This window comes from Daphnia magna, linkage group LG7, assembly GCF_020631705.1.
Source record: "Daphnia magna isolate NIES linkage group LG7, ASM2063170v1.1, whole genome shotgun sequence".
Classification (NCBI taxonomy): Eukaryota; Metazoa; Arthropoda; class Branchiopoda; order Diplostraca; family Daphniidae; genus Daphnia; species Daphnia magna.
In genome coordinates this window covers 9,333,883-9,389,708 of record NC_059188.1, presented here as the reverse complement: position 1 = coordinate 9,389,708, position 55,826 = coordinate 9,333,883, and the positions used below count along the sequence as shown (strand labels likewise).

General features: G+C 37.8%; 6 protein-coding genes and 3 pseudogenes across 6 annotated transcripts; 3 read left to right on the top strand and 6 right to left on the bottom strand.

Annotated features, from left to right (window-relative positions):
• Nucleotides 1–4,254: 4,254 nt before the first annotated feature.
• On the bottom strand, nt 4,255–7,525 carry LOC123474561. Its single transcript, XM_045176774.1, is given in 3 exon segments — nt 4,255–4,662; nt 4,756–5,611; nt 5,873–7,525. Coding segments are annotated over 3 exon segments (2,832 nt in total). The 3' UTR covers nt 4,255–4,339.
• A 9,404-nt stretch (nt 7,526–16,929) lies between these two features.
• LOC123474560 lies at nt 16,930–18,713 on the top strand (annotated as a pseudogene).
• A 4,745-nt stretch (nt 18,714–23,458) lies between these two features.
• LOC116924214 (leucine-rich repeat and immunoglobulin-like domain containing-NOGO receptor-interacting protein 4) lies at nt 23,459–24,441 on the bottom strand. The gene is given in 2 exon segments (XM_045176773.1): nt 23,459–23,812; nt 23,815–24,441. Coding segments are annotated over 2 exon segments (981 nt in total).
• A 381-nt stretch (nt 24,442–24,822) lies between these two features.
• Nucleotides 24,823–25,628, bottom strand: LOC116923848 (annotated as a pseudogene).
• A 6,264-nt stretch (nt 25,629–31,892) lies between these two features.
• LOC123474558 lies at nt 31,893–33,866 on the bottom strand. Its single transcript, XM_045176772.1, has 3 exons — nt 33,402–33,866; nt 33,114–33,329; nt 31,893–32,969 (listed from the first exon to the last, which is right to left on the bottom strand). Exons 2-3 carry the CDS (start codon nt 33,243–33,245, stop codon nt 31,893–31,895), a joined length of 1,209 nt encoding a protein of 402 aa, XP_045032707.1. The 5' UTR covers nt 33,246–33,329; nt 33,402–33,866.
• A 1,950-nt stretch (nt 33,867–35,816) lies between these two features.
• Nucleotides 35,817–37,486, bottom strand: LOC123474557. Its single transcript, XM_045176771.1, has 5 exons — nt 37,026–37,486; nt 36,848–36,939; nt 36,560–36,788; nt 36,312–36,494; nt 35,817–36,253 (listed from the first exon to the last, which is right to left on the bottom strand). Exons 1-5 carry the CDS (start codon nt 37,189–37,191, stop codon nt 35,817–35,819), a joined length of 1,107 nt encoding a protein of 368 aa, XP_045032706.1. The 5' UTR covers nt 37,192–37,486.
• Nucleotides 37,487–37,819: 333 nt separating this feature from the next.
• LOC123474556 lies at nt 37,820–38,958 on the bottom strand. The gene is made up of 4 exons (XM_045176770.1): nt 38,577–38,958; nt 38,404–38,514; nt 38,097–38,335; nt 37,820–38,032 (listed from the first exon to the last, which is right to left on the bottom strand). The coding sequence occupies exons 1-4, from the start codon at nt 38,890–38,892 to the stop codon at nt 37,820–37,822; spliced, it is 879 nt and encodes a 292-aa protein (XP_045032705.1). The 5' UTR covers nt 38,893–38,958.
• Nucleotides 38,959–42,644: 3,686 nt separating this feature from the next.
• LOC123474262 lies at nt 42,645–45,344 on the top strand (annotated as a pseudogene).
• Nucleotides 45,345–45,966: 622 nt separating this feature from the next.
• On the top strand, nt 45,967–47,625 carry LOC116927717. Its single transcript, XM_045176769.1, has 3 exons — nt 45,967–46,053; nt 46,113–46,250; nt 46,313–47,625. Exons 1-3 carry the CDS (start codon nt 46,038–46,040, stop codon nt 47,623–47,625), a joined length of 1,467 nt encoding a protein of 488 aa, XP_045032704.1. The 5' UTR covers nt 45,967–46,037.
• The last annotated feature ends 8,201 nt before the right edge of the window (nt 47,626–55,826 follow it).

Sequence of the window (55,826 nt, the reverse complement as noted above, 5' to 3'; positions counted from 1 at the left end):
AGTTCGAGTCTCGTTGGGACATGAATGTTAATTACTGTGTGAATCTCTAGAAAGAAATAGATATTGTCTCTAAAAGTTTGTATCAATTGATATACGATATCTAGTCTAATGACAATAACTGTGTTACAAAATTATGATATTATCACATGTTTATGATACTTTGAGATTGTAAAGACTGTTGGTTTTCATGATCTGTTTTCATCACATTCAAAGATTTTTAATTGTCAACAGCTTAATTACATCAATGGTTGCATGGCTTAGATGGCAAAGCGCCTCCCTAGTAAGCAGGAGATCACGAGTTCGAGTCTCGTTGGGACCTATTAGATAATTCTGGTGAATATTAATTTCTGTGTGAATCTTTAGGGAAGGGACATATATCGTCTCTAAAAGTTTGTATAAATTGATATACGGCATCTAGTCTAATGACTATAACTGTGTTACAAAATTATGATATTATTACATGTTTATTATACTTTGAGATTGTAAAGACTGTTGGTTTTCATGATCTGTTTTCATCACATTCAAAGATTTTTAATTGTCAACAGCTTAATTAAATCAATGGTCGCATGGCTTAGATGGCAAAGCGCCTGCCTAGTAAGCAGGATATTACGAGTTTGAGTCTCGTTGGGACCTATTAGAAAATTCTTGTGAATATTAATTTCTGTGTGAACCTTTAGGAAAGAAATAGATATCGTCTCTAAAAATTTTTATCAATTGATATACGGCATCTAGTCTAATGACAATAACTGTGTTACAAAATTATGATATTATCACATGTTTATGATACTTTGATATTGTAAAGACTGTTGGTTTTCATGATCTGTTTTCATCACATTCAAAGATTTTTAATTGTTAACAGCTTAATTTCATCAATGGTCGTATGGCTTAGATGGCAAAGCGCCTACCTAGTAAGCAGGAGATCACGAGTTCGAGTGTCGTTGGGACATGAATGTTAATTTCTGTGTGAATCTCTAGGAAAGAAATAGATATCGTCTCTAAAAGTTTGTATCAATTGATATACGATATCTAGTCTAATGACAATAACTGTGTTACAAAATTATGATATTATCACACGTTTATGATACTTTGAGATTGTAAAGACTGTTGGTTTTCATGATCTGTTTTCATCACATTCAAAGATTTTTAATTGTTAACAGCTTAATTACTGTCGAGTCTCGTTGGGACCTATTTGTAAATTCTTGTGTAATTAAATTTCTGTGTTAAGCTTTAGGGTTAAAAATAGATATCATCTCTAAAAATTTGTATAAATTGATATACGACATCTAGTCTAATAACAATAACTGTGTTACAAAATTATGATATTATCACATGTTTATGATACTATAAGATTTGCCAGGCGTGTATTTATTAGACTTCTACAATAGCAATACAATCAAACCAAGAAGCATGGCACTACTCTGAATATTGTTGCGAATAACACTGCTTTTATACAGAATTGCTAGTGGCACATTGGGTGTGGCTTAGATGGCGGTGGCGTGTGGTCACTTGGTCATGTGGGCGTTGCCTTGGTGTACACCTTGCGTACACTCAATGTCCGTGCAGATTTGCCATCTTCTGTAAAGCGTAAATAATGCAGTTGTCTCGTTACATTCCTTCCCCCCTGTGCGGCAGGATAAATTGGTCCTCCAATTTTACCTTTGTGTGCAGACTACAGGTCTTAGGAAGGCAACGTGAATTGCGCCAAAATATATAGTTATAAGAAGCGTCTAAAATATTGTAGCATTGGTGATGATTAAAATAATGGGGTGTTATTTTCTTTTAGATGATGTCTGGCTGTTGGTACACTTGTTTTTTCTTTTTATCACTCGGAATTTTTCGGAATAGATTCCGAATGCTAGTTTCGTCATCTATATAGTCCTGTGCATATTTTCCGTCCATATTGAGGTTATCATCTCGAGCTCCTCGACGTAACAATATTTCTATAATATCTGTATGCCTGTGCCTTACAGCTATTTGTAATGCAGTTTCCTTTGATGTGCGTGATCTTCTATTGATGAATTCCGCTGGACATACTTCCGCGACGAATTTGTTGTTATATTTAGCAGCATAATGTAGCACTGTTTCTTCATCCAGCGTTTGGTGCACAATAATGCGATCCATCCACAAATATTTAATACATTCCATATTATTGAGAGCTATAGCCACTAGTAATGGTGGCTCTCCCATGCTGTTTTGGATGTTGAATGTATTACCGTGATGGGATAAAATACGTAGTAAATGGACATTATTATCCGCTGCTGCTCGGTGTGCTATTGTTATCCCCTCCTCGTAAATATTGCTATCAGCTCCGTATTGAAGGAACATATCCGTCACATCGAATCTTTCTTTTATCACACTCCCGTGTAATAATGTCGTTCCATTGGGGAAAACAGTGTCCAGAATTTGTTTTATGTTTTTCCCATTTTCTCTTGCTTCTAGTAGATGGTTTCTGATCATTTCTCTTGATACTTCCAGCAAATTGTAGTTGAATTCTCCTTTCATCAACATCGTTATGGCTACGATTCTTCTTCGTGTCATCTCCGTGTCCATAGCTGGGAATGTTTTCATCATACAGTTTTTACAGTAGGCCGTTTGTGTTATTAAGGGAACTGGCAAGGACCAAGTTTCCTGTTCTTCTTCGTTGTTGATTAGACTTACTGCCTTACAGTTGACAACCGTTTCACTGTCTGACGACGATGGGTCTAAGTCACTTTCTATTTTACTGTAGTAGTAACCCACTTTACTCGATGATGTTTCTTCTTCTTCCATACTTATATTCCGTGATATCTGCATACTTTCACTTGCGTTCGCACTAATTTGTATATCACTTTTAACTTCATTACCCATTAGATTAGCTAAGAGTTCGTCTTCCCAGTCGTTTCCTGTTGGTAGCGTTTCACTTATTTCCAATTGAGGGTTATCTTCTTCAATCCAAGTCATCAAGATTTCGTCACTCCAGTCAACATTTGTTAGTTCTACGTTTTTCTTGGTTGGGTCCATTTTTTTTTTTTTTTAATGTATCTTTCCGTGGAAGGTTGGTAATACAACTAAAAAGTTTTTTCTTGCTTGTTTGTCTGTTATATAGTTGGAGTACCTACCCCTAACATGCTCAAGGTTGCTTACGATTATCTACTAAAGAAATCTACTTTGAATGTCAATGTTTTTTTTGTTTTTTTTAGATGTCCTTTGTCTTCTAGTCTGAGAAGCATTTCTACAATATATGTGAATCTTTTGTTTAATTGATCCCCAAAAACTTCTTACCTTATATGTAAATGCTAGATTTTTACGACTTCACCTTATATAGAGTTTCGTCTCGTACACAATTTCTCTCTTCTGCAAAAATTTATGGAAGGTTATTTCTTCTTCCCCCTCCCTTTTTTTGTTTTTTTATTTTTTTTTATTATTTTATTATTATTATTATTATTTTTTTTTTAAGATTGCGTCAAGGCGATCGAAGTAGTCTGGTGTAGCGTGGTCTTTGTTCTCCAGTTGTCGCTTGACTGTCTTTGCTGTTGTTTTTTGAATCCCCATTTTCCGTCATTATGTACACGTTAGATTTCGTTTCTCAGCATCTTGGTGAAATTAGAATGGCTTTTTCGCTTTTCCACCCGTTGATCTTTCAAAATCCGTGTTGTGAATTTCGTCGCTTCACGACTGCCGATGTGCAGTTGTTCGAAGAGTTGTTCAACAAGGTTCGGAGTGGTGTATCCTTTCCCGTGGCTCCCGTATTCGTGGTACAGCCTGTCTGGTGTAACGACTTTTATTACAAGTAAGCCCGTCTTTTTGTTCATTTGTGTTATCTTTTTCTTGTTTTTCGGAATTCTTTTCTTGTTTTGTTATTTTTGTTCTATTTTCTTTTTAGTTATTTTTATTATTATTTTTTTTTAGTGAATATCCTGGCTATGCCCGACTTCGCGATATTCTTCCACTGCTGCACGCACGGTTCTTGTGGTGGGCAGAATCCGGGGATGATATTTATCATCCTTCGGTTTCAGTTTCCAATATATATCCGGAGCTGACGTATTCCGATATCCAGATACGACTTGAGCACCGTCAAGTCCGATTGGCTGTTTTGAATCATTTGGCTGATTCTGCTGAGGAAGATTGATTTGTTTTCCGTCGGTGTACTCTATTTTTCACTATGGTTTTGTTTTTGTATTTTGTTTTTGTTTTTGTTTTTGTTTTTGGTTTTGTTTTTGTTTTAACTACTGATTGGAAATAAAATCCTTTTCTACATTTACGATTTTTTGTTTGTTTTTTTTTTAAGTACTGATTGGAAATAAAATCCTTTACTACATCTATGATTTTTTGTTTTGGTTTTTTTTTTTTTTTTAAATCGTTATTTGTTAATTGTGCATTTTAAATGGTCTTCTGGAGTACATCTGCATAGATCCTCCCACACCATTCCGTAGCCAACGACATAGCTGCAGGTCGTATGACTTCCCGTACACTCCTTGTTTTGCTCGTTTTCCCATTTTAATTCTTCGATAGGATACAATTTTCCTTTCTTTGGTGCACTCGGTGTGTTTATCGACGTAAGGGTTTCTTTTGGTGTTTCTGTTGCTAACGTCATTAAAGGTGCAAATTCCCTAATGAATGGTTTTTCATTTGCTCCTCCAGCGCTGTAGATGGGTTCTGGTATCATTGAATCCATTTCTTGACCATCACTTTCGCTTACGTTACGTGATTGCTTGCGTCGTCTGAAGCTTTCCTTAATCCGTGGAATAGGATTACAGGCAATAAAAATTCTTAGACAGATGAGAAATAGGATGAATCCTATCGCTGAAAGAGCCATGATTTTTAAGGTGTCAAACCAGGAAAACATGTTTCCGATTTGATTGTCCTGTTCTTCTGTTACTAGGATATCAGGTAACTCTTTGCCTTCGCCTTCATTAATTCGTCCCACCAGGTCATTTAGGATGTTTAGCTGTTCCATTTCCATTGTTCCATGAGCTGGATGGTTCCTTAATCCATAGTCGAAACTGTTTAAGTGCAGTTCTTCGAATTCTGCAATTAAATCCAGATTTGAGGTGTGTATGGTCGCCTCTTGTTTAATCCAGTCTCCTGCTGTTGCGTTATGTTACCACGTATGAGGGTATCCGTTGATGTTTATCAATTGTGATTTCCAAAAACACTCCGAATACGGGTGAACAGACCATCCGCCGAGTCCGATCGTACAGTTGTTTTTTCCATAAACGAAAAATGGCTGGAACCCACACTTGGTCTCTTTTGCTGATAGTGATATCCTTTTTGGGTCGCATTGTTGCAATGTCATGGCTTGACCAAAACCATATATCCTTGTACACATTGGAAGTCCGAGTGCGGCGGCTGCAAGCAATCCATTTGTTTGGGCAAAGATTATGGCTTGCGTTCGTTTTATCTTTGATAACTGACAGTATACATCCCGAATTTCTTTTGCCAATTTATTGTCGTGTTCAGTTTCAATACTGATTTTGTATTGCTCGTGCATCTTTCCAAGCTCGTATTTTATCAAGTCACTTAGCTCCTCAGTGGATTTTGGTAGACCGTTACTTGTATTAGCGTCGATTAGCGGTCGAAAGTCATCTACTACAATTTCGTGTGCTGTATTTTCTTTTTGTTGTCTTGAAGCCTTAAATTGATCATTTGAATTTTTGTCTTGAAATTCTGACTTATCTCGGGTTGTATTGTGTTGTCTCTCAATTTTGTCTATATCTTTTTCTTCGTTATCCTTTGATTTTGTTATTTCAGTGGTTGTTGTTTCGTTTGGCTGTTCTCTTATTTGACTAGGTGTAAAATATTTTAGGCTTATAGTTGACACGGTGGACGAAATAATTTCAGCTTGGTTAGATTTTGGTTTTATTGTGTCTGTCGTTGTGGTTTCTGTGTTAACTTTTTCTGTAGTTGTAGATGACTGTGTCGTGATAGTCGTTTTGAGTGATGTACTAGTTAATGTTGTTGATGCGGTTGTTGATGTTATTGTTGGTAATTTCTCTGCTTCTGTTGATTTTGTAGTAGATTTTGATGTTGCAGTTGATTTGGGTGTAGAGGCTGGTATTTGTGTGATAGAGGTTGTTTTTAGTGTGGTACTATTTGGCTTTTGAATGATGGTGGTCGGTTTTTGTGTGGTTGTGGTCGGTTTTTGTGTGGTTGTGGTCGGATTTTTTGTGGTTGTTGTCGGCTTTTTTGTGGTAGTAGTTGATTTTGTTGTTGTTGTTCTGAAGGTTGTTGTCGGTTTTGTTGTGGTTGTAGTCGGCCTAATCGTTGTTGTTGTTGTTTCTGTCTTCGCACTTGTTGTTACCTTGGCTGCAATGGAAGGTATGACTGATTTATCTGTTGTAGCAGTCATGGATGTTGCTGACTTTGTCGTTATGGTCGAATTTTTAGTTATTCCTTCCGTTGCGTTTGTTTTATAGTTAATCTCCTTTGGATCACGATGGTTCAATGGTGGCAAGATTGGTAGATTTTTTCCAAATAAAGCGTGTTGAGTATGTAGAGATATTATTGCTGCTGCCGACAATGTTCTAGGTTGATGTGGATTCCGGTACTCGAAGCTAAAATGTTGTTTCTGGCTTGTTCCATGACAGTGTCCCAACGATAATTTGTCGATCCGTCTTGTTAGGCATTTCCGGTCCGAAGCGCCTGAATGAAGTCCTGTTCTATCACTGGCCATTAATTGTCCTGTGTGATCGAATGTTCCCCAGATGGAACTTTTATCTGAGCATTCGTGCAGGATGAGCATCGTTGTGTTTGCTTTAATGCAGTTGTTTGTGTTAAATGGTCTTATCGTGAAGTCGGAGGAATATTCGAAGGCTTGGCCCTTGCTGGAGGCTTCGCTACAGTTGGCCATGGTTGTTTGTGATTGCACCAAGGGGTCATTACTTGTTAATAATTTTTGTAGGCTTGTTTGACATTTGATCCAATTAGGATCGCATGCTTCGAGGGTTATTGGTTTGTCAACGCCATTGTGTGTTAAACATTTTTCATCGGGTGACTTACCATGTTTCATTAGTCCCCATCCTATCATGTCCCATATGATATTTCCTCTCCCATGGTTCCGTTTTAATAATCCACCGAAAATTGGCGAACTGACGGTTGTTGTCACTGATGTCCTCTGTTCCAACTGGATTTCTTCGAATTCGTCAATGGATGCATCTGGGAAATTATCCAACACATCCGGGTTTGTTGTTAGGATTTCGATAACCCATTGTTGACTTTCACTAATTGTCCCCTGTCTACTGCATGTTTTTAGTGTTGCTAATCTAACTCGTCCCTCTTCTTCATCATGTAAGGTGATGCATAGGCCTGTTTCCAGAGAAATCCATTGGTAGTTAGTTAAATCCAGGATCCACCTTGATGTGTTTTCGGTGCAATTTTCTGCCATAATTTGATTGTTTGCATTTGCCACGATGCAGATGTTAGTGTTTATAAGCCTTATGGTATGATCTACGATGTATTCGAATTTTGTTCCTGTTGGCAAAGGGTCTTGGATATCATATTGGTTGTGGACTGATACTTGCGTGCTTATTGATGAGCCATTAACCATGAGATACGCAATTGTATCTTTTTTAATCATTATTCCATTTTCTTCTACGTTTGTTATTATAGGATGTCCCAATCGTATCGAACCCCATGCATACGATATGCTGTAAAGTCTTTTACCCCTAGCTTCTTTTTCAGCACGGTTGTCAAAAAATTCAATTTCGTTATTAGTCGACCGTTTTACTTTGCTCGCTATTGGATCTGCGTATTCATTGCAAGACCATGTATCTACATTTACTTGGTTCTCACAGGATGGCGATGAAATTTTAAAATTTTTGTATAACTTTGTGGTCGTCTCTCCTGGAAAAATAAGAAATGTCAAAGGTATCCCTACTACTTTAAATCCAGGTTGGGTAAATTCTTTATTATTTATATCTGGTTTGTTAGAGAAAGTTATTTCTATCTGTTTGTTATTATCTAGAAGACGGCTAGTGTTTACATTAACCATTGAGTTTGTTAATTCTATATACCCTTCACCTTTAAAAATAATTTGTGAATTTGATGAATTTGTTGATCTATCTCCCCATACTATGGTGTTATGATTTTGTGTATACTCCCCTTCTTGCTGAGTGGTGTTTAAAAATCCAAATGGACTTTCCACTAAGCTTTCTGGTGTCTCTTGTTTTAATGTTATCTCTTCCGCTAAGCAATTTAATGCATGGTATTCTTTGATAGCATACCACTTCCCTTCCCCTGTAGGAGTTGATGTAAAACTCAACGTTGTTGTTCCTGCCTGCATAAGATTACCCCCACATTTTTATTATTTACCATTTCCCAGCATTCAATTGCTGAGAGTAATTTTGTTTCCTGTGAATAAACTGTGTCAAAAGACCCTATCCAGAAAGATCCGGTTATTTTCTTTGTCTTAATCCATTGTTTGCAAGTCCATCCTTTCCAAGTTTTTACTGGGTTTTGTTTAGTCATTAGCGTATAATTTGTTAGGTATCGTGGTTGATGGTTAGTGCTGGGGTTTTTGCAATAGTATGGTGAGTTAATATCTAGAATTCCTCCTGTTTTAACATAGTTGCAATCGCATACAGACGAGAAGATTGTGTGGGTTGTTTGCAATGTAGTTAGAATGCAAAAGAGTAGTAACTTTGTCTCAATCTGTTTAAAAAAAAAAATTAATTGCATTTTAGAAATTGGATGCCTGATTTCTCGATCTTAAATTATATCGTGAGGTTGTCCTAAAGTCAGAATTAGTCTGGTCTATTGGATTGGGGAATAGCATTCTTGGATCTAAGAATGATATTATGGGTTCTTTCAGTCCCAGTTGCTTTTTAGGCCTCCCTGGTCTTCGTCTAATGGCTGTCGTTTCTGCTTTTCTCGCTTCGATCTCTTGTTCTTGTTTGGCCGGAGCATCTCGTGCCATATAAGGTTTAAGTCGGTTGCAGTGAACAATCGATTTTTGTTTTTCATTTGTAATGTTTTGGATTTCGTACGTAATTTCTGAGAAACCACGTATGATTTTAAATGGACCATTCCATCTATTTATAAATTTTCCGGCTTGGGGTGGTGCTTTTAATAGTACCAGATCACCTGGATTGTACTTGACACTTTTTGTCCCATCATCATAATACTTTTTCTGCTTCGTTTGTGCTTTGAACAAATGTTGGTTCGCTAATTCTTGTGCCTTTTTCCACTGGCGTGAATATTCTTCATGTTGATTTCCTTCTATTTCGTAATGACGGTTGATCTTAATGTCGTTTGGTAAAATGGGTTCTCTTCCGTAGAAAAGGTAAAATGGGCTATCTTTAAGAGTTGCTTGTTTAGACGTGTTGTATGCGAATGTGACGAATGGCAGATATCTGTCCCATTCCTCGGGTTCGTCTACCACATAACAAGCAAGCATATCACATAGCGTTCTGTTAAACCTTTCTACTAATCCATCGGTTTGTGGATGATATGCAGTTGTACGCATCTGTTTTATCTTAAATAGTTTACATATTTCTTGAACAATATTTGACAAAAAATTTGTTCCTTGATCTGTCAACACGATTTCTGGGGCTCCATATTTTGTTATTAACTTATTTACTAGAATATTGGCTATTGTTTGTGCGGTTTGGTTTTTCATTGGAAATGTAAAGACAAATCTACTGGCATAGTCTGACAATACTAAAATAAATTTATATCCCTTAACACTTTCTTGAATTGGTCCAACTACATCCATTGCAATTCTTTCCCATACCCTATCTACTGGTGGCAAAGGTTGCAATGGTGCTTTACTCGTGCCAAATGCTTTTCGTCTTGCACACTTTAAACAACTGTTAACGTATGCCGTGACATCAGATCGCATATTAGGCCAAGAGTATTGCCTTTGTAGTCTTGCTAGAGTTTTTGTTATACCTAAATGTCCTGCTAATATGTGATCATGATTTTCCTCCATGATTTCTCTTATTTTCACAATGGGAACTACTATCCTTCCATATTTATCAATTAGTTCTTGTTTCTCATTTAACTTATATCCATTTATATTTCCTTTTTATTGCCGTTCTGTATCTTTTTAAGATTCTTTATTATTCTTCGGCAATAGTTATCTTCATGCTGTAATTCAGTCCATTCCTTCTCCAAATTATTAACCTGGGGTTCTGTTTTCGATTCTACTTTAGCAATGGGTAATATTGGAATACGACTAAGAGTGTCGGCGTTTTGGTGTGACTTACCAGGTCGATATCCGATTACGATGTCAAATTCTTGTAATTTCAATGCCCATCTTGCTAGTCGTCCTGCCGGTTCGGATTTTCTCATCAACCATTCTAAAGGTCGATGATCAGTGAATACCGTAAACTTCCGGCCGTATAAGTACGTTCTGAATACATCTACAGCATGAATGATTGCATATGCTTCTTTCTCTGTTGTTGACCATTTGGCTTCACGGTCGTTCAGATGTTTAGAAGTATACGCGATGACGACTTTTAGGTCGTCTGATTCACTGTGATCCTGTTCGTCGGTCGCAGCTGAATCCTCTGATTGAGGTGGAGATTGTATTTGTGCCAAGACTGCTCCTATTCCGTATCCTGATGCATCCGTATAGATGATAAATTCGCGCGTGAAATTGGGATAGCTCAGAATAGGTCTAGATATGAGGCAGTTCTTTATACAATTAAAGGCGTCCCTTTGTTCCTCCCCCATTTCCATTCGACTGACTTCCTTGTCAGTGCTGTCAATGGATGAGCTTTATCAGCGAAAGCTCTGATAAATTTTCGATAGTAGCTTGCTAGTCCCAAAAATGAACTCAATTCTTTTGTGTTTTTAGGTGCAGGGTAATTAATAATTGATTCCAATTTTTTAAGATTTGGTGTTATGCCTTGTTCTGATACTATGTAACCTAAATAGTCCAACTTCTCTTGAAAGAATTCGCATTTTTTTCGTTTTAGTTTTAAACCCGCTTTTGTCAACAATTTAAAAACTTCTTCTAAATGTTTTATATGTTCGTCAATCGAACTCTTGAAAACAATAATGTCATCTAGATAAACCAATGCAAACTTAAAAAGTACATCTTTCAGGATGTTATTCATTGCTCTTTGAAAAGTGCTTGGTGCATTTGTTAATCCAAATGGCATACGATTGAATTCATATTGTCCAAATTCACATATAAAGGCTGTTTTATATTTATCGCTTTCTTCTATTTCTATTTGCCAGTATCCGCTTAATAAATCCAATGTTGAAAAATACTTTGAACCGCACAATGCATCTACGGTATCATCTATTCTAGGTAAGGGATATCTATCTTTTATCGTTATTTTGTTTAATTGTCTATAGTCAATACACATTCTCATTTCACCATCTTTTTTGTTAACCATTACGATTGCTGCTGAGAATGGACTATGACTTTCTCTTATTATTTTATTTTGTAGCATACTATCAATCTTCGATTTTACCGTATTTTTTAGTGCTTCAGGCGTTCTACGCAGACGCTGATTAATTGGTGCGCTAGCTCCCGTATTAATGAAATGTTTGACATTAATAGCCATCCCAAGGTCTGATTCTTTATCTGCAAATAATCTTTCGTTTTTTACAAGCAACCATTCAATTTTTGTTTTTACTTCATTAGGAAAATTGGGTATTTTAAAGTCCTTCTTTTCTAATTTTCTATTTTCCTGGCTTGATAAATCTAATTGACTAAAAGCTTCTAAATTAATGTAGTCTTTTGTAGTTAATGGAAGTTCCTCTTCTTCTACATTGGATAAAGGTCTTAGTGGGATATTTATTCCCACTTCGGAAAAAGTTATGCTATACAATGGCAATATACTCTCGCAAAAACTATGTTCTACTCCATAGCGATCATAACAGATCTGCTTATTTTTAGTGTTAATTTTTACGTTATTGCTAGCCAAAAAATCTAATCCTAAGATACAATTTTCATTAAGATTTTCCATTACATAAAAGTTGTGGTTAATGAAATGATTCTTATTTATTGTTATTTTAAATTCATATTGGCCTAATGATTTTAGCTCTTGTCCTGATACTGTCCTAAATATCGGATCATCGCTGTTTCTTATTTGTTTTAAATTTTTATCACTTATGTTAAAATAAAAGCTAGATGAAATTAAACTTGCTGCTGCACCAGTGTCTACTAAAGCTTTTGTTTCTTTTTCACAAATTCTAATTGGGATACGTATAAGTTTAGGTATTTCCGCCGTAAAGTTAGGTTTTACATGACAGTGATTAATGCTATTAGAATTATAGAGTGAGTGGTTTCCTACATTTGACGTCGTGGTTGACGGTTGATACGTGCCATATCTGTCCAACATTCTCTTGCAATGTGTCCTTTTTTATTGCACTTGTAGCACGTAATGTCACTGTTTTTCGCTGGTTGTGTGTTGTGAAAAGGTTGACCTCGTGGTTGATACTGATCACCAGTCGATTCACGCCATGGCTGATTTTGAGGGTTTCCAAAATTTGAGGGTTGGTAAATATTCCTTCGCGGTTGATACAAATTATTCTGAGGCCGTTGAAATTGTCTTTGGTTTAGTTGCCGTTGGCCATTTTGATGTGGCCCGTATGAATAAGGTGTTTGGCGTTGCGTTGCTGATTCTTGAAAACTTTCCCTTCCCCTCTGGGCGTTATAGTTTTCTCTATATGGGCTGGCTTCTCTGCTTCTGGAAAAGCTTGGTTCTCGGCTGCGTGAGTAGCTTGATTCGCGGCTGTTTTGCTGATTATTGTTAAATCGTACTCTCGGATACTGTGGTCTTGAATTGTGTTCCCGTGATTGTGATCTGCGGGGCTCGTATTGGTCAGTTGCTGCTATGACTGCAGTTTTTTCCTGTGATATTTCATTTTTATTAGCACATTCCATCTCTAAAATTTTCTGTCTTAATTTCTCTATTTCGAAATCCTGTTGTTTTCCATGGTGTGCAATGCCGGCAATGACTGCTGTTAGTTCTTTGTCGTCATTGTTTTCTTCTGTTCTTGAATAAACAGTTGTTTGCATAGTGCATCGAAGTCGTTGGCATCTTCTGGCATTCGTAGGTAAAGTTCCGTTTTTATTTTTGGTAAGATCCCTTGGATTAAAATTTTAATTTTTGTGGTATCCCGCATCTTTTTTACTTTACTCAAGAGCTGATCTTCCACAACTGTCTTGTTGTGGTCAAGTTTTTCTTCTTTTCTCTCTATTCCGTCGTATAGGTTGTTTAGTCTTGACACGAATGCTCTGCAGTTTTCTTCCGGTTTCTGTTTTAGCTGCAATAATTTTTTCTTTAAGGCTGCTAGATCATAAGCGTCTTGGAATCTTGCTATGATTGCTGATCGCCAGTCATCGTATTCAAGTTCATCTCCTTGCTCCGATACGTATTCTTCGTGCCAATCCAGAGCTTCACCTTTAAGTCTGTCTGAAAAGAAACGTAATTTCTGGGTGTCGTCCCAATTGTTGTTTCTTGCTACGTGCTCAGCTGTTTTAAGCCACTCCGTTATCATTTTGTCTGTGCTTTTTTCTTTGTATGAAGGGATGGATTTTTTATCCTCTCGAGAGAACAGTTCCCCCAATACTTTTACTATTGGCTGAGTAAAGGTTTTGATCGTGTCTATTTCTTCTGCGGTAGGGGTTTTTTCTGTTGATTTTCCTATTGGGTTGTGTCTCGAAGTCTCAGCTTCCTCAGGAGTTTCGTGGTCAAATCCCATGATTTTAAAATTTGGTTTCTCTTTAAAAAGTTCGTTCTTTTTCTGCAATAGTTCTATTGTTTTATTCTGGGACTCTATTTGTTTTTTTAGAGTTTCAATAGTTTGCTGCTGTTTTAAAACGTGTTCGGTATCTAATTCGAAATGTAATGATTTGTCGTTTATCTCACTTAGTGATGTTAGATCGTTGATTTGTTCTATTAGTTTTGAAACTTCTCCTGTATGTTCTTCTGTTCTAGAATTGTCTGCGCTCTCTGCTTCGATGTAAAAAGCTTCTTTTTGCTTATACTCCACTAGACGTTCCTCAAGGCGTTGTATCTTGCTCTCCTGTGTTGAAATGAGTATTTCTTTATCTCTTATTTGTCTTTCGAGGTTTCTATTCCTTGCGGCTAATTCTAGTTGCCCTTTGTGTAGACAGCTTCTTTCTCCCTTTGTTGTTTCGAGAGAGTTTTTCAATTCTCTTACCTCCTTTTCTTATTCGTCGCTTCTTTCTTTCTGTGTCTTTTCGTGTTTCTTAACGGTATTATAACTTTCTAGGAGTAACTTGTTTTCGTTTTGGAGCTTGTTTATATTTTCTTGACCTTCGGTTTCCACGTGTGCTGTGGTTTCTTCCTTCTTTTTCAATAGTTTTTTAAGATATTCTTCGTTTTCTGTGTTTTTTCGAATTATTTATTCTAATTCACTGATTCGCTGATAAGATTTTTCTAGTGAATTCTTTACTTTCTATTATCTAGTGAATTCGTTACTTTCTATTATTTTTTCGGTCGATTGATTTGGGTTCCTTTCTTTTTTTGCAATTTGTTTTTGTAAGTTAAAGTTTTCTAAACGGATTTCTTCTGTTCGTTTCTTTTCTGCGACTTGTTGCGCAAGTGCTTCTTCTTGGAGAACGGTGTTTACTTTGATCAAGAATTCTTTCTCTTTACCGTTAACAGTTTTTAACTGTTGTAAAAGAGTGTCTACGTTACTAAATTCTCCTCCGAGTGACTGAATCTGATCTCTTATAGTTTTTGTTGTTTTACTTATCGTCTCGTGAGTGATTTCGTCTGGCGTATTTAAAGTTTCTTTTAATATTGAGTACGCAAATTGGTATAAGGCGTTATGCCCCGCTGTATTTGCCTCTTTTTTTCTATCTTCCAATTCTTTTATCGTGGTTGTTGTTGAAGTTGTTTGATAAATTTTTGATTTTTCCTTAGTATACTTGTATTCTAATTCAACTAATTCTTTCCAGCTGAGAATAAATGCGGCTCTTGGTGTTTTGATTTCAGATTCAGGATTTGTTATATCATGGGTTTTCAAATTTGGGTTTAGTGGTGGTGAAGTTTCGTTAGTTAAGTCAGGGTAAACGGAGTCGGTCCTGAGAGTAGTCTGTGGTAAAAAAGATTTCTGCATTCGCTTACCGTGATGGATTTTGTTGACCGACGCAAGTAGAAAGAGAGAGAAAAAAAAATTATTAGTACTTTATCCTCCTGATTCAATTTTATTGTCTACTGTTTCGAAGTCTCTTATACCGGTGACAAAATCTTTTATTTCAATTTCAAGTCTCGTTGGGACCTCCAATTGTAAGATTTGCCAGGCGTGTATTTATTAGACTTCTACAATAGCAATACAATCAAACCAAGAAGCATGGCACTACTCTGAATATTGTTGCGAATAACACTGCTTTTATACAGAATTGCAAGTGGCACATTGGGTGTGGCTTAGATGGCGGTGGCGTGTGGTCACTTGGTCATGTGGGCGTTGCCTTGGTGTACACCTTGCGTACACTCAATGTCCGTGCAGATTTGACATCTTCTGTAAAGCGTAAATAATGCAGTTGGCTCGTTACAATACTTTGAGATTGTAAAGACTGTTGGTTTTCATGATCTGTTTTCATCACATTCAAAGATTTTTAATTGTTAACAGCTTAATTACATCAATGGTCGCATGGCTTAGATGGCAAAGCGCCTACCTAGTAAGCAGGAGATCACGAGTTCGAGTCTCGTTGGGACTTAGTAGTAAATTCTTGTGTAATTTAATTTCTGTGTTAATCTTTATGGTTTAAATAGATATCTTCTCTAAAAGTTTGTATAAAATGATATACGATATCTAGTGTAACGACAATAATTTTGTTACAAAATTATGATATTATCACATGTTTATGATACTTTGAGATTGTAAAGAATGTTGGTTTTCATGATCTGTTTTCATCACATTCAAAGATTTTTAATTGTCAACAGCTTAATTACATCAACGGTCGCATGGCTTAGATGGCAAAGCGCCTACCTAGTAAGCACGAGATCACGAGTTCGAGTCTCGTTGGGACCAATTAGAAAATTCTTGTGAATAGTAATTTCTGTGTGAATCTTTAGGGAAGAAAAAGATATCGTCTCTAAAAATTTGTATAATAAATGATATCTAGTCTAATGACAATAACTGTGTTTCAAAATTATGATATTATCACATATTTATGATACTTTGAGATTGTAAAGACTGTTGGTTTTCATGATCTGTTTTCATCACATTCAAAGATTTTAAATTGTCAACAGCTTAATTCCATCAATGGTCGCATGGCTTAGATGGCAAAGCGCCTGCCTAGTAAGCCGGAGATCACGAGTTCGAGTCTTGTTGGGACCTATTAGTAAATTCTTGTGTAATTAAACCTCTTTGCTAATCTTTAGGGTTTAAAAAGATATCGTCTCTTAAAGTTTTTTAAAATTGATATACGATATCTAGTCTAATGACAATAATTTTGTTACAAAATTATGATATTATCACATGTTTATGATACTTTGAGATTGTAAAGACTGTTGGTTTTCATGATCTGTTTTCATCACATTCAAAGATTTTTAATTGTCAACAGCTTAATTACATTTACGGTCGCATGGCTTAGATGGCAAAGCGCCTGCCTAGTAAGCAGGAGATCACGCGTTCGAGTCTCTTTGGGACCAATTAAAGAATTCTTGTAAATATTAATTTCCGTGTGAATCTTTAGGGAAGAAATAGATATCGTCTCTAAAAGTTTGTATAAATTTATATACGATATCTATTCTAATGACAATAACTGTGTTTCAAAATTATGATTTTATCACATGTTTATGATACTTTGAGATTGTAAACATCAATTTGTGAGTTTATTGTTTATTTTCATTACTTTTTGTTGTTATTTTCATGTTTTAGAGTGTTTATTTTTGTATAGTTTTCCTGTTTTTCTCGTGTTTTCCCCAAATTTTTTCTTTTTCGTGTTTTGTTTACTTGTGTGGGGACCCCCCTCCCCCTTGGCAGTTTGTTTACATTGTCTAGGGGACAATCACTGCCAAGTGGCTCAATAGTGTAGATGTCGATTTTGGGGTTCAATTCCCGAGATTGAGTATGCGTGCGGTACATGGGTTCGTGCGTAGTTTGAAGGTTGAGCCACAGGATCTCTTAGGCCTAGTTGCTGTACTAGATACGAGAAATCAGGTCGCTAGAATTACGTTTACGACAGAGGCATACACCTCAAGTTTTTTGTCCCAACACAGTGGTATCGTCAGGACCGAATTGGAGGGGAAAGAAGTTAATGTAGTCATCAGGGACAGTAATATTCAGGAGAAATTTGTCAGAATTGCAGGGATTCCACAGAATCTAGACTTGGGAGTAGTAAAGACACGTCTGAAGGAATTTTGAACCATAATTGATGCTGGTTGGGAACGCTATCGGGTGGCAGAGGATGACGTTTTATACCCTGTTCTTGCCACTTGGATGATAGTACGAATGACGTTGACTAAGAATATTCCCTCATACATTGCTATTGGCAGCTATCGTGCCATGGTAAAGTATGAGGGACAAAAACCTACTTGCAGACTGTGTGACGACGAAACCCATTTTAGCTACAACTGCCCAACTTTGAGACGTAATAAGGAACCTACCAATGTCCAAAAGCCCAGTAATAAAATGACAAAAAAGACAGAGACAGTTCCGGAAAAACCCGTCCCTCTACCCTTAGATGTAGACCCCATGGTTTCTAAGGCCTTTCTTGAGTGTGGATTACAAAGTTCACTCTCAGGGGGGACTCCCAACTTAGAAATTTCTCCCACCGAACAACCCGTTAAATCCACAGACGACCCACCACGACAGACTCCTCCAGCCCAAATGATAATCCCTGAAACGCAACCTGATGACTCAGAACCAATGACAATTTCCATGGAACCAGTGGAACCCAATTTGGGGGAAGTTGAGCCCATGGAAACTGACAAAACAAGTGACCACCTGAAAGTTCCCACTGTACCACAAAACAAACGTTTCAAACCAACATTGACGCCCCAGAATTCTAGACCTACCTTATCCACTTCTCAACCCAAGAAACCATTTAAATGACTGCAAAGCTAAAAATCGCACCTATCAACATTGGAGGGATTAGGTCAGTCGAGCGACGTCAAATTCTTTTTAACTTCTGCAGGGACGGTAACCTAGATATCGTGGGACTTCAAGAGGTAGCATTTCATTCTTGTCCAATTATTGAAAGTCGCTACCGTTTGTTGGCAAATGTCGGTCCCAGCAAAAATGGAACAGCCATTCTCATTAGACATGGTCTGGACTATTCTCGATTAATTCTAGAACCCGACGGAAGGCTCATATCTATTGACTTGGAATGTTTCACGTTCATTAATATCTATGCCCCGTCAGGTAGTCACGTAAAAACTGAGAGAAACAACTTTCTTCGTCAAACCGTCCCTGCCTATACAATAACTACTCGACTGCCCTTCGTGTTGATGGGCGATTTTAACTGCGTAGACGACATCCAAGATAAGGCATCCTCCGACTCCTTCCCTTCCCAAAGTAATATCGTCAGCTATGCTTTGAAAGAGATGGTTACTGGTCTTGATCTGGTAGATATCTGGAAAAAGCTAAATAAAAGTGAACCGGGGCACACCTTTTACCATCCCTCCGGTTCTTCTTGGCTTGATAGGATATATGCTAGCCGATCTTTTGCAGAGAATTTTTCAATATTTATTTGCAATCTTTGTCGGTTAGTGATCATCAATCGGTACAATCCACGTTTACCTGCAATCTGGATCTTCCACATCGTACTAGATCCCCTGCTGGTTTGTGGAAATTAAATACTTCCATATTGTCAGAAGAAGGCTATCAAAACTATGTAAAAAATTTTATTCATGAATCTGCCAATCATCCTCTTAGGGAAAGTAATGTAGCAAATTGGTGGGAGAGTGTCCTGAAACCAGGTATCAAACGCATTTCGGTAGATTATTCTAAGCAAAGAGCTAGAATGATTAGGGAAACGAAGTTTTTCTACCAGTCCTGCATTCAGGAGATGGCTGAAGCAGATACCTTTGATTGGGTTGCCTTTCACCAGTTGAGGAAATTCTCAAAGTCTTGGGAGGAGAGCACACTTAAAGGGTATGGGATTCGTTCCCGCTGCTTTGAAGGCCAAGAGTTGGAGGAAGCCAATATTTTTCATGTAAATAGAGCTAGAGTTAACTACCGAAAATGTCGTATTGATAAAATCATTGCCTCTAATGGCACATGCTTATCGACCAAAGAGGACATTTCAGGAGAGATTATTTCACATTTCAGTAAAATTTTCAAAAATCAACCTTCTCCTGACATACTGGCAGGTACTGATTTTCTTGAGGGAGTAAGAGATTGCTTTAAGCCAACCCCAAACCTGACTGCACCAATTTCCCTCCTTGAGATTAAAGCTGCTCTGATGGCGATGAAATCAAACAAGTCTCCTGGCACCGATGGCATTCCTTACGAGTTTTACGTAGAATTTTGGGACGTGATCGCACCCCATTTCTTGGATATGTTCAATCATATCCTTGAAAGGGAAACTCTTACGTCATCGCAGGGCCAAGCGGCGATCAGGCTAATTTCCAAGTCTTCAGGGCTCTGTGGAATTTCTAATTTTCGGCCAATTTCTCTTCTGAATTGTGACTACAAAGTCATGGCATCTGTTTTAGCGAGACGATTGAGGCAGACACTGTCATCTACCATAGGGCCTCATCAAAAAGGTGGGGTACCTGGTAGATTGATTTTTGACAATTTAATGCTTTATAGAGATGTCATTCAATTCGTTGATGACCGGGGATGCCATGACTGTTCCAACTTTGCGATTCGGGGTATGGGCGCTGCCATTGTTGGAGTTGACTTTGAAAAGGCCTACGACCTGGTTAACAGGGAAGTCCTCTGGAGGATTCTGGATGTCATGGGCTATCCCACCACCTTCATCCGTTGGCTACAGACTATGTATTCTGTAACAGGAATGTCAATTCTCAACGGATCGGAGGTGGCTGGGGTGCTTTCTGATATTCAATCGATTCGCCAGGGATCCCCCTATCTGTCCATCTCTTTATTCTATACATTGAGCCGTTACTGTTGCGTTTATCTCGAGTTCTCCAGGGCATATCATTATTTAATGAAAAACTCACTGTCAGAGCCTTCGTTGATGACGTCACCATTTTCATTTCTTGTGACGAAGATTTTACCAGGGCAGGACAGGTCCTTGACTTGTTCTGCCAGTGGACAAAGGCAAGGATGAATAAGGAGAAAACAAAAGCCCTGGGACTCGGGACTTGGAGCTCTATGATGACTTGGCCTCTTGAGTGGCTTGTGTCGGCACCAACATTGTCCCTATTAGGAATTAAATTCTCTCACTCCATAGTTGAGACAGCTGATAGGGTTTGGAATGATGCATTTGGCTCTCTAAATGGTATTCTGCAAGAGAATGCAAGTCGACGTTTCAATCTATACCAGAGGGTTATTTCCCTCAAATAGAAGGCTCTCTCCGGAACTGTGTTTATTGCACAAGTATTACCATGTAAACAAAATATGGCTGACCAGATTTTAAAGGCTATCATGAAATTTCTATGGATTGGAAAAGTTGAAAGGCCGAACAAAACTGTAGTTTATCGTCCTGTTAGTCAAGGGGGACTGGAAATGGTCAACACACATCTTTTTTACCGTTCCCTTTTCTTGTGTCCTATGTATAAAGTCCTGACAGGCCCCAATAGTCCAGAAAGCTCTCTACTTCGTTATTGGATGTCCTTTCCTCTTCGAACCGTACTACCTCTCTACAAGAACAACACCGTACCCGTTGCAGTCATGAAAAGGCCCACTTACCTTCAGGAACCCCTGCACCAAATAAAACAACTATTTGCCTCTTCGATCCTGGTGCAGGGGAGTCCAATGGTGCACAGGAAAACATACAACCACTGGATCCTGGAGGTGACCACTTTGGGGAAGCTGGAGATCCTAAGGCCTAACCTGGATTTGCCATGTATCTGGAAGGAGACTGCAGCCCTGCCAAGCAACATCAGAGAAACCATGTTCCTTTTCAACCAGCGACTTCTCCCTACCAGGACCAGATGCCATCGGTTAGATCCTTCCAAAGATGCGACATGTCCAATCTGCCATCAGCACCCAGAAACCGATGAGCATCTGACATTCCAATGTCCTGAACGCCACATCGTTTGGAGCTGGTTGGATGGAACCATACGTCGAATGGGCTGCAAGTCTTCCAAAGAAGATCTCATTCGTAGCCATTTTGGGCCAATAGGTTATCTCCGGCACACATTTTCTCTTCTGGCTGCATACATCTTCATAACCTGGAAATCAAGAAATTCCCAACGCCCCCCTCGTCAAGAAGAAGTAGAGAGCTTATGGAAAGCACTTTCTCCAATTAACCCACTCTTTCTCATTTAGCCTTCACTTTTAGTTCCCTCTTTTTCCTTGCCTGTATTTGTAAATCCTTTGTTTATTTTTGTTTATTTCGTGTACTATTATATGTCAATCACCTTTGTTTACTTTTGTTTTTTTTTGTAGTTATCCACCGTAGTATATTTCGCATTTGTTTGTTTTCTTCCATCAACGAATTGACGGGACTGACATTGCCAAATTTATAATTTTTTCTCCCTTACATCGTCTGCATCCAAGGAAAATTATTAATTGTATATTTTGTTTTGTTTTGTTTTGTAAAATGTTAGAGTGCTATGAAAATTAATAGATAATAAAAGAGGATTTTACAAAAAAAAAAGGAGATCACGAGTTCGAGTCTCGTTGGGACCTATTAGTAAATTCTTGTGTAATTAAATTTCTGTGTTAACCTTTAGGGTTTAAATAGATATCGTCTCTAAAAGTTTGTATAAATTGATATACGATATCTAGTCTAGGGTCATTCCACGCGAAATCTGCCGATCGATGGCGCGGTCAAAATCGGGGTTTCGTTCATTTTTGGGGGTTGGGTAAAGTGATTCTGAAATTTTCAGAATTATCGTTTTATTAGTTTGGGAGATATAAATATTTTAATTTATGTTTTTGTTATTTTGCCGTAAAAAGGAAAAAAAAATTTTTGGTTTTTCTTTAATTGCGTCTTTATTTATTATTATAATGTTATGAAACCTAAACCAATCGACGTAAAATTAAATTTTACGTCGATCTTACACATTTATTTTTATTTTTAAGAATTATTTATTATCGGAATTTGAAAAAAAAATCAAAAATGGTTACACTTTAAAAATTAATATTAAATCAGTGCGACAATTTAACAAACAGCATAGAATTTTCCGAGAAACAAGAGATATGTCTACATAACATATAAAAAAATTGGGAGGGTGTTTTTTGTTAATCGTGAGATATATTGCAGTTTATAATTGTTAATTCCACGAGGTCGCGAAGCGACCGATGTGGAATTTTAATTAGAGGACTAATTAAAATACGAGACTTTAACGGTGTGGAACACTGTATTTAGCTCCTCCCAAGAAGTGATAGCCGCGCCATCGCCCGCATACGGGAGAATACCCGTCACTACCTCAGAACTCTTTACATATGAAACACAAATAAGTTCGAGGGGTGTAAGAGGTTAGAACATAAATAAACAAAACCAATGAATGACTTCTGAAGAGTTCTTGACCTCTGGAACAAGACAACCCGGTGATTAGCTGCGTTGGTTGTTGAAGTTTTTGTTGCCACCTCTGAAAGGAAAACAAAAAATAATTTTTTTTTTTTTTTTTTCAATGATTAATTAAATGGTTGGCGGGTGGGAAATAGAGACCGTTTAAGTCTCGTATTTTAATTAGTCCTCTAATTAAAATTCCACATCGGTCGCTTCGCGACCTCGTGGAATTAACAATTACACTCCCAATACAATACTCACTTTAACGGTGACTTCAAAGATCAATCACTCGGAACTTATTTGAGTTAACACTGCTTCCGTTGGTGATAATAATGCGGTATAGTAGCCCCGACGTGATGATGGCCCGACAATGCTGGACTATTATTGCTATGCATCCCATATTGTTGCTGTTTAACAGCCCCCACACCTCCTAAAATGGGACTGGTGCCATTATGGTGCTGGAACGCATGATCGCGATGATGATAATGATGATGACTCGATTTAATGATCATCAATCGACTTTCTCTTCTCAGATTTTGTCGTTTCCGCTAGAAGATGACGAGGACAATCAGGCCGGCTGTTAAGACAATCCACGACATCACCAACAGGATTATGATGGAGACGGGCAGCGCTAGAGAACACATCAAGTCCGATTGTTCCAGGCTGGACAATGGCAGTCCGCTGAAAGGTGGTGGACCACTACACGTCACGTTAACTACCACGATAGTAGGCGAAAGATTGCGTTGCTGGAACATGTTCCACAGCCAGAGGAGGGAACAATTACATTCCGGTGGATTGTACGCCACGTTAAGATAATTCAAATGCGGCTAATCGGAATGATGGCCACCCATTTCCAGCGTTTCAACGCGTTGCCGCTCAAATCCAAACGGACGAGATGGGCGTCCAGCCCGTGGAAAAGGCCAGTAGGCAGATGATTCCACAGAGCGTTATTGGTCATGACCAGATTGACGATGGGCAAGACTTTAGGTGAGGTGGAGATCGTAACGACAGATCCATATAAGAAACGTTGAGCGGCTGGAGACGCGGCAGGCCGGACAAGAAGTTGGCCGGCAATTGGCGCCAAATATTACCAGACAAATCCAGATGGGTCAACGGCGAAACGGTCTTAAAAGCCTCAATGGGTCCATCAAATCGATTGAAACTGAGATCCAACGCATCGAGCGAAACGAGCGAGTCGAAGGCCAGAGGATCGACGCGGTCAATGGCGTTGTCGTTAAGGGCCAACAGCCGTAAACGGGCAAGATGACGGAACGCTCCGTCTTCCAACGTCTCGATCAGATTTTTTTGCCGAGATGCAACGATCGCAAACCAGCGGCCAGGGGGACTAGAGCGGCCGTAGGGACGTTACCCAAATTATTGTCTTCGAGACGCAGCGTGTGCAGTTTGCGGAGCGATTCGAACGCTCCGCTGGCCCCCGTTTGAATTTTATTGCCACTGAGGATGAGCGTGACAAGCGAAGGTAGATCGGAGAACAGGTCATCCGTCAGTCGAGTGAGCCGATTAGCGCTGAGATCGAGGGCGGTGAGCGATGCGATTCCGGAAAACGATTCCATTTCCAAGGAAGAGACCAAATTGTTGGAAACGTTGAGCCATTCGAGCTGGCCAAGCGGCTGGAAATGGAGCAAACCCAACGAATGGAGACCATTGTGGCTGAGATCCAAACGGCGCAATTCGCCGTAAAAACTGACAGATTGTCTGAGAGAAGCGATGTGGTTGTGGGCCAAGTGTAACGAGCGCAACGAAGGATTCAACAAGATGGGCACAGAATCGAGTTTCGAGCCAGAACAGCTGGTCTCTAGTAGACTGTCATCGCATTGGCAAATGGACGGGCAAAAAGTTTCAACTGCCGTAGGAGTCGCTACCATGACCACCACAACAAGCCAACGGGTAAACAACCAATTGTGATCTAAACCCATTTTCTTTTTTTTCTTTTTTCTTTTTTTTTTTTTTCCTTTCTTTTTTACAAAACACAACAGTTTCCGCTGTTTGTCTGTCTTTTCTCCGAGTCAATAATAAAACGATCCAGCTGTCTTCACCAGATTCCAGTCGTCTTTCATCACCGCCAATGTCTTATGGCTTTCATTTGTCCACAACGACCAAAAAACCTTCAAAGCGAACAAGACAGGTTGAGGGGCGGCGCCAAAGACACACACACACGCAAAAATGACCAAGAAAAGGTTTGGCCACCGAACAAGAAACAAAAAGAAGAACAAAAGTCAATGGCATAACCGTGATTGACTGTAGACAAGATCCATTGATCATCAGAAAGAGAGAGAGCCATGCGTCTGCGAATTTGCTCAAACGACCCCCAACATGTGACTGAACGGGAGACATTTTCAGAAAAATAGGGGGTGTGAGACGATGAGAACAGACATACCTGTTGTTGGCGCCCTGGGCCGTCTGCCTGAAGTAGGGGTTCCCCTTGTTGCTCTTCCCGCCTTTGTTGAAACCACTACTCTGGTTATTACGGCTGACGTAGGAGCTTTGATTGCGGCCGCCATTGCGCCGATTGGAATTGCCACCATTCTGGCTGTGCGAGGGACCGCCATCGCGTCCGATTTTCGCCAGCTTGGCGTCGTCATCAACTTCTTTACCATGACGTCAATGAATTTTGAGCCAAACAAACGCTCACACTCACGAGAAGAGAATGCCCGTGGGTCCTTCAGCAATGGTTTCATGGACGGGGCCACAAGGCGAATCACATTTTCACGTCGCAATTTGGAAACATTTGCAAATGCAGAGCCCATTAAACGGAGAGATGATTCTACACTGTTCAATAACGGATCGTCCACTCTTATCTGGTTCCAGGCATGCAGCATTGGCCGCATTGAGTCTATCATCTGATATTGAATTGACTTCAACATAGTCTCTTGAAAGTCTTTCAATTTAGGCAGGTTCGTGGCTCTCAGCCACTTTCTTTCCATGGACTCATCCAGCTTAGGGCAAAATAAATCAAACGAACTGTCGAAGACTGGCTTGAAGTTAAGACGCAATGCCTTGGCCTCGCTGTTAGGTAATCCTTGAACTAGCCACTTACCAACCTAACGGGATTTAGAGGCAGAAATGTTAAACGATTTTTCAGCGGCAGCAACCACGTTTGGCGAACGGCTGCGAGACCGAATCCTGGAAGCTGAGCGTGTACGCGAACGCGGGATGGAACGAGATCGTGATCGGGACGGGCTACCACGTAGACGATTAACTTGATCGCGCTGAGTTGAGTTGCTACGAGCATGGCTATCACGAGGACGATTATCCCGATCGCGCTGAGTTGAGTTGTTACGAGCATGGCCATCACGTGGACGACTATCTCGATCGCGTGAGTCGCTACGAACACTATTAGGCAAAATAGATAAAATATCTTGATCAGGAACAGATACTCGCGAATCGATAGGTGAATTCCCACGTGGAGGATTCGCCGAAGAAAAAAGAGCACGTTGGCGTAGAACTGAAGCGCTAGATTCAATCGAAGCAGCAGACATTTTAATGTCGTCACTCAGAAGGAGCTAAAAGAGTTCTGAGGTAGTGACGGGTATTCTCCCGTATGCGGGCAATGGCGCGGCTATCGCTTCTTGGGAGGAGCTAAATACAGTGTTCCACACCGTTAAAGTGAGTATTGTATTGGGAGTGTAATCCTAAATTTTTGTGTTTTGTGCGCGTTTTTTCATCCCCCCAAGCTATTTCGCTTTCTTTCGGTCGGCAACTTTGGAAGGGGGAATTTTTTTAACTCATAGTAGAAACGACCTTGAGTAGTTGAGTGAACACAGTGTTTGTTTATAAATTTTGCGCGGGTTAACAAAAACTTTTTAAACTGTTGCTACAATTGGATCGTCCCTATGAATACCTTCGTTTATATTGGTTTATATGAATAATGAGCTGTAGTGTCTTAGAGAAAGACACATTTAAAAACATGCGTAAATTAATTTATATAAAATGAACCTCACTATTCAACTTATTATTAAGTAAATAGAAAAACTCACATAGATAGATGTTGTAGTTTTCTAGCATTTATTTTTCTTATAAATCCACGCCATTTGCCATCATGTTACTAAATTTTATTTCAATTTCCTCGCGTTCTGTTGATTCAATTTTAAAGGAGCGAGCTCGCCGTGAAGTTCTCATAAAAGATTTCGTTATTTGTATAACATTTTTTATTGGAACAACAGCCGTGTCGTCTTCCTTTGATTGCTTGAAACCAGTCGTTCTTGAGTCTTCTCCTGACGGCTTGTAAAAATGTACCTTGAACTCGAAAGCAGCATTATTTTTCTCAACAACATTCGCTAAGTACCATTTTCCATCTTCATATGCAACGGCGATTACAGAGTTGACTCGAACATCTTGATAATTAACAGACAAAAATGTTGGGGGTGGAATAACAACAAAAGATTTAAAAGTTTCGGAACATGATACTACGCGAGCTTCCAATGAATAGGCGTCGACAGGAATAAACGAATGGAATGATTGCGTGCCACGAATTGGCTTAGCAGATTTAAATCTTTTTCCAATAGTTTTTCAGTTTCTTCTATCTCAGATGATGGAACGTAGAACGATTGAATGTTTGTTACATTTGCATGGCACCAATTGTACAACGATTCAGGAGTTTGAATGTTTGCCGTTCCTTGGAGACTAGCTCTTCTTGCAAGCCTCTTCAACGTTCCTCCTATTCCATCGCAGAGGCCTTTTCCGTGGCTGGTGGCAAAAAAGTGCCACTCCCCTGCAACTTTGAAATCTTCCAAGTGGCATACTAGGTTGCTGAAGTTTTTGAAATTTTTGTATTGAGAAACAGCCCCGTCTGTAAAATGGATTATCTTTTGAAGGGAGGGACAAATAAGCAAAATTTGTTTGATGAAATGTTTTTAAAAAGTATGTACAGTATCCTGCACAAAAATCCGAACACTGATTTCATTTTTTAAAGCCACCCATTTAGGGCTTGGGCTTGGTAATGTTGCTTACCGAATCAATTTAGCTTATGTTCCAGCTGCCTGTGAATGTTTACGTCGCTGTCAATGGCGTAGGTGTAGCGTTTCTGAATGTGATGCTTTAGATCAGTGATCGATTCCAGATGAGGTGATGAGTTAATATGGGTAACTTATGAGAAACTCTCGTTTATATACAGTAATCATCATTCACTTTGAACGCTTTTGCGTTTTACCATAAGCGCCCGTGTTAAATGCGCATGACTCCGACCCACTTATTCTAGTCTAACATATAAGCTATTTCTTATACATTTATATCGCTTAATAGCTAAGACAATTTTCTATTTAGCGGTGAGATTGAAAAAATTTTCTGATTGCTGGTTTTTCCGTCAAAGTAAAACCCAGCTATCTTTGAACATGGTGTTTCTTACATGTTAGCTTATGGAGAAAGGGTGTTTTTATTTATTTAATTGTACACAAACGGCTTGAACCATTTGCATGCCGTTTGTTGGCATTGATACGGATTTCATTCTTCTGTAGATGCTAGAAATCCCCTGGTTCTAACTTATGAAATGAATTCCCTGAATTAATTTTTTGTCGACACACGTGTAATTTTAAGCGAATCGGCGCGGTGTCCCCCCTCTGGCATACTCCCAGTACCACCCGCTGAACCTTTGTTCAGCGCGCGCTTGTAAGTACAAAGTAGAGGGTGGTACTGGGAGTATGCCAGAGGGGGGACACCGCGCCGATTCGCTTAAAATTACACATGTGTCGACAAAAAATTAATTCAGGGAATTCATTTCATAAGTTAGAACCAGGGGATTTCTAGCATCTAAAGAGGAATGAAATCCGCATCAATGCCAACAAACGGCATGCAAATGGTTCAAGCTGTTTGTGTACAATTAAAGAAATAAAAACACCCTTTCTCCATAAGCTAACATGTAAGAAACACTATGTTCAAAGATAGCTGGGTTTTACTTTGATGGGAAAACCAGCAATCAGAAAAATTTTTCAATCTCACCAATAAATAGAAAATATTTTTAGCTATTAAGCGATATAAATGTATAAGAAATAGCTTATACGTTTGACCAGAATAAGCGGGTCGGAGTCGTGCGCTTTTAACACGGGCGCTTATGGTAAAATGCACAAGCGTTCAAAGTGAATGATGATTACTGTATAAAACAAATTTTCATCGAGCAATATGTTCTTTTTTTGTTTATTAAATAATTTTAAAAATAATAATCTACTTCGTTCTAGAGAAATTAATATTTCCAGCAAATTCGAATGAAGAATATTATAACGATACTAAATATTTTTCAATTCCTTATTGGGATTCGTACTCTGATCTACGGCGTCGCAATCAGAGGCTCTACACATATGCCATCAATATCGAAATAATTGTGCACAGGCAGCTATCTAATTTATTTGGGTAAGGAGTATTACACAGCCTAAGTCCAACATTTCCAACTGTCGTTTACAAAAAACACACCACCCTGGGGGTTGCAAAAATGTCCCGACCTGTTACTTGCCTTAAAGCGTAATACCTTAAGGCATAAAAAAAATGTCTAGACTTACCCTATGTGCCCATCACCCCGTCTACCCTCCCTCTTAAAGAAAAACAAACAAAAAACCCTTTACCCCGCCAATAGGTGGCTTTAAAAAATTTAATCGGTGTTTGGATTTTTGTGCAGGAAACCCGCGTACAGCGTAGCGGGTTTTTTGTTTTTTTCTAAAGGGGGAGGGTAGATGGGGTGATGGACTCGACAGGGCAGGGTTGGGTATGTCTAGACTTTAAAAAATGCCTTAAGGTATTACGCTTTAAGGCAAGTTACAGGTCAGGACATTTTTTCAACCCCCAAGGTGGTGTGTTTTTTTTAACGACAGTTGGAAATTTAGGGCTTGGGCTTGGTAATGTTGCTTACCGAAACAATTTAGCTTATGTTCCAGCTGCCTGTGAATATTTACGTCGTTGTCTATGGCATAGGTGTAGCGTTTCTGAATGTGATGCTGGAGATCGATGTTCGATTCTAGATGAGGTGATGAATTAGTGTGGTTTGCTAACGAGAAATTCATATCTAAAACAAATTTACATCGAGCAATATGTGGTTTTTTTTGTTTATTAAATTACTTAAAAAATAATAATTCACTTCGTTCTAAAAAAATTAATATTCCCAGCATATTCGAATGAAAATATTATAAAGATACGAAATGTTACGCAATTCCTTATCGGGAATCGAACACTGCTTTGCGGCGTCGCAATCAGATGCTCTACGCATATGCCATCGGTATCGATATAATTGTGCACAGGCAGCTCTCTGACTTATTTTGGGTAAGGAATATTACACAGCCAAAATCCAACATTTCCAACTGTCGTTTTAAAAAAACACATCACCCTGGGGGTTGCAAAAATGTCCCGACCTGTTACTTGCCTTAAAGCGTAATACCTTAAGGCATAAAAACAAAATTTCTAGACTTACCCAACCCTGCCCTATGTGTCCATCACCCCGTCTAAACCTCCCCCTTAAAGAAAAACAAACAAAAAACCCACTATCCCGCCAATAGGTGGCTCTAAAAAATTAAATCGGTGTTCGGTTTTTTGTGCAGGATACTGTACAGCAGCTGTGTTATGATTCATGTCGTTTGAGAAAACACACATACTATGTGAAATGATTTTACCGTCTAAATTGATGTAGGCAATGAAAGTAGGCAATGTACATTGAGGTGGCAGGGAAAAAAAAGATGACTGCGTTGAATCCTGACTCAACATAGAGTAGTTTTGGGAAAAATCCCCTTGCAAAAGGCATTGATTCAAAGACAAGTTAGCTTTCAATTCACGACTACATCTTGATTGAGATTTGGCGATAAAATGATGACTTGTCAATTTGTCGATTTTGTACACCAATAATTTGACAAACTCAATACTAGGTAGTTCCAGGTTGTGCAACATAGTACGGTCTGTTGACTCCCATTTTTTGAATTTAATTATTGGATCATTTTGAACAGTTGTCATAAGATATTCAAGCAATGGATTCGTACCAGGGCAATCAACCCTAGTACGCGTTTGGAGAAATAAAGCGGTTTGGTTTTTTCAACCCAAAAACTACTCGGAAAAAAAGGGTAAAAATAGAGTGATTATAACTTTGCCTTTCACATGGTGTAACGGTTTGGTTTTCTCGTATACTACTAATTTTGACACGGTGTTTTCTACGGCCATACATGTTCAAATATTAGAGTAACAGTTTCTCAGATTTAACCTTTTATTTACCCAGTTCTTTAACGACAATTTCTGTTCAACTATTACAGTTTCAGTTTCCCAGGTTAAACCCCTTTTATACCAAGTCTATTTACGGCTATTTTTGTTCAACTATTATATTTGTAGTTCCTCAGATTTAACTCTGTTTATACCCAGCGTAATAACGGCAATTTCTATTCAAGTATTACAGTACAATTTTCTAAGATTCAACCCCTTTTATACCCAGTTCTTTAACGGCAATTTCTTTTCAAATATTACTCTTGCATTTTCTTTGATTTAGCCCGATTTATACCAAGTCGTTTAACCTTAAATTCTACTGAACTATTGAGTTGCAGTTTTTCACATATTACATATTATTTCACATATTATTTCTTTTGATACACTTTTATATTATAAATTTTTTGTAAAACACCAGCATGGTCATTTTGAAAATTTGTTTATTAAATACTAGTTACCACGGAAAAATTTATAACGTATGTCTAACTGGTGTGACAACCCATTTAACAGATGAGAGAGACACTGTAATGTCCGGTAAACTACCATAATCAGACAATTTAAGCGGCATAGCATACATTTTACACATAATGCTATTCACATTCCATTCATCAACTGCATGATCCAATTTAGATACAACATGTGTTTTGAATTTATAAGATGGGTATGGTGTTGCAAATGCGTTTTCGACAGTTAGAAATCTGAAACCCACGATACTAAATATCTTGCTTCCTTTCGGATATTCAACTATATCAGTACACACCACAATTTTTCCATTTTTTAACATGCAAACATTAATTGGGAACATGTTGGACAAGGAAAATTCTGGGAATTTCATAACTTTATGGTGGTTGTCACTTTTGGAGTTACGAATGGAAAAGTTTAGAACTATTTTTCTATCGGACCGTTCTAGCTCTCGTTTTTTTACTTCCATTTTGAATTGCTGTCCCGTCTCTAATATTGTCCCGTCAGACGCGGTTTGTAATAAATATTTACTACGCCGAACAAGCTGGTTTCTATACTGTTCCAATGGCTTACTACCGGATCTTAGACTTCTGCGGAAAAAACGATAAAAATTTTCATACAAAAATGCGCTCTGGCATTCAACTCCACATTCAAAATTGTTCGCATCCTCTGGCAGATGTATAATAGCGTGAATGGTGGGTCGAACAGGATAACCAAAATCGATTATTTGTTGAACGTATAATTAAAAAACGCGCGTAGCTTCCAAAATATCTGCGGTTGGAACTGGCTTTGGATCAAACCCACCCAACAACAACATGCCATACTGCAATAGCATTATGTTTTCTAACTGGTTACCTTGAAGGATTCCAGAAAAAACAGGGAAAAGGTTGTACATTAGAAAATCCCGAAGCTCATGCATTTTATATTTCTCAATACAATTAGACAGAGAGCGAACATGTCTCTCGAATTCGGATGGTTTGCATTTTTCGAAAAGCTTCAATCTGGTATTAACAGCAGCTAAACTAGTACTATTCAATTTTCCTTCTGTTGTTAGTGAAACAATTCCAATTAACCTTCGCCTAAGGCACCCGGCATACATTGTGTGCATGGCATCTATGCTGAATCCGGAAACCACAGGAAAATTTATGTCAATAAAAGGAGACAGATCGTTCAGACCTAGAAGATGTTCATCTGAACAATCGTCACTTTTTACATACTTTAAGAAATCTTCATTCAGACGTCGTGGAGCATTCAGATCTCTCAGTTGCACGGTTTTTGACTCTTTTTTTGGGGAATTTTTGGGCCGGGGTAAAGCGCAACATACCCCGCGCTGGATGCATCGCTCGCAACACCAAAATCCAGTAGGGCCTTTTATAGGTTTTAAAAACGCTCGAAAAATCCAGTCAGCTACGGCACATCTTAGCGATACTGTAAATTCACGACCAGCTGTTTCCTTAGGATTGCGGTTGTCAGGGCATAGTCGGCTGAGCTCATTAAACAGATGATGTACGAGTGATTTCGCAGTTGGCTTTGTCTTGCCATGAGCAATACCAACAATTATAGGATACCGAGTTTTCAAAGTAGTAGAATAGGCAGAAGGTGACTCACTTATTGCGTGAACTGCAACCATTATTGGTATACATTCAGACTGTTCTGAATTGTGGAAAATCTGTACACCATCCAAGCTGAAATCGATTGTAAAGTGAGGGATTGCGCGTATGTTTGCTTCATTCAGCACTTCTGGAACGATATTTTCGGCTGACCGTAGTAGTGACTCTTTTGCCTTTCTAATTTGAAGGTCACTGTCAAAAGTCTCAATCTAGAAAGAAAAATGTGAAAAAATGATAAGTTCGTAAATTAATAGTGGATTTAACTGACAAATCCAATAATTAGAAATAGTTAAAGACTGACATGAAAAAGCGTTTTAATACGGCAATTTCAAGACACAAAACATATTTTGCACCTTCTTCCTGATACTATCTGGTAAAAGCTCCGGTTTAGTCGCATAAATCGATGCATATTGAAGAAGGTTGGAGTGCTTGAAATATAGACCGGGTGAATCTCCTTTAAGAGCTGATTCAAGCCCAAAATGCATGTACTTCACGACATTTCCGTAGCCGTCATGCAAATCAACTGTGGCCGGCAGTGGGTTTTTTTTTTCGTCTTAAGGGCTGATTATCTTTTACGGGTGGAACAGTTTAATATTGAATGTTACGTAGAGCTATGTATTGAAAATTAAAGTTTGAGCTACCCGTCGAGGTTTCTTCCTGGACATTGTTTTCTTCATCCAAAGTAGCTTCCATGTCCGATGATAAACCGACAAAATCCCTCCCGTCTATATGCAGCAGTTGTTCTCCAGTACTCGGCAAACAGTCATAGTCCGGTAAAGGTTTGTGAAAGATTAACAGCCCGAGTAAATAGGTCATGTGACTCAGTTTCGTGTCTGTGTATACAGCATAATGTTGAAGTATTGTCTTAAGGCTGAGATTTTGGTCGGTCCAGCTATTGTTATCTGGACCCAAGAAAGCAACAGGTACTCCTCCTTCGTCTTCCACATCTTCTTCAGAATCAACTATTAAGGAAGGATGATTGCTTGTGGCATCTTTATCTGATTTGTGTCCGGTTGTTCTTGATCTGTATCCATGTCAGGATGAGAATTGTTGTTAATGCATATTTGTGTTGGTAGTACAGTCAGTATTGCATACCACACTGTTGAGGCTCTTCGATAATGGATGATGCATTATTTCCAAAAGCTTTGGGCTGGTTATTAGGCATGGAATCAATGTTACAGTTAGATGACTATAGGATGTGCATAAAATAACGAATTAGTTCAAGAACAATTCCAACATATGCTCACCGACTTAAGACATACCTTTGTCTTCATTTTTTCAAAGTAACAGACAAAGCATTGTCTTAAGATTCGGCTTTTTAAAATACGATATTATTCCTTCCGCTAGTGATTGGTAGCTGTATTTAAAGTTGACTTATTCATATTTTTGTCATTATATGTTAAGTTCAATTTTTTTTTGCCGGCCTTACCAAGAGGTCTGATTCTTTCTTTTGTTTAGACAAAGCATTGTCTTAAGATTTGTCTGTTTTAAATACGATATTATTCCTTCCGCTAGTGATTGGTAGCTGTATTTAAAGTTGTCTTATTCATATTTTTGTCATTATATGTTAAGTTTAATTTTTTTTGCCGGCCTTACCAAGAGGGCTGATTCTTTCTTTTGTTTAGACAAAGCATTGTCTTAAGATTTGTCTGTTTTAAATACGATATTATTCCTCGCGCTAGTGATTGGTAGCTGTATTTCAAGTTTAATTTGTCATGTTTTTGTCATTATATGTTAAGTCTAAGGTTTTTCGACCTTACCAAGAGGGCTTATTCTCTCTTTTTTTTAAGACAAAGCATTGTCTTAAGATTAGCCTGTTTTAAAAACGATATTATACCTTGCGCTAGTGATTGGTAGCTGTATATAAAGTTAACTAATTCATGTTTTTGTCATTATATGTTAAGTTGAATGTTTTTTCGGCCTTACCATGAGTGCTGCTCCTGTTTGTTTTTTCTTCAGACATAGGCAAGTCTTAAGTTTTTTTCAATAGTTATTTAAAATTAAATTTTAAAAGTATTTATCAATTTCATCAAGGAATTTTACAAATATTAATTGGAAATAATTTATGATTATAAATTTGTGATCTCAAGCAGTCGACATTTTTTCCCCTCCCCCTCCCTAGACGACGAATTCGACTGCGCTGATCCTTTCGGCGAGCTCCGGAAGCATTGCTCGACTTGGCGGTATGGGCAGTATGGTTCAAAACACGGTCTAACAGGAGAGGTAGACTAACGCCATAAGAGCTTTTTGTCTCAGTAGGGTGGGAGGGTTATACATTTATTTTATCCCTTTTCAATTCACAGCATAAACGTCCAAACGTTTATATTCCCTTTCATAATTTTCTAAAAAATGTTCTGTTTTAATGGTATGGGTGTCATTTAAAATTTCAGACACAGCCTTATCTTAAGTCGCAGAGCATATGTTGAGGGTTGCACATTTTGAGAATTTTTTTTCTTTTTAACTTAGCATTTCTTTAAAAACTTCTCAAATCCAAGAATCTTTCATTTAAAAAATACTTCAGACAAAGCAACGTCTTAAGATTTTATCTATTTTTACGAAAGCGCTATTACCATGTAATTTTGGGGATTATGCAAATTTTTACTAACTAAGAATTTTTTAAATTAACTAAGCCAATCTTCATAAGGAATCACAATCGGAAGCATCTAAATTAACTCTAAATAGTACCGAAGTAGAAAAAATTATGTAACTAAACAAGGAAAATCTTATTTTTTTTTGTAATTTAAGTTTTATTTAATCAAGAAAAACACAAATTATTTCTTTTTTAGTCAAAAGATCTTTATTGTTTAATATTAAAAGCCAAAAAAGAAATTTAAAAATTTTAGACAAAGCCTTTTCAGAAGAATTACCTTGGTGTTTCGATTCGTTTGTTCGGTTGACGTCTCTCAAGCACCACAATTAGTTATTATTTTAATTTTGCAACGGGACGGATCAGAGAAAAGGTTCTCTTACTTTTATTAAATACAATATTGCTTTAAAAGAGTCAAACATTTATTTTTCATAACTTTTAGTAAGAATTATGCAATTTGTATTTTAAATTATATTGCAGATTCATCATCTTCCGAATAGCTAGATGAGCTTTCTGTTTCTTCATCAGAATATTCGGATTCTGAGAGAGAATCGTAATTGTCTTCATCAGATGTGTCAAACTCAAATTCTGGTTCAGAATGATTTGTTTGTGTTTCACATACGAAATCTGAAAAATCCTGGTTGCACTTTAAATTAAATGTTGTTAGAGCCATTTGAATTTTTAAATTAAGATGATGAACTTCAGAAACTTTCATGACGGATTTCCCTTTCGCAAATTTCTCGTCTTCTCCGGTATGTTTTTGACTTGGTTGTTGTAGTGATGACCGTTTATCAATGAGGAATCGCATGTAGTTTATCATTTCATTCTTACTCAATGTAATTTCCTCCCTTGCTCTTTTCAATAGCATCCAACAATCAACAATATTATATTTGTCGGCAAGGAAAACTGCAAAAACGACGAAATGAAGTTTTTACTTAAAAAAGTAAAATTTTTTTATTTTTACGTGTGGGAAAGTGCGTGTCATCCCGATCCAGAACTGTTTCCCAAGGAAAGACACCTTCATTGAAATCCTCGTAAGAAATTGGAAGCGTTGTATCCTTAGAATTAATTAATTCAATCGTTTCCAAAGCCTTTCGTTTAGTTTCCGTCAAAACCCGCCTTAATTTAGTGCGACTCTTCGAATTTTCTTTTTAGTACAAGTTCGATACTCTGAGTAAGTAATGCGGTCTCAATTTATTTTTTGTAATATACCTGCTTCTTTAGAGATAGAAATGGAAGTAGTCTTTAAATGAGCATGTAAGCCCTCCAGCATTCTTCTCAGTGTATCAACTGTAGTCTTTTTGGTTTTTCTTTGGTCAAGAATTGCCTTAGCTTTTGTCTCCAGCTCCTTGTGAATCAGTGGAAGATCATTATATACGAGGTTATGGGTTTCCAACAATTTCTCGAGTTTTGGAGTGCCTTGTTTGATTTCCTTTCTTGCCTAAGAAAATTTTCGTTATTTTCAAATAATTATTCAACCTGTATTGCAAAGTTGTTTACTTTTTCTAGCTTTTTGCGTAGAAGGAAATGCATATTTTCAATTTTACCCCAGTTCCAATAAAGAATAGCTAATGTTAAAAAATCGTTTCTGTCTAAATGAAGTAAGAGTAAAATCGTTGAATTAATAGTTAACAATGCAACAATGTTTGCTAATAAATACAGTAAGAAGCTCTATTACTATGTTTGGCCATATGCTTTAGCACATAAGCATATAGATACAATTTGGAGAAAACTTGCTCGTGCTCTTCTCCTCCAGTTAAGCCCATTCCAGTTGTCCAGCGGGGATTCCATAAAATCTGTTTTGTACATATATATTTCAAGCTTGAGAGAAGACTTTGCTTCATAATTTATTGATATAATGCCTTGCATGGCAATTTATGTGCATTCTTATGCATGATAGGCAAGATTCCTGTCATTTCACTTGTTAGATTACGGTATTCAGGAAAATGACGAGCCACTTTTGTTTTCATCCATTTCCAGTATTGGCATACCACGTCGTAGCAGAAGAATTTGGCGTTACTTTTCATGGCTTCGTTGTGCATAAATGCAGTATGGGTCCACGATTCACCTTTAAACATGTTGATTGCGTATGGTACAACGCAGTGCTTGCAAGAGCTAACGACGAGCCCAGTCTCGTCATACTTCTTTGTTCATTGGAGTCTTCTCTTGCGGCCTTAAAAGCCGATCCCCCACACATCTGTTTCTTTTTTGTCTACAAAATAAGATATGGGAATTAAAAATACTATAAAATTATGATTAATCATATCGTAGTCCAGCATGTCAAATCTAGTAGTTTCAAATGAAATGTAATTGCGTACAGTAGAAACTTTGTTGTAAATCCTTTGACGGAAATTTTCAACTTCTGTATCGGATTTGATAACTAAGTTTCCAAACCTCGCCTGTGGCTGTTCAATTCTATTGAAATAATAAAACTTAAGACCAGTCTTTGTCGTGTTTTCTTGTACAAGCATCTTACGTTCTTTCGTTTTCTGGATTGTGCACTTTTCCAGCCGAGCTTAAGCGCCTCAATTTTACGATAGCGTCAGAAGATCTGACTAAAGGTTCTTTCCCACAACTTGGGCAATGAGTTTTGTCTCTTTTCAGCACTTCTTGGTCAATATAGTGGCGACAGGTTTCCCACTCTCTTTCCGCAGTAGTAAATAACGGTACGTTAATCGGTCCATTCTTCCAAATCAACCAAATCATAATTATAACAATTGAAGAAATTGTACTGCTTTGTGTCACGTACCCGTCCATATTCTTTAGATACGTCTTCAAGAGTGCGAGCGTACATGTTCTTTGAAGAACCTGGACACTTGTGGGAAATGTGATACCCTAATAGAAGTGCCTCTTCTGAAAAAAGATATGTAACTTTCTCTGATAAACTTGCAGGGAAAAAACCAGAAAATATATAGTCGTCGATAGTGGCTTTCCTAACAGTATGGCAACTATCACAAACAAAATTAGTTCCCTTTAACAGAAACCGACCTGTCCAATTATTTTTTAAATTATTAGATAGTCTTTAGAATACGGTCTACATTGAATGTTATTTTTACCTTGCTCAGTGACAACCACGATTGATTCTGTGAGATTGGGTGTAAGCGACATCGATCCAAGGCACTTTACATCACAGCATTTAAGAGGCACAAAGCATGGTAAACAAACATCTGTAAAAGAGCATAATAGTTGAGAAACACGTGTGTCTGAATTTTTATTTTTAGACAGATACCTTTTGTTATAATGTTTCCTTCTTCATCGATAAAATGATGGGGCTGTAATGTTTCCAGGGTTTCGCAAGAACACAATAGTCTTCGATGAAATGGCATGCTGGAGTGTGTGTTTGCATCACATTGATGGCAAAGGTGTCTTTTGCAGGTCATACATCTCACAGCGTAGAAGTTCAAATCACCATGACACTGGTCACATTTTGAATGAAATAGTGGCTGTCTTGATACATATTCTGTAAAAATTCTTCTTCTAGCATGCTGTCCCCATGCACCAAATGTTTGTCGTTCTTGCCATGTTCGATGTTGTCTTACCTGCATGCTTTCTAAGTCGTTTTTCACTTCTCTTCTTAGGTTATCTGCAAAGATACAATTTCACTTTATTTATATAACCAAAATAAAATTGTACTGGATTTTCATAGTAACCAAGATCTTCAAGGCTGATAGCTGATGGGAATTCATCAGTCGCTATGTCATGTGCTGAATGATGGGTAGTGAATGATGAAACAGTTTGTGGCTGTTGTACGGATTGCGAAGAATGTTGAAGGGAATCACCACTAAGAGTTGAATTTTTTTTTCTTCCTAGTTTTTCCAAGATAAGTAAAAGTTTTTCCAGCAGTGGAACTAGACTTTACTTTTACATTGTTCTTCGACTTGGAAAAATGCTCGGATAAATGATGATATTTTCTTTTCCTCTTGGGATAAACATTTTTCTTCTTTTTCTCTTCTGTTGATGAGGTTTCGAAATCACTTTCCACATAATTTTCCGACTCACTCAATGAACTTACTTCTGCCATGACAAATTACGTAAAAATGTATGGTGCATTGGTGCGCCGTTTGTAGCAGCGAAATACAGATACTTTTTTCGTCAATCCAACCTTAGTCTGCTATCGTCGTCTGCTTAACACCGTTGCTATGCTTTCTTTTTTGCTGTGATCTTTTCTTAATTTAATGAAAAATGCTACCTTTTAATTGCAAAATAAATAAACCGAAATAATTAGAATTATTCTTTAATATTATTTTGCATTTCCCCCCCTTTTTTTACATAAAACCCATGAAAGTTATTCAAACGGATAGCCACCTAGCGGTCCAAAACATAGCCACATTCACTCTCCCCCTAGATGGCTAGGGATAAGCGCTGAGCGGCTGAGCCCTATCATCTCAAACGAAGCGAGGACGTTCTCGCCCGGTTCCTACAAATCCCGGCAAATGTAGAGCAACATATTACCAACGGGAAGCTGAATGTGGCAACGACCACAGCATTCACCACAACCAGACGTGGCCCACGTCATTACGATTGCGAAGACGACCAAAACGTAGGGTCTGAATGCAACGGCAAATTCTACACCAGCTCACCGACGGAAATCGCCTGCCAAAACGCCGTATGCGTAGACAAATAACATCACTGAGACACAAAAAAACCATTGCGGCGACTGGTTGGACGAATAGCGCGCGCCGTCCGCTATTTGATCGCTTAGTGCAGCCCGTCCGCTGTAACAGTTGGGTATCTACGCGAAAATAATGAGGTTAAATATTTCGCACTAAAAGCTCTACTAAGAGCGCAGGGCACTTTTTATTAAATTGCGCAAAAAGGATCAATTTAGCGCAATTCATTCCATCATATAATTTACGAAAAGAACAAGCGCTAAAATCAATATTTAACGCTACATATCACGCATTGCACTAAATTTAATTAAACGGACGTGCAAAGTAAACCAACAATTGCGGCGACTAGTTGGGCGAGTAGGGCGTGCCCTTTCGTTATTTCGGCACTTATCGCGGCGCCTTGCGTTATTTTTGCGTTGTCGATCGCCCGTTGTTTTTAGCGGCTCGCACGAAAAATAATTATATTAAATGTTTCACGCTAGATCTAGCGCTATCTAAGCGCGCATGGCGCTAGTGATGTAGTTTTGATAAACTTGCGCGCGAAGCGCTATATTTAGCGCAATTCACTTCATCGCATTATTTATAAAACGTGCCAGCGCTTCGGTTATTTAACGAGTTGCGACAAAAAAACAATTGCGGCCACTTGACTAGTTGCGCGCGTCCGTCTATTATATTAGCGCTAGTCGCTATCGAGTCCGTTCTCTATCTTAGCGCTAATCGTCGCTTGGCCAATGTTTAGGCGGCTCGTTTGGCGAAAAATGTCAAATGGTTTGCGTTGGATATAGCGATATCGTTGCGCGTATGACGTTAGTGATCTATAGATCACTCGACTACGATGCGTTGATTTTAGGCCAATTTTTTCTATCATATGACTTACGAAACGCGCAAGCGCTAAAATATATGTTTAGCGCTGAATAATGCGCATCACATAAAATTTGATTGAAGGAAAATTCTCGGCTGAAATAAATTGCGTTTATATTTTGCCGTTTAATTCCGGGCTGGCCGGACTGCCCCTTGTCGACGACACCCAGAATATAAACTGATGAATTTGTTGGCGATTGATCTGTCCCATATGAACAGCGGCCCATCTTTGACGGCTTTTCCTATTTACGGACGCATATATGCCTTCGCTGCTCAATAAATAAATTGAAGATGACCCACCTTCAACACCGGAAGCGGTTCGAGCTGGAGTAGCCGCTGTTGGCCAGCGCCAACGAGGTGAAAAATATCAAAAACTCAGGTGACTTAGCATGGTTTGCGGATATTTTTTTAGCCAGATGTATCTGGGAACTGGGAAGCGCCTTCTTTTCGCTCTCAATAGCAAATGGCTGCGAGCGGTGGCCGCTGAGTTTTTCAAATGTTCCGTCTATGTGGTGCGAGCCAGTAGCCGCTGCCGGTGTTGGAGGTGGGCCATCTTCAATTTATTGGACAGCAAGGGCATACGGCTATAAAGGAACGACGGGTCGCTAACGATCAGCTACTCTGGGTGTCGTCGACAAGGGGCAGTCCGACCAGCCCGGAATTAAACGGTGAAAAACTAGCGCAATAATATTAAGCCAAATATTTGCTAGATATGCGCCCGGTTAATTAAATTTAAAACAATACGCTTTAATAAGGGCTAAATTTTTATTTTAGGGCTTGCGCGTTTCGTAAATTATACCATGAAATAAATTGCGCTCAATTGATACTATCGTGCGCAACTTAATGATTAGCACCCTCCTGCGCTCTTAGTAAAGCTTGTTCTAGTGAAAAATATTTTACCTTATTATTTTTGCGTATATATTATAAAAGGTATTGCGCTAAATTTAGCGCCTCGTAGTTTATCACAGGTAAATCACTAGTGCCATACGCGCTTACACAGCGCTAGATCTAGCGCGTAATATTTGACTTAATTATTTTTCGCGCTACATATTTATTTTTGCTGCTTATTTGTGTTTGTAAATTATGTAATGAAATTCAATGTGCTAAATTTTACGCATTTCGCGCAAGTTAATCTTAAGTTAATTATTAGCGAAATGCGCGCATAGAGAACGCTAGATCTAACGCTAACAATTTAAAATGTTTGGCCGCGAGCAGCGAGCCGTATAAAACAGTGGAAGGGCGACGATTAGCGCTAATAATATAGCCAACGGACTCGCGACAAGCGCTTATATCATGTACAGGCACGCTCTTCTCGTCCATTGGCCGCAATCGTTTTCCCTTTCGCAACATTTTATTCGTCGATTTTTTAAAATTAACGAACCGCTTGCGCGTTTCGTAAATAATACAATGAAATACGAATATTGCGCTAAATATAGCGCATCGCGTGCTACTTTATCGCAAACAAATCGCTAGTGCCACGCGCGCTTAGATAGCGTTAGATGTAGCGCAACAAATTTCAATGGATTTTTTTCGCTTATAATGAGCCGCAAAAAATAGCGGACGGACCAGCGATAAGCGCTGAAAAAACGGACTCGCGTTACTCGTGTGACCAGTCGCCTATGGCACGTTTTTAGTGCCATAAGTAGCACCTGAACCCAGCACCTGAACCCTCAACCTCAACCCAACACCTCAACCCTCAACCTCAACCCGGCACCTATCTATTTTCCGGCGCTATTTTTTCAAGCTACTTTGTCAAGCTATGCTGACATCTAGCGGAGGGAAAATTAAGCGACCCCGAACTTACATTGTGCCCCCTAGTGACAGAAATGTGGAAAGTTGTCTGCTACACTTTTTTTTGCTTAAGCAGTCGCGTGGCTTTTTCGTTGGTGTTAAATAATATGCGTTACATTAAAGAAGGTAATCCGGTCTCATTTATTTTTATTGAACCGAATGTTATTTTTGGGGTAGAGCTGGTTATCCAGTCCCATTTTTTTATTGTGCCACATCTTTTGTTTAATTTGACATTTTTTCTGAATACTGATGTGACGTGTTGGGGAGCTGGTTATCCAGTCCAATTTTTGTTATTTTACCACATCTGATATTAAATATTAATTATGATATTTCATTTATCAAATAACAAAGTAAAGAAATTCTGACCAGTTATATATTGATGCATACAACCCATTACATCATAGTTTAAACAAAGCTAATAATAATACTCCTGATTACTCATTGCAGAGCTGAAATACTACCTTTTACATTACCTATTCAATGTAATGTCTGATGGGCCAATAATCTGTGTCATATGACTTGCACTTCTTGAAAATTTACTCACAGAACAAAGTACATTGATCCTGTCATAGTTCTTGACTGCAACTCGTTGAACAAGCTGTAAGTACACACATACAGTTTTTGTATCATTTCGTAACTTTTACTGACTGTTTATGTTTGATTCATATGCAGATTTTTTTGGCATTCACAGTCAAACATGGAAGATTCACATTCACTCAGCAATTCTGAAATTGTTCACGATGAAACAGATCTAGCTGAAAAGAGGCTAAATGAAGCCATGGCACAAAGGAAAAAGAATTACAACACATGAAAAATATAATGGGGAGACAAATTAAACAGAAGAACAAAGAAGATCGAATCAGAATTTCTCAGTTCAAAGTAATTTATTTGTCATTAATTTGGTTACGTATGCCTACTTAAAATAATTATGTTATATTATTACAGGAATCCTTTAAAGGAAAAAAGGAAGTACCTAATCGAAATAAACCATGGAAAACTATCGAATGGCAAAACTATTGGAATTCTTTGGGTAACCACGAACAAAACAACCTTGACAGGAGGAAGTCCCACTGCCACAAGAGTATCTACACCAAAATAGATGAAATGGCTGAGAACTTCAATGCTTCAGTTGTATGTTTAATTCGTTATCCCAACGGAACCCAACATACCAAATATGTTTTAGCCAGTGGTGGGGGAATTCAGTTTGCCCAATCAGAAGATGGCATTCTTATAGATCAACTTTGGGTTCGACATTGGAACAAAAAACAAGGTTGCTTTTTTGCTAGTGTATTCAAATTAGAAATTGTTTTTAAATTAAAATTATGTTTTTCAGAGAAAAGACAGAAGTTGTGTGAAGAAAAGGGCATATGGCAAGAGAGAGCCAGCAAGAGAGAGAGAAGAGGTATTTCTTGTTTCCTACAAATTTTTATAGCTGTGTTAACATTTGTATTCTAATTTAGGACTGAAGAAAGTAATCGACCAAGACAATGAATCACTACTTCATGACAATCCAAAGCAGAGAAACTTCATTGAAAAAGGAGCCAGCAAAAGAAATAGAACAGGTTTTCATGTTTTCTAGTTACTTCTATACCTGTGCTAACATTCATAATATAATTTAGCAAAGAAGAAAACTATCGAACATGAAAATGAATCAGTACTCCTCGAGAATCATGAGCAGAAAAACTCCATTGAAAGAGGTAGAAAAAGCATTATGCTAATAAATTTTGCAATTATTAGTGCTTAAAAAATTTTTAAAATTTTAAAGGAAAAAGAAAAAGTCGAAAGAGAAAAAAGATGAAAGGACAGGAAACAATAAAATGAAATCATCTAAAGAGAGAGCAGGAGAAGAAGAAGAAGAAGAAAAAGAAGAAGAAGAAGATCAAGAAGAAGAAGAAGATCAAGAAGAAGAAAAAGATAAAGAAAAAGAAGAAGATCAAGAAAAAGAAGAAGATCAAGAAAAAGAAGAAGAAGAAAAAAAGATCAAGAAGAAGAAGAAGAAGAAGAAGAAGAAGAAGAAAATAACAAAATGGAGAAACAGGTGAAGTGTAGTACAAAATATACTCCTCCGTCGAAAAATGCAAAGCAATATCCTTCACCAAATTGCCACGAAGGTAACAACAAAGATAATATTATTTCCACTCAGGTTGTGTTTAAATTATTGATTTTTCAATGGTGTGTACAGATGTGGACAGTTTGCTGACATTGCAAAATGAGAGAAATAATTTATCACCTCTTTCCTCCGCTCCTCTTTCACCGTCCAGCACAAGGTCTTCGTCTCCCAATTATCAACACCGCGAAGGTATAATTTATATCAGTCTTCTTTCAACTAAAATTCTGATTATTTTAGTATTTACTTCTCTACGGTACAATCAGAAGGGGAAATATTTGGGCCAAGCAACTCTGGAATTCCTCCGCAAACGACATTGAAGCGGGTGGCAGATGGTACGGCGGGTACTGCGGCTGCTTCTCTTATAAAATATCTCGTTTTTAATAAAGACCCCAAATTGGCAATTGAGCCATGCGTAAAGGTCAGACGTTTATCTGCGCCTTTCCAAACACAGGGAAAAACAAGAGGAACAAGACGAGGAAATGGAAGGTTGCCTGGAAGACCGAAAGGACGAGGAAAGGTCCCAGCAGGAATAAAATTATAGAACAGAAGTTCGTCTGATTTGTTCTCCAATACGCTGATTTGTATTTCAATGGAAGTGTAATAATATAAAAGCGTTAATTACCAAGCATCGAAACGTTTTTTTATTTGTTGCGCTATGATAGTCGAAAACCACTTCTTTATTTCCTTAATTTAAATTACAGTTAAAAAATGAACATACCACCTTTTAAATATATAGAGTGGTTCGAGGTAGGGCTGTGGGCCGGGCCATGAAAACCCGGGCCACAGCCCGGGCTGAAGAAAAAAAAAAAACCCAACTCGACCCACCGAGGAATATTTTGTACGGACCGGGCGAGGGGTTGAACCGCCGGGTTCGCGGGCCAACCCGAGCGGTGGCGCCATCTAGTAGTCACATAGAGAAGCTCGTTATTCACTATGCCTGCGGCCTCAAGAAAGACAAATATTGCCGCCAAATGCTCTACGAGAATTTCGTTGCATGAAAAGTAGGATAAGTGGTAGAAAAGGGCGTTCGTGTTCAGAAGACATAATAGGGAATGAACGGTAAAATTATTTTCCCTTGAAAATGATTTCATCTTGTCAAACTCATCGAGTTAGAAAAGATTGTGAATCATGTTTCTATAGGAAAAATGTACGGTTTAGCCGTAAATTAATTTTAAAGTTGGTTTAAGGCCCGCCTCTCGAAAAACGGTCACCCGGCCATTTTTAGTATATTGATGATTGATGATTGTATAATCATACAATCTATCTTACTGACAATGTGCCACATGAAGTTGAACCACAGCATGAAGATGATGATAACATGACTCTTTGTGAAGGTGACATCGTATACTTTTTCTAAGTATACTTTCTTCTATTACTAAATATTTATATTCAGATATAGAACAACAACATGTCCAGGCTGCTTACATGGAAGCTGATTCTGGGTATAATCATACAATCTATCTTACTGACAATGTGCCACATGAAGTTGAACCACAGCATGAAGATGATGATAACATGACTCTTTGTGAAGGTGACATCGTATACTTTTTCTGGTTTATCTTCTCGAAAATAATGTAATGTTTTACTTTATAGATGTACATATTCCCTCACATCCACTAGGAGACAGTGATCACAATGATGATCACGTTACTATCAATCAAAATAATTCAGGACGAAATAACAGCACCATAGTAAAGTGTACTATACAGAAAATTGAGAACTTCACTGTTTGTAAGAAAACTAAAGTACGTAACAAGAAACATCAGGTTTCGACAGCTGATTTAGGTGTTAGCTGTGGAACGAGTCCCTTTAAAATAGCGATTAAAAATCAAGCTTGTAGCCCTTTAAAGTGGAACGTAACCGATGTCAAATCTTTGACAAATTCCACAGCTAAGAGAAAGCCGGTGTTTACATTCGACACAATATCATTACATTCGTCAGTAGATACAGATTCTTCTTATGATTTTTCCAGTGATGATTCCATTGTAAGGCATAGTGATCAAAGTGACCTCTCCTCTGATTTTAAACACAAAAGCTTGCTACGCTGCAGGGAGTTGATGTCGTTATATCCCAGAATGTACTTAGGTGTTGACAAAGAATGGATTTCCATTCTTTCACTGATTTCCAATAAGATTAATGTACGCAAAAGCTCCAATCTTACCCCCACTGATGTAATTTATTTGCTGTTTCGTAAGATGAGGTTAAACGAATCGTTCAGTATTTTGGGACACGAGTTCGGTATAAGCTCAAAAAATGTGGGTATTTTTTTTAGAATGAATTTAGAGTTTGTTGCTGATCACTTTAAGGAACTCATTGTTTGGCCTTCAATTGATACCGTAAAAAAGAACATGCCTGTTTCCTTTAGAAAAAATTATGCTGGTGTTAGCTGCATAATAGATTGTCTAGAAATAGAAATCGAAAAACCGTCTAATCCTGTGCATCAAGCTCTTACGTGGTCACAGTACAAGAAATGTAACACTCTAAAATATTTACTGGCTGTTACACCAGATGGATTAATCTCTTTCATTTCTATTGGATTTGGTGGTAGAGCTACCGATGAAATGGTAGTATCTAACTCTGGTTTTTTAGACCTTCTTGTTCCTGGAACATTTGTTATGGCTGACCGAGGATTTAAAAAAATTGAGCCTTATGTGTTGCAACGTAAATGCAAGTTTGTACGGCCCCCCAGTGTCTCAGAAGGAGTTGCCCTCTCCAAAGAACAAGTTGTAGAGTCAAGAAAAATTGCTGGCCTAAGAATTCATGTTGAGCGGGCAATAAGTAGGATTCGTGAATTTAGTTTTCTAGCTCCACATGTTCGCTTGGATAGTAATATGATTAAGTATTGCGATTCTGTAATGTATTGCGTGTGTGGTTTGTTGAATGTTCGTGGGCCCCTAATAAAATAAAATATTTTTTGAATTTCATTACTTATGAAGTTGCACATTTTGTTCTTTATTTATTCTGCGTCATGGTTATAGCAAAGTGAAATGAGGATGTTTAGCCTAAACTATTTACACTGTAATGCGTTCCATATTGCACTATTCCAGAAGTTAGTGGCTTTAACAATCAAATAATTTAACAATGTAGGATCAAACTTTACTTCCCTGATACTGACTTTGCAAGAAATTTCAAAGTCAGGCTCAGCAACACAAAATAAACATGACTTGCGGTTAGACAGAAACATTTGAAGCTGCATCTGGGCAACACATTTAGCGGAAATTTCATCTCTGGCATTGATGTAAGATAATTTTGATTTTAAAGAAAATGGGCACTTTATTTCTAGCACATAATCTTCATTTATTCCATCTGGTGAAGCCCCAAAGAAAGGAAAGTCTGGAGACAGAAGAAGGCCACATCTTTGGAATTTAGTTTGTTTTAAAGCTTCGACTTTAGCCAGTACCTCCTTCTCTAAGCGAATACCTCTTTCCATTGCAGGGGATTGTCTAAGTTTTGCACCCAACATGAGATCAACAAGACTTCCAAATTTGCTTTTACATCGCGATACCTCAAACAATTTGGAAGCCGTTATCCTACCATACCTATAAGTGTGGTATTAGTGTAGTTAGAAATTTTATAGTAATTTTACATAAATATGTTATCTACCCACATAACACAAGGCGGTCCGTCGGATGTCCGACAGATGTCGGGGTCGGATGTTGAGTACATCTTTTTGATATCCTCCGGACAGCCCGATATCCGATTTGGATGTCCTACGGATGTATTTTTTTTTTGGTTTTGACCGCCCTAAACAGCGCCGTCAGACATTCTAAGGATATCCGAACGGGCTTTCATTTGGCTATAATTATGACATGTATTGGACATCTATTCATGAAAAAACATTAGGCTATACCAGGATTCGAACTCGGGGCTCCCGCATCACAGTCGAATCTTATTCCACTGTGGCCAATCTACAGATCAGATCAGATCATTTTCGAACAATACAATCGAATTGTTGTAAAACACTTGAGCTTTTTCGATAACAAATCACATACAGGATTTTTAAGAAGTCAAGATGATGTCGAACTTAGGTTAAACCAGAGGTATATAAATTGAAATTAAACAATTTAAATAAAATATTTTTTGAATTTTAAACTTCAGCATGATTTATTAAGTTTAAAGTAGTTTTTTATTATTTGAAATTATAATCCTATCATAAGTATACTTGCTTTTAATATTATTAGATGCCGAATAATATTTATTTTCTGTGAGTTAATTTTCAATGGCTTGGTTCTCGTAAGCTAAACGGAAAGCTTGTGCAAACAAACTCACGACTTTCATATATTTTATTCATTTTTTGTAATAAATTTTAAAATAAACCATCCGGCAAATAGATCATTACTCCTTTATTTTTTAAATTTTTCATTTTAAATGCTGGACTTCAAATTAAAATACGTTCAAGGGAAAAATTTGAACACGGTTTAGTTTTCCCCCTCTCAAGAAATTTTGACAATTAATAATGAAACTTAGTGATCGGCCCCAATTAGTTCTAATCGAGTTAACCGCCCCGCACCGATAAAGTGCATTCGGGGTTGAAATGAGGTGCCACTTTTTCAACCGGGGCGGTGCGGGGAAAAAATTTGAGGTTAACCCGTTGCCCCGAAGCAATAAAAAAAATGCCGTTCTTTCGGTTTCAGAGTAAAAATCGGGGCAAGCGGGTAGAACGAGCTATTATACGGGGTTGTTATCGGATAGATCGGGTCAATCGATAATGTTTTTTGCATTGATGAATCGATTGATTGCAATCCAATTGATTGCAAACCCCAATTGAATTCGGGGAGAAGAATTTTCCACCCTGAGCCACGCCTCCTTGGCCCGAAATGAGAAACCCGATTTGCAAAAAAGCGCCCCGATTGGCTCGAAGCCGATCCTTAAATGAAACAATTGAAAATCTTTTTGGCTGTTGGAAGGAGGTCCGTAGAATATAATTTTCGCACATCCATTGCACTTCCAAGGTGACTAGCCGACGGACATCCCTGGAACTACCCATTGAGTACATAGATATCTAACGGATATTCGGCCATGATTCGGACATCCGACGGCAGAAATGTGCTATATGGGTATTTACCTCAATTTAAACCAATGTCCACACTCACTCTGAGTGGCTGTCTTTGCTGCAGCTATTTTACAATTCTCGTTCTTCATGTTTGTCTTACAAAATACAAGAAATTGTTCTGGTGATCCAGCTGGAAAACTTCTTTGGAACAGTTGCATAAGGTTGTGCAGGTCTAAGTTTTGAAACCATTCGTCATGTTCTTGAAAATAATTAAAAATCTGTGGGATGATTGTCACTTGTGGTTGTGTGCTTCTGACGAACGAAATATGTTCAATGACCTCTTTTAGAAAACTGCCACTCGGTGTTTCTTTCTTTCTCAGCTTTATAACTCTTCCACTGCCCTTTCCGTTCTTTCTTTTATTGTTTACTAAATTTCTAGCTTCAATAAATTTAGTTGTTGTCCCAACTTGAGACAACAAACTTTTTTTCCAGTAACACTCCACCTCGGTCTTAGTTGGTTCTTCAGACCTTCGGTGAATCCATCCAATAAATGCAATGTGGTGTTTACAACCACCTTGATGGGCAACACATGATTTACAAATGGCAGAGACAATTTCATATGTCTCTATATCTATTTTGACTTCAACTATGTAGTTTTTGCTGGTGACATTATGTTCAGGAGCTATGACTCCAAGGACTGTAAATACATTTTCATGTCGATGAACTTGTACCCAACCAATAGCAGATTCTCCGTAACTCTCTCTTCCAGCTCGAAGAGAATTGACATTTGCTATTTCTGGGGATATGTAATTCACATCCTTTTGAATATAATTTCTAAGCATTATAATATCCAGTGTTGGTAAATTATTGGAGTTTGCTCTCTGATACCCAGGAAGAAGTCTGTTGGCCATTTAACTACCCTGTTTAGGCCCCAACAATTTACCGCCAAATAAAAAAAAATACGCAAATGCATTTGCTGTGGCTGCCTACAACGAGAAAATCCCAACATACCCAGTTAGGCTCCGCCCCCTAAAAATGGCCGGGTGACCGTTTTTCGAGAGGCGGGCCTTAAACCAACTTTAAAATTAATTTACGGCTAAACCGTACATTTTTCCTATAGAAACATGATTCACAATCTTTTCTAACTCGATGAGTTTGACAAGATGAAATCATTTTCAAGGGAAAATAATTTTACCGTTCATTCCCTATTGTCGTGTCAATGTTGGAAGAAGAAGATAATTAAGAAAATTAGGGAATTTTTTAAAGTTTGTCAAAAAAAAGTGTGTTTGACCCGATTTTTTACCCGGGCCGTTACCCGGCCGGTAAAAATTTATTGACCCATTGGCCCGGGCCGAACCCATTTACTCAGTTGGCCCAACCCTCTCCGACCCGCGGAAGAAGAAAACCCCATCTAAAAAAACCATAAAAAAACCGCCAAAAAACGTCCGTACCACAGCCCTAGTTCGAGGTTGCCATCTAGGATAGGTCTTTCACCCAGTTTGGTGCAACCACATCCAAAAAGCATTACATTGTCCATAACAAAAGGGTACGAATGGAAGGACAGTAAAGGAAGGGAAGAATAGAGTGGGGAAGAAAGGGGTTGGTCCCTCTTTTTTCACTTTCCCTTTGTCTTTCCATTCCTACACTTTTATTATGGACAACGTCAATGTTTTCCATTTGGTGGTTGCACCAAACTGGGAGAAAGACCTATCCAAGATGGCAACCTCGAACCACTCTTTAGAACTGATCGAAAACCATGTGTTTGTTCATAACACATTGCTATTTCTTAAGTAAATAAGACAAGCTCCGTATCAATACATTCTAACTTAACTACCCAGCAATCTTTTTCATGACCGTCAACGTATGCTCACCAACTTAAGACATAGCTTTGTCTTGATCGTTTTTAGTTCATAGTCCTACGTTAATTGCAGTTTCCAATATTTATAACTTAACCTTCACAATATATATATATTACAATACATTTTATTTTTTTGACAAACAATTTAGTTCATAAATTTTAAAATAAATTAAAACAACGTTTTTAATAGAGGAAGGGACTTGAAATAATGTAATGTGAAAGGTAATTGAACAAGTTTTTTTAGTATAAATTGTTGTGACGTATTTAAATGAAAATCCTTCAAATTTTAATTTTCTCAGTAATTTTTATGGTTGTAGAGACTGAATCAAACCTGTGGATACCTGTGGATTCCACAGGTAATCGGCCTGAGGAAAGAAGAGGGAGAAGAATGGGTACCCTTTTTTTAATACTTTCCTTTTCTCACTTTTCTTCCCTTGGGCCGATTCTCTTTGGATTTGGTAACCAAAACAGTAAACAAAAGGGGAAACATAAAAATTTAACAGATTTCCTTTTAAATACGTCACAAAAATTTATACTAAAATAAAGCTTGTTCAATTATATTTCACATTACATTATTCCAAGTTGTATTCTGTTAACTGGAAAGGTTTCGCGAATATTTGTTTGCGACACCCTCTTTTCCCTATGCGAATTACTAAAGAGAAACACGAACTAGAGGGAAACTTGGCGGATTCAAAAGGAGTGCGTTAAACCCCCGAAACCAAAGGGGTACACGTCAGTCACTTCCTCTATTAAGAAAAACAACATATCTAAGGCTCGCTTCGTTTCTATTAACAAATTATTATCAATTATTCTTTAACCAATAATTATTTAAAAAAAAACAATAAACAATTATCCATTGGAAACTCTAATGATGAAATGATGAAATGATGAAATTAAATGAAATTATTAACAATTATTCATTCAAAAATTAATTGTAATCACAAATTATTTAAAATTATGCATTGTAAAATTTAATTTGAAATTTTCTAAATAATTTTATATTTAATTTTAAATAACTATTGAAAAAACTTAAGACTTGGCTATGTCTGAAGAAAAAACAAACAGGAGCAGCACTCATGGTAAGGCCGAAAAAACATTCAACTTAACATATAATGACAAAAACATGAATTAGTTAACTTTATATACAGCTACCAATCACTAGCGCAAGGTATAATATCGTTTTTAAAACAGGCTAATCTTAAGACAATGCTTTGTCTTAAAAAAAGAGAGAATAAGCCCTCTTGGTAAGGCCGAAAAACCTTAGACTTAACATATAATGACAAAAACATGACAAATTAAACTTGAAATACAGCTACCAATCACTAGCGCGAGGAATAATATCGTATTTAAAACAGACAAATCTTAAGACAATGCTTTGTCTAAACAAAAGAAAGAATCAGCCCTCTTGGTAAGGCCGGCAAAAAAATTAAACTTAACATATAATGACAAAAATATGAATAAGACAACTTTAAATACAGCTACCAATCACTAGCGGAAGGAATAATATCGTATTTAAAACAGACAAATCTTAAGACAATGCTTTGTCTAAACAGAAGAAAGAATCAGCCCTCTTGGTAAGGCCGGCAAAAAAAAATTAAACTTAACATATAATGACAAAAATATGAATAAGTCAACTTTAAATACAGCTAACAATCACTAGCGGGAGGAATAATATCGTATTTAAAACAGACAAATCTTAAGACAATGCTTTGTCTAAACAAAAGAAAGAATCAGACCTCTTGGTAAGGCCGGCAAAAAAAAATTAAACTTAACATATAATGACAAAAATATGAATAAGTCAACTTTAAATACAGCTACCAATCACTAGCGGAAGGAATAATATCGTATTTAAAAAAGCCGAATCTTAAGACAATGCTTTGTCTGTTACTTTGAAAAAATGAAGACAAAGGTATGTCTTAAGTCGGTGAGCATATGTTGAACCTTATGGCTAAAGGAACGATGAAATACAACAATAAAATTTAAAAGGTCTAGTTCACTGACAAATTTTCTTATGATGGGAGGGTTAATTTTGAAAAGAAATTAATGAAACTTGGTAGACGGATAAAGAACAGTGTGGTTAATAATAATACCATGGGGTAAAAGAAAAATAATTTTTGAGATTGCTGATAAAAAATTTTAAATAAAAAAAATGATTTTTTAAAGGTTTTTTGGAAGGTGGGAGGGTCAAATATTGTCCTAGTGACCTCAGCTCTTGATATACTTTTGAAAATTGCATTTATCGACCCACACTAAAAGGTGGCATTAAATATTTAAAAAAGTGAAAAATGAAACACCCTATTGCACCCCCATAAACTAGGTATGGTTAAATTCGTCTAATTAAGACGAATCTTTCTATGCTAATTATAAGTTTCTATCTAAAATATAGGTATACTAGTATACTGCTGGAAGTTTTCGCAACCTCTTCTCTGACTATCTGGAATTCCGTGTGGTTTAGCAGATACTGGTGGATTGTGGGTGATGAACGGGCCAACAGCTACGACGGGACAAAGCGGGAGATCAGCAAACATGAAAACTGGAGCCTTTTCACGAATATCTTGCATTGATGAAATCAATGCGGCGGCTGCTGCTGCTTCATGCATTTTTCTTTCCTCTTCGTAATTATAACAATTGCGACGTCTCTTTTGTCTTCTGTGTGTCTGTCAGTTAATTTTATTTTTGTCCTTCCCTCCTACTTCGGGATGGCTTACCATTATTTGCAGAGATCAAAAAGAAAAACAGGTTAGATGATGGCAACAAATGTGTCAATTAATCATACACAAAACCAATCAAAATTAATAAATGACACTTAGATGTGAATTAATCGTACGCAGGATCAATGAAAATTGATTAATGACACTAACGAGTTAACTAGTCAAACACAAATTACCTTATGACGCTAACGTATCTATTAACTAAAGCACAAAAATAGATTAATGATTCTAAACGAGTCAATTAATCAAAAACAAATTCGTTTATGACACCTACGTGTCAATAAACAAAGCAAAAAAACAGACAAATGATTCAACGAGTCAATTAATTAAACGGAAATTAGCTTATGACACTAACGTGTCAATAAACTAAAACACAAAAATTTGGTTAATGGCACCAAACGTGTCAATTTACCAAAAACAACATCGCTTATGACACTATTGTGTCAATAAACAACTCACAAGATAGACTAATGACACTAACGTGTCAATTATTAGAAAGTAAACTAACCTATGATACGAGCGTGTCAATAATCAAACACATCTACACAAGTGGTATGTGTACCATGTGGTATATTCTTACCACATAAATGGTAAGAATTTACCTCTTTTCCGTGCTCAAATTAAAGTTGAATCGTCTCGATGGCACGTGGTAAACAGCTTTTCTTCGTCAGATCCAACTTCCAAAAGTAAAGGTTACTCTGGTCGTAGCCCTGACTCTGAAAACTCTCCAATGGCAACTGGCGCCAAAACTGCAGGGATGCGATTTTTATACGAGTGCAGAGAGGACAGGGGAGGTCCAGGAAGGAGCTAAACAGGTTAAGGTAGGGAATAAAATTTGCGCTTAACACATGTCCGCGCATAATAGCGGTCAATTCAACAAGTAATACAATATTTAGTTGACCTTTCGTAGCAGAAGAGAGGCGAGACATAGCAGTCGAAATCAAGTCACGAACAGTATTTGGAACCTTTTTATTGCACTCAGCAAACAGGTTCAAGTCGTGGAACTTTTTCTTTACTACAGAGCACCAATGAAAATGTTTTCCCAAATGGATACAAATTAGCAAAATCTTTCCGGACTGCAACAAAAATTGCAAAAGTCTGCAACTATTCTTTGAACTCGGGGAAGAGACATGGTTTCCTAAATAATTATAAAGATAATTATGTTGCAGATATTCATAAATGTATTGTAATGCTTTTATGATACCTTTAGTTTCTGGAACACAACAATGTAGTCCATGGCCCTTCTTTGGGTCATGCAGCAGAACATAAGCAGGCAACTACTTAAAATCTCCTTTGTCGTTCTTGATAATACAATTTATGGAAAGTAACTAGGTAAAAAAATTATTAGCTCTTGCATGTTAAAAGACGTATTACTATTCAACCTGTTTGAAAGGATCTCTGACGAAGTGAAATGTGGCGTCCGGGAACCAGGTCTTGAAGCCCTCTACTGCCTCTTTACAACGGGAGCAAAGAACAACAGATCAGCGAATGGCGGGCCTCACTTGTTCCATAGCCAGCAAATACAGCTCCTTAGTAGAAATCCAC

Bases quoted from the DNA above. Each gene is read 5' to 3' on its own strand.
- LOC123474558 (XM_045176772.1), bottom strand. From the start codon at position 33,245: ATGCATTTTGGGCTTGAATCAGCTCTTAAAGGAGATTCACCCGGTCTA. The intron at 32,970-33,113 runs GTGCAAAATATG...TTTTCTTTCTAG, and splicing joins CAGATAGTATCAGGAAGAAG to ATTGAGACTTTTGACAGTGA.
- LOC123474557 (XM_045176771.1), bottom strand. From the start codon at position 37,191: ATGAAGCAAAGTCTTCTCTCAAGCTTGAAATATATATGTACAAAACAG. The intron at 36,495-36,559 runs GTATATTACAAA...TGTACTAAAAAG, and splicing joins TTCTATCTCTAAAGAAGCAG to AAAATTCGAAGAGTCGCACT. The intron at 36,254-36,311 runs GTAAAAATAAAA...TCGTTTTTGCAG, and splicing joins TGACACGCACTTTCCCACAC to TTTTCCTTGCCGACAAATAT.
- LOC123474556 (XM_045176770.1), bottom strand. From the start codon at position 38,892: ATGCAGGTAAGACAACATCGAACATGGCAAGAACGACAAACATTTGGT. The intron at 38,515-38,576 runs GTATCTGTCTAA...GCTCTTTTACAG, and splicing joins AGGAAACATTATAACAAAAG to ATGTTTGTTTACCATGCTTT. The intron at 38,033-38,096 runs GTACGTGACACA...TTGATTTGGAAG, and splicing joins TATCTAAAGAATATGGACGG to AATGGACCGATTAACGTACC.
- LOC116927717 (XM_045176769.1), top strand. The intron at 46,251-46,312 runs GTGACATCGTAT...TTTACTTTATAG, and splicing joins TAACATGACTCTTTGTGAAG to ATGTACATATTCCCTCACAT.